This window comes from Catharus ustulatus, chromosome W, assembly GCF_009819885.2.
Source record: "Catharus ustulatus isolate bCatUst1 chromosome W, bCatUst1.pri.v2, whole genome shotgun sequence".
Lineage (NCBI taxonomy): Eukaryota > Metazoa > Chordata > Aves > Passeriformes > Turdidae > Catharus > Catharus ustulatus.
The window spans coordinates 8923682-8995770 of NC_046261.2; the positions used below are offsets into that span (position 1 = coordinate 8923682).

Genomic DNA, 72089 nt, shown 5'->3' on the forward strand with positions numbered 1-72089 from the left:
AGCTAATCCGTATACATTGTTGACAGCTGTGTCGGAAAAGTTTAAGTGGTTCACAGTGATTGATTTGAAAGATGCATTTTTCTGTATCCCCTTGGCACTTGAAAGTAGGAGATACTTTGCCTTTGAGTGGGAGAACCCAGACACGGGACGCAAGAAGCAGCTCACCTGGACGCGTCTACCACAAGTATTCAAAAACTCACCAACTATTTTTGGAAATCAATTGGCTCGAGAGTTAGAAGAATGGAAGACGACTCAGGTAAAAGAATCACCTTTCTTATTTGCTCTCCTACAATATGTTGATGACATCTTTATAGCTTCCACAGAAAAGGATGTTTGCCTCAGACTCACTATTGGATTACTTAATATGCTGGGACAAGCTGGATACCGAGTATCGAAAGAAAAAGCTCAGCTGGTAAGAGCCCAAGTAATTTACCTAGGCTGCGAAATTTCACAAGGGGTGCGAAAGTTAGGAGTTAATCGAATACAAGCAATTTGCACCATACCCACACCACGAAATCCGCAAGAGTTAAGATCCTTTTTGGGCATGGTAGGGTGGTGCCGCTTGTGGATCCCGGAATTTGGACTAAAAGCAAAACCCCTGTATGAGGCAGCCAAAAGCCCTGTGTTTCAGTGGGGACAAACGCAAGAAAAGGCATTCCAGAGTTTGAAACAAGCCTTAAAGGAAGCCCCAGCATTAGGATTGCCAGATCTTACAAAACCTTTTCAACTATATGTAAATGAGAGACAGAGACTGGCAATAGGGGTTCTCACCCAAAAACTGGGCTCATGGAAACGCCCGGTAGGGTACTTCTCAAAACAGCTAGACACTGTAAGCGCCGGATGGCCTGGTTGTCTTAGAGCTGTGGCAGCAACAGTGCTCCTAATTCGGGAAGCCAGAAAATTGACTCTGGGAAAAAGGATGGAAGTATTTGTTCCCCACATGGTCATTGCAGTTTTGGAACAAAAAGGGGGGCATTGGCTCTCATCAAGCCACATGTTACAATACCAGGCACTTCTCCGAGAACAGGACGACATTGAATTAAAAACAACTAATCATCTTAATCCAGCAGAATTTCTTAGGAGCAGCAGCCAGGGAGAAGGAGGCGAATTGACGCACGATTGCGTGGAAATCATTGAACAGGTGTATGCCAGCCAGAAAGACCTGAAAGATGAGCCTTTGGAAAATCCGGAATGGGAACTGTTTACAGACGGATCCAGCTTTGTGGAAAACGGAACCAGGTATGCGGGATACGCAGTAGTGATTTTGACACAAATAATAGAAGCTCGAGCTTTAACCCCGGGAACTTCAGCCCAGAAGGCCAAGATACAAGCTCTGGTAAGAGCCTTAGAATTGAGTCAAGGGAAAAGAGTAAATATTTGGACTGATTCAAAATATGCCTTTGGAGTAATAGATGTACATGGAGCTCTGTGGAAAGAAAGAGGACTGCTAAATTCTCAAGGATCAGAAATTAAGCACAAAGAACAAATATTAGCACTATTGAAAGCAGTGCATAAACCTCAGGCAGTAGCAGTGATGCATGCAAGAGGACATCAAAATGAAGAAGGAAAAGCGTTCCAAGGAAACCAGTTGGCTGACAGAGTTGCCAAACAGGTTGCCCGAGAGGTATGGACACAATTAGCTTTATTACCAGCGCGATTTAACCCTGCCACTTCTTTTCTTGAGCAGAAACCATGGTATACACATGAAGATGAGAAACTTGCTCAATTTCTCCAGGCCCAGAAGAATGAAAAAGGATGGTATGTCACAGCTGTAGGTCAGGTTGTATTGCCAACAAAGGTAATGAAAACAGTTTTAGAAATCGAACATAACAAGTGCCATTGGGGGGCAGACGCATTAGTACAATTTTTAAAACATGAGGTGATTTCCAACCAGATGTTAACAATGGCAAAACGGATTAACGCCACGTGTCCAGTCTGTATTAAAAACAACCCAGTGACACGAAGGCAAATACAACTAGGAAAGTTACAAGTAGGGCCGCAACCAGGAGACTATTGGCAAATAGATTTCTCAGAGCTACCAAAAGCACAAGGGTACCGTTATTTACTGGTGTATGTGTGTACTTTTTCAGGGTGGCCGGAAGCTTTCCCATGCAGGACTAACCAGGCAAAGGAAGTAATTAAAACCTTACTACGAGAGATTATTCCTAGATTTGGGATCCCATTAGGAATGTCCTCAGATAGGGGACCTCACTTTGTAGCTGGAGTAGTCCAAGAGGTAGCCAGAGTATTAGGGATAGCTTGGGATCTCCATACGCCCTGGAGACCACAATCTAGCGGCCAGGTAGAATGGATGAATCAGACATTAAAAGGGCAGATTAAGAAAATTTGTCAGGAAGCGAAGATACAGTGGCCTCAGGCACTACCTCTAGCCTTGCTAAGAATCAGGATTAAACCCAGAGAAAAGATAGGAGTAAGTCCATACGAAATTTTGTATGGTAAGCCATATCATGCTGCAACCTACAAAGGGGACCCTCACTTAGTAGGAGATCAAGTATTGCTAAGTTACATTTTGTCTCTAAATAAAGTCCTTACAGCGCTGCGAGGAGCATTGCAGTGGAACCGGCCTCTGCCCTTGGAAAATCCTGTCCATGACATCCAGCCAGGAGATCAAGTATATGTGAAGAACTGGAATACGGAACCCTTGAAAGAAGTATGGGGCGGTCCTCACCAGGTGATCATGACTACCTACACGGCAGTGAAAGTCCAAGGGATCGAAAATTGGATTCACTACACTCGAATCAAGAAGGTCCCGTCAAGATGGGAAGTACAGCCTCTGTCAGCAACAAAAATGGTGTTCAGGGCAAGGCCTTAGTTCTTTTAACATTAGTCTGCATAATGCAGGTGGGAGAAGCGTTTGTTAAAATCATAGTTCCGGAGCCAGATGTAATAGTGCCGGAAGGTGCGGGAGTAAATTTAACCTGTCTGTTTTCTAACAACCAGAGAGCTGGATTAAAAGAAGTAAATGCAGCCTGGAAACAAATCACCACAGACGAAGTATTTACAGAAGGGATCGTGACATGTTGTAACCCAATACCCTAATGCTTTAGGAATGGTATGTCCCTTTAACCCTGTAACCCCTACAAGACCAATGGACTGACCCCTGCGATGGGATTGGCCTGAAGCCAAGGCTGACCCCTCCCCTTTCCTGACCCAGAGAAAAACCCTGAGCCCACGTGGACTCTCTCTCTTTATCCCCATCTCTCGCTCTGACCACATGGAAGCCTAAGAATAAAGCAGAATACCAACCCTGGGAGATTAGAGCCTCTAATGTCTTTCTGTTCTACATGAAACAGCATCCCAGGCCAGCTCTGCAAGGTATTTGGGGAGCAGGCAGGCCCTAGGGTGCAGTTTCAGTTGCCACCCGTAACGTGGTGCTTTTTAAATTAAAACCCACGTGAGAGGCTGTGACCCTTAGAAGGGTTAGGAAGCCGACGGGAAGTCAGCTACCCTGCGGGCGAAACTTGCTTTCTAGCAGGTCTAGGTTAAGGGGACGAAACCGGTAAACCTTCCAGCCCAAGGGAGGTCGGTTTTCAGGAACAGATTACAAAGTACAGTTCTTCAGCTCCTCGGTACTTCGCACAGAGTGGTAAGTATAAATTTTCCTCCGTGGGGAGGGGGATTTTGAGGTGCTTTCTCTGTAAAATCGAGGTGCGGGGGGCTGGGCTGCACAGCGTCCTCCCTGGGGGTTTTGGAGCTGTATGCAGCCGGAGACACTGGTGGGGGTAGCAAGGCAGCCTTGAAACAGTTTCTGCCGTGTGTACAGTATCACGCCAGACAGCTGATTTCAAAGAGAGGCGCGCTTTTGCTGCAGCCTGTGATTCTCTGTGGGGGGAGGTGCCAGTTAGCCGGCAACTAGCAGCCTTCTCTTACTGTGTTTTAACTGTGCTTTGTAGTGAGATATTAGAGTAACTTGCTGTGGAAAAATGGGCTCCCAGCATTCTAATTTGAAAAAGAGCGTGGCTTCACAAATTAGAGAACTTTTAAAAATTGCAAATGTGATTATTACTAACAGAGAACTACATAGGTTTGCTAGGTGGCTGTCTGTAGAGAGATCTGATCTTAATTTGGCAGATATGAATTCGGTTTTCTTTTGGAATGAAATTGGAGATTTATTAACTTTAAAAGTCGAACATGGAGATAAAAAAGCCTTAATGTTCATCCCAATATTTTTGCAAATTAGAAAACTGTTACTTCAAACAGGAAATAACAGGCAGCCACAGCAAACTGCTTCAGAGTCAACCAGTTCTTGTATCTGTCCCTCTGCATGTGTTCCCTCTTCACCTCAGAAATCTGACTCCTCTGTCTCTCTAACTCATGCTGACAGCCACGTGTCTTTTACTACTGAGGCTGAAAGCAGACCCCAAAATGGCTCCAGCCACATGGCATTAAACTCTTCTTCTTCCCATAATACTCCTTCTCCCTTGATAACACCCTCAGACCTCTCTCCAAACTCATCCTCGCCTCTGGTTATTCAGGACTGTTCTCCCTCTACCGGAGCTTTGCCATCCCCTCCCCAAGCTATGAGGCTAGCACAGATGGGGGTGGGGGTGGGGGTGGAAAAACTGGTTCTGCAGGTTTTACACAACCTCCTTCTGAGATAAAGGCCTCGGCACCGCCCATCGCTCAGGACACTGTCCCGGTGGAGGCACATTATCAACAGATAACACAGCCCAGAATACAGCCCATCCCATCTGTGGCTCCTGTCATTTATATGGGTAAGAGAAATGGCAGGAGAACATATCAGCCACTACCATACCAAGATAAAAAGGAAATTTGTAAGATTCAAAGAGAATTTGGCAGACACAGTGAAATGTTTAAAGGATTTTTAAGAGCAACATTTAGTTCTAATGAGATGGTACCTAATGATATTAAGGATTTATTCAGATGTTTACTTTCAGCTTCGGAATTTGATTTATGGGACAGTATTTGGAAAAGATCTTTAAGAGTGCTTTTGCAGGAACTACAACAAAGCCCAGAAAGTGCAAAAGATGAGGATGATAATGATATTACACAGGAACACCTAACAGGAGAAGGAGAGTACCAAAGCCCTGATAAACAGGCACGTTTATTAACTAAATTTGTTTTGGATAAGATCTCTCTAGCAGCAGAAAAAGCTTTCCATCAATTACCTACTACTGAAGTTACAGGTAGTTATGTTAATATTAAACAGTTTCCTTCAGAAAGTTTCTTGCAGTTTCTGGATCGCCTCCGTGCACAGGTGGAGAGACAAGTCTCGGACCCAAAGGTGCAGGCAGAGCTACTGAAGGAGATGGCTCAGAAAAACGCTAATGAATCATGTCGCAGGGTCATACTTAGTCTTCCCCTCGACCCACCACCTAGCTTAGCACAGATGATAGAAGCCTGCACCAGAAAAGCAGAACTGTTCAGTGCACCAGAGAGGAATCCAGGACCAGCACACTCACGATCTGCAGCAGCAATGACACCAGGACCAAGGAAGCAACCGGTACCACCACAGCAGCTGCAGCACATCACCTGCTTCCAGTGCAAGAAAACAGGACACTATGCAAGGGATTGCCCACACAGCCAGAAACAGAAGAAAACCAACAAACAAAAAAACTAGGTGTACAGCGCGTGCCCGCCATAAATACCATAACGTGCAAAGATATAAATACTGCGGGTTCCACACAGAAAAAAAACTCTCTCTTTAAAACTAAGGGGGAGGACGGGACAAATGGTGTGGGGGTTAATGATAGCATTGATGTTAAATATTCAATTGGCAAGGGTTGGACGCCTTTTGGTCGTCTCAATCTTAAGACCACTAAAGGTGTTTGTTTTATGTCAACAGAGTGGACAGCAATTACAGTGGATCTGTCTAGCACTTCACTGGACCTGATGCTGTTGCATTTGTCACTGCGCTGTGAGTATTTAGTTATGGGGGACACAGCACACACACCCTTGGAGATGGAATTACTTCCATTATCCAAGAAGGAAAATGTCTCAGGTTTCGTTCTCTTAGCACGCTGCTCACAACCACCTTATTACCTGAATGAGGGGCAAATCCTCGCCCAGGCCATCCCTGTTCCAAAGGAAATCACAGCAGAAGGAAAATCACCTGAAGTCTATTGGGCAGAGGTGGTGGGTGAGGAAAAACCCTCTCTGGCATGCAATCTGACCCATGGTTCAGACCATCTCCATGTGGAGGGGGTGCTGGACACAGGGGCAGATGTGACGATCATACCCGAAAGGATGTGGCCGTCACAATGGGAATTGCAACCCGTGGCAGGCAAAATCCAAGGTATAGGGGGAATCAAATTGGCAAAAATATCAAAAAGCATCGTGCAAATTGAGGGACCGGATGGAAAAATAGCTAGTGTCCGTCCGTTTGTTACAGACTATAAGTGCCCCCTGTGGGGAAGAGATACCATGTCTCAGTGGGGAATGAAAATGGTAATTCCCAAAAGTTCTCAGGATTTTTAAAGGCGGCCACTGAGGAGCGCCCTGCCCACAAATTGACATGGTTAGATGATTCTCCAATCTGGACAGCTCAGTGGTCGATGAGTAAAGAAAAACTTAAGGCGTTGGAGGAGCTTGTAGCAGAACAATTGGCAAAAGGACACATAGAAGAAACTACAAGTCCTTGGAATTCCCCGGTATTTGTAATTAAGAAACCAGGGAAAGACAAATGGAGATTGTTACATGATCTCCGGGAAATAAACAAAATTATAGCAGACATGGGATCACTTCAACCAGGGATGCCCTCTCCAACGATGCTCCCTCAAAATTGGAAATTGGCAGTTTTAGATATTAAGGACTGTTTCTTTCAAATCCCTTTACACCCAGCAGATGCTCCATGGTTTGCCTTCTCTGTTCCTACCATCAACAGAGAAGCCCCAATGAAGCGCTACCACTGGAAAGTGCTCCCTCAAGGGATGAAGTGTAGTCCTTTTATATGCCAGTGGTATGTGGCCTCATTGCTGTCTCCAGTGCGTGCTCAGAGAAAGGAAGCTATCATCCTACATTATGTAGATGACTTGCTTGTGTGTGCCCCCGATGACTCTATACTCCAACACACGCTTGACCTAGTGGTTAAGGTTTTAACCTCTGCTGGATTTCAATTGCAGGAGGATAAAGTCCAAAGGATGCCACCTTGGAAGTACCTGGGCCTGGAAATCACTGCAAGGACCATTGTTCCTCAGAAATTGGACATTAATTGTAACCCAAAAACCTTAGCAGATCTCCATTCCTTGTGTGGGTCTTTAAATTGGGTTAGGCCCTGGCTAGGCCTCACTAATGAGGACCTAGAGCCCCTTTTCAATTTATTGAAGGGGGAGAGAGAGCTGATTTCTCCCAGGGAACTGACCCCAGAGGCAAAAGCTGCAATCGAAAAGGTACAGAAAGCTCTGGCAGAGAGGCAGGCTCATCGCTACAAGCCTGAACTGCCTTTCAAATTCATAATTCTGGGAAAACTACCACACTTACACGGTTTGATATTCCAATGGATCGAAGGGCAGAGAGATTCGCTCTTAATCATAGAGTGGGTCTTCCTCTCCCACCAAAGATCCAAAACCATCACTAAGCCACAAGAACTCATAGCTCAGCTGATTCGTAAGGCAAGGATGAGACTGTATGAGCTGGCAGGTTGTGACTTCACATGTATTCACCTTCCAGTCAAACTCTCTGAGGAGGGAAGGAACTCTCCTGAGAGGCTGACAAAGGAGATGTTCGAGCACTTGCTCCAGAGCAATGCCAGTCTCCAGTTGTCTCTGGACAGCTACAGTGGACAAATATCAGTCCATGCCCCGTCTCACAAGCTGTTCAATGAGGAATTCCACCTCATTCCTCGTGAGAAAAGGAGTCGGAGACCACTCAAAGCTCTCACAGTGTTCACAGACGCTTCTGGGGCTTCCCACAAGTCGGTGATGACTTGGAGAAATCCTCAGACTCAGCATTGGGAAGCTGATGTTGAGTTTGTGGAGGGTTCGCCTCAGGTGGCTGAACTGGCTGCAGTGGTAAGAGCTTTTGAGAAGTTCTCAGAGCCAATCAACTTGGTAACAGACTCAGCTTATGTAGCGGGAGTAGTGTCCAGGGCGGAGCAGGCAGTGCTCAAAGAGGTTGACAATGAGCAGCTTTTCAGGTTGCTGTCAAAACTAATCTATCTGATTTCTCATAGAGAACATCCGTTCTATGTGATGCATGTGAGGTCACACACCGATTTGCCAGGTGAGATCGCAGAAGGGAATCGTCAGGCAGACTCCCTTGCCATCCCAGCAGAACAAGCACGCCTCCCAGACATCTTCCAACAGGCAAAGCTGAGCCACCAGCAATACCATCAGAATGTGCCAGGTCTGATCCGTCAGTTCAAGCTAACACGGAGTCAGGCTCAAGCCATTGTGGCCACCTGTCCCAGCTGCCAGCTCCAGGCCATGCCATCGCTAGGTGCAGGGGTTAACCCCCGAGGCCTTGGCAGCTGTGAGGTGTGGCAGACAGACATCACACACATTCCCAGTTTTGGTCGCCTCAAATATGTCCATGTAAGCATTGACACATATTCAGGTGCAGTTTATGCCTCTGCCCATGCAGGAGAAAGAGCTGTGCATGCCAAACACCTAGTGCAAGCTTTTTCAGTATTGGGGATCCCTAAGGAAATCAAAACAGATAATGGCCCAGCGTATGCGTCCAAGGAGTTCCTGGAATTTGTCCAGCAGTGGGGAGTGGAACATAAGACAGGCATCCCCCACTCCCCCACAGGCCAAGCTGTGATTGAGCGTGCACATCAGACGCTCAAGCATGTTCTGGCTAGACAGAGCAATTCAACTGTGTGGATGTCTCCACAGCAGAAGCTGTGCAAAGCCCTGTTCACTATCAATTTCTTGAACTGTTCATTTGAAAACATGAATCCTCCTGTGGTTCGTCATTTTAACAGTGGCAAACAGTTCAAGCTGTCTGAGCATCCACCAGTTTTGATTAGGGATCCAGAAACATGGGAAACCAAAGGTCCCTATGAGCTTGTTACCTGGGGACGTGGTTATGCATGCGTATCCACTCCCTCAGGCCCTCGGTGGATTCCCCAGAAATGGGTGAAGCCTTTTGTCCCCAAACAACCAGCTCCAGCTGAAGAGGAAGAGAAGCAAGTCGCAGTTGCTTCGAAAAGAAGACGCCGCCGGAGAGGAGAGAGAACTGACACAGAAGATGACCTCCCGGCAGACTCAGAGACTTTTAACATGTTTTAAAATGTTTGTTTTCTTTTTAGAGAATACCTCCCTTCCACTCAACTCGTGATGAACCCTATCCAAGTTGTCATCCTGTTAACACTGAACAGTCAGGCAGCTGCATGGATCGTCCCTCAGCCGCGTCAAAACGTCTGGGTGACCCTGGCAAAGACACTCCAACAGGAAAACATATGCCTGTCCTCGGCAGCAGCAGAAAATCCTATGTCCACCTGCCTGGTAGGAGTTCCCTTGAAAGCTGGAGAATATTCAGCCAGCTTTGCAATGGAGATGCACAATGAAATTCCCGGGATACACACAATTTCAGTATACAAAACTAAAAGGCAGCAAACAGAAGAGAACCCTATGGAGGAACTGCTGCCCAATTTGCCAAAAGCAGCTCAGGAACCTCAGGAATTAGAGCTGTTAGGTTCCTATCCGGCACAATATTGCATTCAGCTTGTAATTTATCCAAAACCTTCTGACACCAAAGAATTTCACAATGTAATACAATATAGAGAGGAATTCACGGCCAAAAAGTGGTGCGGGGTTCTAAGTCACCTTGCAGCAAACTCCCCATCTCTCACAAGTCCCAAGAGCCTCCCTAAGGGGTTGTTCTTGATTTGTGGAGATCGGGCATGGGCAGGAATTCCCTCTAAGCTTTTAGGAGGACCATGTACCTTTGGTCGGTTGTCCCTGTTGGCACCCAATGAAACCTTAATTAAAGATTGGACTCATAAAAACAAATCAGTAAATAAAATCCAAAAGAGAAGTGCGAACAATGTGGACAAAGATTGTGACTCTGAAATTTTTCATTGGGCCAAATCCAAAAGAGTTGCTGTATCCCTGTTTCTTCCATGGGCAGCAGCAGCCAAGGCTCTGGGTGAATTGGGCCACCTAGAGTGTTGGGTAGTCAAACAGGCAAATTTGACATCCACTGCCATCAGCTCCCTCCTAGAAGATGAACAAATTACCAGGCAGGCCACGCTCCAAAATCGTGCTGCCATAGATTTTCTCCTGCTGCTACATGGACATGAGTGCCAGGAATTTGAAGGACTTTGCTGCATGAACCTGACCTCGAAAGCTCCTAACGTCCATGTTGCCCTCCGAGACATGAAAACCTTGATCGGACAAGTGAAGCAAGAATCTGAAGACTGGTTCAACGAACTGTTCAAGGGCTGGGGATTCACAGGGTGGTGGACTTCAATAGTCAAAACTATTTTGTTACTCTTTGTTATTCTTTTCCTTGTAATACTGGCATTTGGAATCCTTCGTCACTTGGTTCTCAAGGCCATTAGTGGTCTCATGCCCTCTGTCGCCATGGTAAATCACATAGAGATGAAAACCCTGAAACAATCTAAAGCCCCTACTAACCCCAAGTGGTGGGAAAGATCTTAAGTTGTATCCAGAATAACCTTCTCTCTTCTTTTAAACAAAAAAAGGGTGAGATGTTGTAACCCAATACCCTAATGCTTTAGGAATGGTATGTCCCTTTAACCCTGTAACCCCTACAAGACCAATGGACTGACCCCTGCGATGGGATTGGCCTGAAGCCAAGGCTGACCCCTCCCCTTTCCTGACCCAGAGAAAAACCCTGAGCCCACGTGGACTCTCTCTCTTTATCCCCATCTCTCGCTCTGACCACATGGAAGCCTAAGAATAAAGCAGAATACCAACCCTGGGAGTTAGAGCCTTTAATATCTTCTGTTCTACATGAAACAGCATCCCAGGCCAGCTCTGCAAGGTATTTGGGGACCAGGCCCGAGGGTGCAGTTTCAGTGACACTTTGGCATATGGAACAGCAAAGAGGTAGCACCACATTGATGATATCTCATATGCAAGTTGATCAGGTAGGACAATTCTCATGTGTTGTGTGGATTAGAGAAAGCTTTGACTACGGAAAAATAAATGTAGATATTCTAAAAGAGAATAGGAGAGTACGACAGGTGACAGAAGTTGGAAAAACACAACAAGAATTGGGACAAGAAAACTTAATAGTGGGATTAGTTAGAGATTTTGGGCAAGTACAAAATACTACGTCCATCACTGCATGTTTACCTTTACCTAAAGCGGCGGGAGATCCAATACCATGGGGCATCATTCCCGTTGGGGAAATGCCTCCAGTGACCATAAATGGGACAAAAAGATGTAATGAAGTAATGCAGAACCATACTAAGATGATAGAGGAAACCTATACAGTTCGAGGGCAATGGTCATTGCCGGGATGAAGGAGTGAATGCCTAAAATTACCAAATGCAGTTTATTCAAAAATTGGGCGGTTCAAGGATGTAGGATGGTGTTCTTATGACATAAGGAAAAAAAGACAAAAACCAGTCACTGAATATTCTTATGAGATAGTATGTCAAGAAGGGAGGGAAGAATGGGAACAGTGGAAAACGATTTGGGGTCCCAGCTTGTTAGAATCTTACAGCTACATAGGACCAGTACATTGGTGTATCGAATGGTCAGGCCAAAGGGAACAAGAACATTTAAGAATGTTAGGGACTGAAGTGGTAAGACGGGATCGAATGACCCCCACACCTAGCTGGAATTGTAGCAAAATCATCACATGTGATACCCCTGAATCCCAAATTGGTTTAGTGCCAGTCCGGATACTACTAAAATGGGGCTGTGAATGTCAAAGATATAATCATACAATAACAGGTGAAATAAAGGGGGCTTGGAAAGATTGTCAGGCGACTACCATCAGGAGTCCAGGGCATTCGGTGTGGGTAATGGGGCACGGACAATGGACTACCCATATGCCCATTAACGGCCCAGTCACACAGATTACGTTAGGGGTCCCTACGCTCTGCCCTTTCTGGAAACAGTCTAAATTAACACAAAGAGAGATACAGTCACGAACAAAGAGAGAAACAAATGAGGTGGCAGAAGAACTAGGACTGGGAGATGAAGATGAATGGCATGAACCCTCATCAGGAGTTAAATTTGGATGGGTACTGGAATCCCTGTTTGCACAAATTTCTACATATAGAAACCGGGAGATGCTGTACAAATTATTGGGACAAACTGAGAGGTTAGCCGCAGTTACAAAGAAAGGATTTAGGGATCTAAACTTACAGTTGCAAGCAACAACAAGAATGACAGTCCAAAATAGAATGGCATTAGATTTGTTCTTATTAAAAGAACACGGAGTCTGTGGATACCTCCAAGGAAAGGTTGATCATTGCTGTGTACATATCCCAAATGTCACAGAAGAAGTAGAAAAGGACATAAGTCAATTGGAACAAATTGAAACAAAAGTGCATGAAGTCCAGGAAGAAACTGAACATAATTGGGTAGGAGCACTATTTAGCTCCCTAGGAATCCAGGTCTCTGGTTGGATATCATCAATTGTACAATATGTAATAATGATTGTGTTGATTATTGTAGTCTGCATGATTATGTATAGATGTCTTTTAGGAATGATTGCCAGAGAAGGAACTCATACTCGACGTGTCATGAGAGCACTAACCCGGAAAGAAGTAATCCTACCAATTCAAAGAGAAGACCCACCATCCTACTTAGAAACCATTACTTGAAGAATTGAGCATCCTTGCAGAAAATCTGAAGAATGCTCAAAAGGGGGGAGTTGATACCGAAATAACGAGAAAAGAACTAATGTAGATATAGCAATAGCAGTAGTTATGCTAAGGCTTAGAAAGCAGCAGTTCACAAGCAGGCCCTGGGAAACAGGCCTGGGAAACAGGCCTGGACAGGCCTGGGAATGTACTAAGAACCACAAACTAATAATTAAAGGATCTAGTAGAGCATGCAGAACACAGTGAAATAATAAATGATAAAGGTTAATGTATAATCAATGATAAAGGGTTCTGGTGGTGGGAAGACAAGCAAGGGGGATTAAAGGGGGGTAACCTATAGTTTTGAGTAGACAAGCGTGTAGAATTTATGACTTTTAGAAATAATATCTATGTAACTGTATTGTCTTGAAGAATGTGTACTTCCGTATGTAGACCACTTTGTAAAAGGATATAAAAACCTGACGAAAAAGGGGAACGGTGGGCTCTGACTTTGGACGCTAGTCCTCAGACCCCAGGGCCCTCAATAAAGCACTGCACTAAACAACCTAGTTGTTTCGTGTCTCTCTGTCGGGCAACAGTGACACTCCCTCTAAGACCAGATGCTGGCATCACGGCCCAAAATATATTCTGTCCTTCACAATTCAAGAAAAAGAGAAGTTGAGACAGATGGGAATTAAGGAAACTGAGGCAAGCAAGTGGGTACTACCAGATGGACGGGAAATGCTTCCGAAATCTCTTGCACTCAGAATAATACAAAATATACATAATAAAACAGATTGGGGTACATAAGCCTTAGTAGATCAATTTGCTATTAAATACATGTGCATTGGAGTGCATGATTTGGCAAAACAAATTACTCAACGTTGTTTAACTTGTCAAAAAGTTAACAAAAGACAAATGAGAAAACAGCCCCTGGGCGGGCGGCCACTAGCACATAGGCCTTTTTCTCACATACAAGTTGATTTCACAGAACTCCCAAAGGTGGGCAGATACAAATACCTATTAGTTCTAGTAGATCACTTGACGCATTATGTGGAAGCATTTCCTGTAGCCAGAGCTACGGCTCAGGTGGTAGTCAGAAAAATCCTAGAAGAAATAATTCCCAGATACGGGCTAATAGAGACCATTGACTCTGATCAAGGACCTCACTTCACATCAAAAGTGATTAAAGAGGTGTTCTCAGCTCTAGACATAGTATGGCAATATCACACTCCTTGGCATCCTCAGAGTTCTGGGAGGGTAGAACGAATGAATGGGGAGTTAAAGAAACACCTCACTAAATTAATGTTAGAAACTAAAATGTCGTGGGTAAAGTGTCTGCCATTGGCTTTGCTAAACATCTGCACCCAACCCTGAACAGATGTGGGAATCTCCTCTTTTGAAATGCTGTATGGGGTTCCCTATGATATTGAGGTTCCTGAGGATCACCCAATGTTAGAAAATAACCAAATAAAAGGGTATATTATACAGCTAATGAACTGGAGGAAGGAACTCCATAAGAAAGGGTTAACAGTGCAGAGACCGCCCTTAGATGTGGCAATCCATCAACTTAAGCCTGGAGATAAGGTACTAATTAAATCCTGGAAAGAAACTTCTTTAACCCCTCGTTGGGAGGGCCCTTATGTTGTACTACTCACTACAGAAACTGCGGTCCGGACAGCAGAGAAAGGGTAGACGCACATCAGCCGAGTGAAAGGACCCGTTGAAGCTGACAACCCGTGGAGAGTAGAGGGCGACCCCGAAAATCTGAAACTCAAGATCACTCGAACTTAATTGACTCATGAACTCTGTATTGGTTATTCAAATAGCTCACAGGGAAGAGAAAAACGAATACCCCTGTCCGCTGGTTGGAGATTACATTATATATTGTAGAACCAAGGGATGCAACTGTGTCCTAGTTTAGGGCAAATTTAAAAAAAACCAAACAAACCAACCCCCCAAGACTCCTCCCCCACCACTGGGTTCGGGAAAGAACTTCCTCAGAGGAATAAAAGTGGAAAAAACCTGTTTATTAATTAAACAAAACACTCCCAACACGAGAGAGGTAAATTAACAACCCCTGATGACAAACAAAAACTTTTTCATCGGTGTAGGAGGGTGACAAGCTCAGGAAAGTCTCTCCTGTAGGTAGCGTTAGTTTCCGGGCAGGATGACTGCTGCAGGTCTCAGCTTTGCAGGGTTCCTGGTGTCCCTCGGTGATCCAAGTCCGGTCCAAACAGGTTTAAAGAGTATACAGAAAAGAAAAAGGGAAAAGAACAAAGAACAGTCCACAGAAAGAGATTGAACTGCCTAACTAATAAGCAAAAACAAACTAAAGCTAGCAGAAGCAAGCGGCATGCGGCGGCAGCAAAGTAGCAAAGCAGCAAGCAGCAAAAGCCGAGCCAGCAGAGCTAGCCTCCCAAGCACAGACATGGGGGAGGGGAGCCAACTGATAAGTAGACTAAACAAACTTTTGCTTAAACAGGGCACACGATTGGGGATACAGGCCACCATAACGTCACCCCAGGACAAACTGTTACCCATTTGTGTGTTTTGTCTGTAAGGTTTGCCAAGAACGGTGGTGGGTCCGTTGCCATAAAGGGAAACCACCAGTTGGGGTGTGTAGAGAGTGTTATAGAAAGGAAAGGAAACAGACAGAAGCTGCTTTGAGGATTGGAGAAATTTTTGGGAGGTGGGAAAAAGGATCCCCTGAATGGTAGGAAATATTTACTAAGGGATTAAATCCGGAGAACTTCTGTTTCCACTCAAACGAGCCTTCCCCTTTCGTAGTTCATCTTTTAAAGAGCTGCTGTCGGCACAGAGTACCGGGAGTTCCCTGCAATGCGCTTCCTGTAAAGGACAGGAATTGGGAACAATACCGGGTGAGGCAGGAGCTGAAAGGGAGACCCGATAGCGAGTACCCCTGCTGCCAAGAAGATGGTACACCCCGCGGCTCGAGGCAACCGAGTCGGCGGGCAAGGCAGAGGAGGGAAAGCAGGGGTACTTACCCAGTCGAGCCAGACAGGCTCCAGATGCTCCAACAACTACCAGCCGACTATTGAGCCTTACCAAGGAGCAATTGGTGAAGGAAAAGGGAAAAGCGGAAACAGGAATCAATCAAAAGCATCCAAGGAACAACAGGGCAGAGGAAAATTGAATACTGGGCGATTCGGACTCCACCCTTGTTAGCAAACTATCTTAATCCATGTAATTTTGTAGAGACAAGGGTCATCAGAGGTGATAGACCACCAGTCCTTTAAATGGACACTGGCACGAGTTGATGGTGAAATACTCCAAGAATGGGTGGGGTCAGGATCCCCCAGTTTTCGTCTTACAGGATGTCAGTTCATTCCCACTAAATCATGTCCGTACAAGTGGTTTTATATGTGTCCTGCTTCAAATCCTGGTAAAAGCTATTGTAACTATCCAGGAGAATACTTCTGTGGGTACTGGGGATGTGAAACTATTGCACCTGCTTGGATTGGGAAAAAGGGAAATGATAGATTCTTACAGGTAGCATATGGTCCCAGTGGGTGTACCCCCCCTTCAAGCAAAGTACCTGAAGATGACTGGGATAATAGCTGGATGGTGGACCTTTGTCAGTATATTTACATAAACATATCAAATCCTACTGACCAAGGGTGGATAGTAGGGAAGACATGGGGTGTTAGGTTCTGGGAGTCTGGCTCAGATAGAGGAAATATGTTTACTATTCAGAAACAGCCTGTACCCCAAGTCTCACAGGCAGTAGGACCTAACTCTGTACTCAGTAACTCCATAATCCTTATAACTAAGCCTCCCGAAGTGACTATTCAGGCTACTGATTTGCCCAAGAAGATAAATAATACTGAAAATCTAAAAAGTGAGCTCCCTACAAATCCCCTCTGGGACTTACTAAAAGGAGTTTACTCCATGCTGAACAAAACCAATCCGGAAATCACCGAACACTGCTGGTTATGCTATGATGTAAGACCCCCATTTTACGAAGCAATAGGCATACCGGAGAGGTTCCAGTTATCCAATTTAACAAATCCACCAGAGTGCAGTTGGGGAGAGACCAAATCTTCAGGTATCACACTTACAAGTGTGAAGTGGAAAGAAAAATGTATAGGAAATGTGCCTCCTTCCTCAATGTCCCTCTGTTCAACAAGGAATCGCAACATTCAGAGGCAATCTAAATGGATAATCCCAGCAAATAATACAAAGTGGATCTGCTCAAAAAGTGGCCTAACCCCTTGTCTCTCTAATGATCTCTTAAATGAAACTGCAGAGTACTGTGTTCAGGTGATGATAATCCCCCGCATCATTTACCATCCGAAAGAATTCGTGTATGACTACCAGATGACTCCCTCACACTATATGCAGCGGAGGGAACCTCTTACTGCACTCACAGTTGCTGCTATGATGATAATGGGAGGAGCAGGAGTAAGAACTGGAGTGGCTTCCCTGGTAAATCAACACAAAGAATTTGGTGTTTTAAGGAAAGCAGTAGACGAGGATTTAGCACGAATACAAAAGTCCATATCTGACCTGACTACCTCGTTAAACTCACTTGCAGAGGTCGCATTGCAAAACCGAAGAGGATTAGATCTACTCTTTTTACAGCAGGGGGGGTTGTGTGCTGCCCTTAAGGAAGAATGCTGTGTTTTTGTCAATAAAACGGGTGTAATTAGGGATACTATGGCAAAATTGAGAGAAGGTCTTGAGAAGAGGAAGAGAGAACCAGAAATGCAGCAAAGTTGGTATGAATCTTGGTACAATGCCTCCCCCTGGCTAACCACGTTGTTGTCTACAATAGCGGGTCCAGTAATATTGATGGTTTTAACACTCACTTTTGGTACTTGTATTTTCAACAAAGTAATTGAACTGGTGAAAAGCAGACTAGAAGCAGCTCATCTAATGTTAATTTGGGCAGAATATGAACCTGTAAGAAGAGATCCAGAGGTATGAGAAGAAACAACTTTGAGTCAGGAGGTATTAAAAAGATTTGATGAACAAAATGGTTAAAAAGAAAAGGGGGGAATTGTAATAAGGGTAAAACATAGTTTGTTCATCAAACTTAGTATAATTTATACTGCAGCCTTAGAAACTTTGTTTCTCTTTACTAACAAAACTCTGTTTACTAACAAAGCTTTGTATGTTTGCTAATAAAGTAAAAGCTTTAAGTTGCTTAAACTATATAGCTTTAGAAGTTTATTATTTTTTGCTACTCAGTATAACTAAGGCCCCAAAACCTTATCAATTGGGGAATAGATAAGCTTGTAGGCCAATTATCTCTAACCATATATGGTAAAGTTGTTTCAAGTTTGCCAGGACAGCAAGACCTGAGACCCCAGCCTCCCCCCTTCAAGCACCTGGAAGACCACTGCCTAGCAAATGAGACCACGCACTGCGAACAAAGAAGCTGAAAGAGATAACAAATCCAGGAAACGATTCCAGATAAAAGGGGGTGAAAGAAAGGGAGATCTGTGAATTGCTGGAGAAAAACGGAATTGTAACGAGTTTTCTCAGCAACACCCAGATCTGTTGGCTCACTTGTTATTGCCTGCTCTAATTATAATAAATTACTTTTAATTGACTACTGCCGATCCGCTTCAAATTTACTACAGGGGGACCCGCGCCGCCATTGCCGCGGCTCTGGGAGGAGGAGGGGGACCCGGGCCGCCACTGCCGCGGTTCGTGGAGGCGGCGGGGGACCCGAGCCGCCACTGCCGCGGCTCTGGGAGGCGGCGGGGGACCCCGGTCGCCATTGCCGCGGCTCTGGGAGGTGGCGGGGGACGCGGGCCGCCACTGCCGCGGCTCGGGAAGGAGGAGGGGGATCCGGGCCGCCACTGCCGCGGCTCTGGGAGGCAGGGGGGGACCCGGGCCGCCACTGCCGCGGATCTGGGAGGAGGGGGGGGGGGGAACCGCGCCGCCACTGCCGCGGCTCTGGGAGGCGGCGGAGGACGCGGGCCGCCATTGCCGCGGTTCTGGGAGGCGGCGGGGGACGCGGGCCGCCTCTGCCGCGGCTCAAGGAGGCGGTGGGGAACTCGCGCCGCCATTGCCGCGGCTCTGGGACGCCGCGTGTGACGCGCGCCGCCCCTTCCGCGGCCCTGGGAGGCTGCAGGGGACGCCTGCCGCCACTGCCGCGGCTCTGAGAGGCGGCGGGGGACCCGGGCCGCCACCGCCGCGGCTTAGGGAGGTGGCGGAAAACCCCGGCCGCCATTGCCGCGGCTCTGGGAGGGGGCGGGGGACTCGGGCCACCATTGCCGCAGCTCGGGAAGGAGGAGGGGGATCCGGGCCGCCACTGCCGCGGTTCTGGGAGGCGGCGGGGGACGCGGGTCGCCCCTTCCGCGGCCCTTGGAAGCGGCGGAGGACCCGGGCTGCCACCGCCGCGGCTTAGGTAGGTGGCGGAAAACCCCGGCCGCCATTGCCGCGGCTCTGGAAGGCGGCGGGGGACGCGGGCCGCCACTGCCGCGGCTCTGAGAGGCGGCGGGGAACCCGGGCCGCCATTGCCGCAGCTCGGGAAGGAGGAGGGGGATCCGGGCGGCCACTGCCGCGGCTCTGGGAGGCGGCGAAGGACCCGGGCCGCCATTGCCGCGGCTCTGGGAGCCGGCGCTGGACCCAGACCGCTGATGCCGAGGCTCTGGGACGCGGCGAGGGATCCGAGCCGCCACTGCCGCGGCTCTGGGAGGCGGCGGAAGACGCGGGCCGCCATTGCCGCGGTTCTGGGAGGCGTCGGGGGATCCGGGCCGCCACTGCCGCGGCTCTGGGAGGCGGCGGAGGACCCGGGCCGCCACTGCCGCGGCTTGCGGAGGTGGGGGGGCACCCGGGCCGCCACTGCCGCGGCTCGGGGAGGAAGGGGTGGGGGACACGGGCCGCCATTGCCGCAGCTCAGGGAGGAGGAGGGGGACCTGGGCCGCCATTGCCGCGGTTCTGGGAGGCGTCGGGGGATCCGGGCCGCCACTGCCGCGGCTCTGGGAGGCGGCGGAGGACCCGGGCCGCCATTGCCGCGGCTCTGGGAGGCAGGGGGGGACCCGGGCCGCCCCTGCCGCGGATCTGGGAGGAGAGGGGGGGGGGGGAACCGCGCCGCCACTGCCGCGGTCTGGGAGGCGGCGAGGGATCCGAGCCGCCACCGCCGCGGCTCAAGGAGGCGGAGGGGAACTCGCGCCGCCATTGCCGCGGCTCTGGGACGCCGCGTGTGACGCGCGCCGCCCCTTCCGCGGCCCTGGGAGGCTGCAGGGGACGCCGGCCGCCACTGCCGAGGCTCTGAGAGGCGGCGGGGGACCCGGGCCGCCACCGCCGCGGCTTAGGGAGGTGGCGGAAAACCCCGGCCGCCATTGCCGCGGCTCTGGGAGGGGGCAGGGGACTCGGGCCACCATTGCCGCAGCTCGGGAAGGAGGAGGGGGATCCGGGCCGCCACTGCCGCGGCTCTGGGAGGCGGCGGGGGACCCGGGCCGCCACTGCCGCGGATCTGGGAGGCGGCGGGGGACCCAGGCCGCCACTGCCGCGGCTCGTGGAGGTGGGGGGGACCCGGGCCTCCATTGCCGCGGCTCAAGGAGGCGGCGGAATGCCCGGACCGCCACTGCTGAAATAGAGAAATTCAGATTTAAGAATTAAATATTTAGAAAAATTTTGATTTAAAAGGGGACTGACGAAACTATAGTGTCAGCTATAATTTACGGTGCTTGCAAAACAGGAAGAGCAGCCAAGCTGCAGGATGAAGTTGGCAGATTAAAATAGAAGAACAAAGACCCACAGGATGAGGGGGTCCCTGGGAAGAAAAAAAACTGATGCTGAAGTCCGGAAATTGACCAAAGGACTAAGAAGAGAGCATGCGCAGGAATACAAGGAGAAAAGTTCAAACTGGGAGGAAGACTCCTTACTTCATCTAAGACCCCCGAAGACCACCAGAGCGACCCAAAAAAGAACAATGCGCAGTCGCAAAGAGGCGTGAAACTAATTTCCATATGAAGCGGGGATAGGCAATGAATATGTATTAGGCGAATTGTATATTCCTAGTTTGTAGAGAATAAAAGGCGAGGCGCAGGTCGCCAAAGGTGTGCATGCTTTTGGAGGAGCGATCCCCCATGCACCTAGCGCTGAATAAATACATACCTACTCTTATAACTTATTTCTGTGAGTTATAGAGTGCTTTCCGCGCATCACTGCCGCGGCTCTGGGAGGCGGCGATGGATCCGGGCCGCCACTGCCGCGGCTCGTGGAGGTGGGGGGGGACCCGGGCCGCCATTGCCGCGGTTCTGGCAGGCGTCGGGGGACCCGGGCCGCTACTGCCGCTTATATGGGAGGCGGCGGGGGACCCACGCCGCCATTGCCGCGTCTTGGGGAGGCGGCGGGGCGCTCCGTCCCTGCCCGCCACCGCGGGAGGGGGCTGCATCCCTGCCTGCACCCACAGGGCAGCGCTGGGCCGTGGTGACCGAGCCCAGTGGCCCCGCAGAGCGGTAGCGCTGGGCCGGGCTACCTGGCCCAGTCGGCAGCCCCGAGGCGGCCAAGCCTTCACAGCCCGAGCCGAGCCAGTAAACCCCGCCCTGCCGCCATTCTGTTACTCTTTGGCAACTTTGTTGCACGCGGGTTATCGCTGCGAACGACAGTGCGGCTTATACTCGGGTGCGGCTTATTTATGGACAAAAAACAAAATATTTGCCAACACCCAGAGACGCGGCTTATACTCAGTGCGACTCTTATTCCTGAATTTACTGTATATTGATCAAATGTGTATTAATTTTCTTTCAAACCTGACCAAAAAATACTAACAGCCAAGAATGTCGTCCTGTTCACTTGCTGGCAGTGTGAAAGAGCTGTTTCTCCTGGACACCTGTTGTGAAACAGAAATTGCTCTCTGTTTGGGTTGATTTGTTCTGTTGGATTCATCAGCCCAGGCAGTTGCCTCAAAGAATATTGTCTTGGGTTACAATACAGGGTGTGATAAAAGATCCCTTCTATCACCATCTGTTGAGGGTGGGGGCAGTGATCCTTATCTCCGCAAGAGATGTTCTGCTGATGGGCCATCCATTGAAGCCAGGCTGGGCATTGTTCTTTATCTTTTCACAACCCATCCTTTCTCCAGGGAGGTATCTTCTGCTAATGGACCATTGAGTCCCACTGTGTGACTGATAAAATTACTGCATCCCATTGGAAGTTGCTCCAGCCAGGGGGAAGGGCCCAACATTTCTTACCAAGATTAAACAGAGATGTGGGGGACACCAAGGTAGCCCCTTTCTCCACTGAACTCCAGAGGGAAGCTGAATTTCTCCACATCATCACTGGACCTCTGGAAGGAAACTGCACCTTCTACAGGAGCACTGCTTCAACTGAATCACATCTGTCACTACAAAAGGACTACAACCACCATTTAATCAAACTGCTACCAACACCCTGCCTGATGGGGTGTCAGGTTGCACTCTGACTTTGTCAGGGCTTGGGGTCTGTTTCTTTGTAGTATTGTATTTTTATTTTAATTTCCCTAGTTAAAGAACTGTTATTCCTAATTCCCATATCTTTGCCTGAGAGCCGTTTGATTTCAAAATTATAATAATTTGGAGGGAGGGGGTTTACAGTCACCATTTCAAAGAGAGGCTCCTGCCTTTCTTAGCAGACACCTGTCCTCCAAACTAGGACAGATTTTGGTGCCCAACATGGGACTCGAGGGCATCAAGAGATAAAAGGGATAACAGTTCTTAAGTTATCTAATTTTTTTGTATGCTGATACAGAAACCTTATTAGGTGGCAATATTTTGTCTAGTTTACCCTGGTTTGGGTGGCACGTGATTGTGGCTGTATTTCTCCCATTTGCAGTCCCTTATCTCGACATGGGCCCTATAACTAAGGCTACTATGGCTGTTATCCAGTTTGCTTTATGGGTTAACAAGGTGAGGAATTCATGGATTTTTAACTTCCTTTGGAAGGCGGGTACATGAATTCAGGGCTATCACACACTCACCGTATATTTCTGGGGTTACTCTAATAATGGTACCTACTGTGAGGGAATGACACCAGGGGAAATTTTCTCCCAACCCTACACCCAGATTTTTGGGTCTACCCCACCAGTTCTGGAAGGGTTAAAACCTCCTCTAAATGCTTATGATATTATACAGTGGCTGGTGTTACTGATAGGCTTGTCCTATTTAACATTTAGAGATAAGGGGGGAGTGAGCTGGATAACAACCCTGATACCTATTCCAGGAAACAGAGATGGTGCTGCCCTAGAGCCTGACCCTGCCCCACAGCCCACCTCAGAAAGGAACCACCCGGAGTGGGTGGGGGTTCTAGTGAAGGAGATATGTGAAATGGGCCAGATGCTAAAGGAGTACCTTTCCCCAGCTGGTGAGAAACCCTCCCCCTGCCCTAAAAAGGGAGAATCCAATGATGCTGCAGTGGAACCTACTAACATTACGTCTGTCCAGGTTCCAACTAAACTACAGGGGCACTCACAGCCAGTAGCAATCGCCCCTGTGGAAACTAGAAAGTCTAAGACAAACGCAAAGCACCTAGACATTAAGGATAATAAAGGAGGACCCTCACAACCAGCAGGGGAACCAGAGGTTGAGATCGTCACTGAGTCCCTGTCATATGAATGTCTCCGTAATCTGCGAAAAGACATTGTACGACAGGGCCGTAAGGCTTTTACAATGTGATTACTTCGGGTCTGGGACTGTGTGGGTGCAGGTGTGCAACTGGATGGTACTGAGGCAAGGAATTTGGGACCTTTGACCCAGGACTCAGGTGTAGCTCAAGGTATTCGTAAGAGAGACAGGCCCCCTTTCCCTCTGGGAGCGGCTTTTAACGAGTGTGAGAGAGAGGTTCGTCCACAGGGAAAGAATGCAGGAGCATCACCATAGAATGCGCTGGAAGGCCCTTGAAGAGGGGATTCAACAGCTGAGGGAAGTGGCAGTACTCTTTGGGAGGGGTGGACAGCATGACAGTGACCCTGACAAGGTCAGGTGCACAGGGCAGATGCTGTGGAATCTGGCAAACCTGGGGCCATCTCAATACACCACCTTCATTGCAATGATTAATGCCGACAACAACCAAGAGACAGTGGGTTCTGTTGCTAACAAGCTCAGAAATTTTGAGAGCATGATCAATGGCCCAATGCACGCTCATGTCACTGCTGTGGTTAAGGAACTCAAAGAGGAGTTTAAGGAGGAGATGAGAGGGATGAGAGAGGAGATGAGGAAAATCAATGCAGCATCAGTGCGAGTCACAGGCCCCAAAGTCGGAACCCAATGCCCCCCAGCTAGGGAGAGAGGGTACACCCCACGAGCTGATCTGTGGTTCTTTTTACGTGACCATGGGGAGGACATGGGAAAATGGGATGGGAAATCCACTTCTGTCCTGGTAGTACGGGTGCGTCAACTCAGGGAGGGAAACAGTAACCAAGGGAGGTCTACTAAAGTGAAGGTAGCCTCAACTTCCCATAATCAATGTGTTGGGCATTACAGAAGGGAGCATAATCTGTCAGACCCACTTGAAGGAACCTCTACTATGTATACCCAGGAAGGAAATAATAACCAGGGCTAGAGGGGCCCTGCCTCTAGCCAGGGAGAGGCATGGGATAACAGGGTCTATTGGACGGTGTGGATCAGATGGCCTGGCACATCAGAGCCACAAAAACCCAGGGCATTAGTTGATACTGGTTCACAGTGTACTCTGATACCATGAGGACATGTGGGGGAAGAACCTGTTTCCATTGTTGGGTGACGGGAGGATCACAGGAATTGACTTTCCTGGAGTCTGCGGTGAGCTTGACTGGGAAGGAGTGGCAGAAGCATCCAGTTGTGACTGGCCCAGAGGCACCGCGCATTTTAGGCATAGACTTCCTCCGGAGCGGCTATTACAAAGACCCAAAGGGATACAGGTGGACTTTTGGAATAGCTGCTATAGCAGTAGAGGGTATTGAGCAGTTGAATGCTTTGCCTGGACTGTCAGAAAACCCATCTGCAGTGGGACTCCTGAAGGTGAAAAAGCAACAAGTGCCAATTGCCACCTCAACAGTTCACCACCAGCAGTACTGGACGAATCGAGATGTTGTGATCCCCATCCACAAGATGATCCGTGAGCTGGAGAGCCAAGGGGTGGTCATCAAAACCCATTCACCCTTCAACAGCCCCATCTGGCCCGTGCGCAAGTCTGATGGAGAATGGAGATTGACTGTGGACTATCGTGCGTTGAACAAAGTGACTCCACCACTGAGCGCTGCCATGCCAGACATGCTAGAGCTCCAGTTCAAACTGGAGTCCAAGGCAGCAAGGTGGTACGCCACCATTGACATTGCCAATGCCTTTTTCTCCATTCCTCTAGCAGCAGAGTGCAGGCCTAAGTTTGCTTTCACCTGGAGGGGCATGCAGTACACCCGGAATCGTCTGCCCCAGGGGTGGAAACGTAGCCCCACCATCTGCCATGGACTGATCCAGATTGCACTAGAAAAGGGTGAAGCTCCAGAACACCGTCAATACATCACTGACATCATTGTGTGGGGGAACATGGCAGTGGACGTATTTGAGAAAGGAGCGAAAATCATCCAGATTCTGCTGGGAGCTGGCTTTGCCATTAAAAAGAGCAAAGTCAAAGGACCTGCCCGAGAGATCCAGTTCCTGGGAGTAAAGTGGCAAGATGGACGGCGCCAGATCCCCACTGAGGTCATCAATAAGATCACCGTGATGTCTCCACCAACCAACAAGAAGGAAACACAAGCTTTCCTAGGTGCCATAGACTTTTGGAGAATGCACATTCCCGAGTACAGTCAGATTGTGAGCCCTCTCTACCTGGTCACTTGTAAGAAGAATGATTTTCCCCGGGGTGCTGAGAACCAGCAGGCCTTTGCCCATATCAAACAGGAGATCGCTCATGCGGTAGCTCTTGGCCCAGTCAGGACAAGACCAGAAGTGAAAATGTGCTTTACACTGCAGCCGGGAACCATGGTCTGTCCCAGAGTCTTTGGCAGAAGGTGCCTGGGGAGACTCGAGGAAGACCTCTGGGATTCTGGAGCCGAAGCTACAGAGGGTCTGAAGCCAATTACACTCCCACAGAGAAGGAGATCTTGGCTGCCTATGAGGGAGTCCAAGCTGCCTCAGAGGTGATTGTGACGGAAACACAACTCCTCCTGGCACCCTAACTACCAGTGCTGGGGTGGATGTTCAAAGGAAAGGTTCCCTCTACCCACCACGCCACCGACTCCACATGGAGCAAGTGGATTGCTCTCATCACGCAGTGCACCCGTATTGGAAACCCAAATTGCCCTGGGATTTTGGAGATTATTACGAACTGGCCAGAAGGTGAAAACTTTGGTCTCGCCAATGACGAGGAGGAAGAACAAGTGAGCCGCGCTGAGGAAGCCCCACTGTATAACCAACTGCCAGCAGATGAAACACGCTATGCTGTTTTCACTGACAGCTCCTGCCGCATCGTGGGGATGAACCGGAAGTGGAAAGCAGCCGTATGGAACCCTACACGACAGGTTGCACAAGCTAGAGAAAGAGAAGTTGGATCAAGTCAACTTGCTGAACTCAAAGCTTTTCAACTGGCCCTGGACATTGCTGAAAGAGAGAAGTGGCCAAAGCTCTACCTTTATACTGACTCGTGGATGGTAGCCAATGCTCTGTGCGGTTGGCTGGAAAGGTGGAAAAAGGCAAATTGGCAACGTAGGGGAAAACCAATCTGGGCTGCTGATGAGTGGAAAGACATTGCCACCCGGGTAGAGAAGCTACCTGTAAAAGTGCATCATTTGGTTGCCCATGTCCCCAAGAGTCAGGCTAATGAGGAATACAGACATAACGAGCAAGGAGATCAGGCCTCAAAGATAGAGGTGTCAAAAATAGACTTAGATTGGCAGCACAAGGGACAATTGTTCCTGGCTCGATGGGCCCATGATGCCTCGGGTCATCAGGGCAGAGACGCCACCTATAAGTGTGCACGAGACCGAGGGGTGGATCTAACCATGGACAGTATCTCTCAAGTTATCCATGACTGTGATACACGCGCTGCCATCAAGCAAGCCAAGCGGGCCAAGCCTCTCTGGTATGGTGGGCATTGGTCTAAATATAAAAGTGGGGAGGCCTGGCAGATTGACTCCATCACACTGCCTCAAACCTGCCAAGGCAAGCGCTATGTGCTGATCATGGTGGAAGCCACAACCGGATGGTTGAAGACCTTCCCTGTGCCTCACGCCACTACTTGGAACACCATCCTGGGCCTTGAAAAACAGGTCCTTTGGAGGCATGGTACCCCTGAGAGAATTGAGTAAGACAATGGGACCCATTTCAAAAACGGCCTTATCAACACCTTGGCCAGAGGACATGGCATTGAATGGATATATCATATCTCTTACCATCCACTAGCTGCCGGGAAAGTTGAACAATGCAACAAGACCACATAGAAAGTACTTAGTGAGGGAACCTTCAAGAATTGGGAAACGAACTTAGCAAAGACCACCTGGATGGTCAACACCCGAGGGTCCATAAATCAAACTGGTCCTGCCCCGTCTGAACTCTTGCACACAGTGGATGGAGATAAGTTCCCTATAGTATGCGTGAAAGGTATTTTAGGTAAGACTGTTTGGATTAGTCCCACCACGGGCAAGGACAAACCCATCCGTGGGATTGTTTTTGCTCAAAGACCTGGTTACACTTGGTGGGTAATGCAGAAAGATGGAGAAACCCATTGTGTACCGAAGGGAAACCTAATGTTAAGTGAGAACGGTGTGTAAGGTGTCATTATGCAGATGATCATAGAATAAGGGGTGGATAATGTCTTAGGTTACAATAGAGGGTGTGATAAAAGATCTATTCTATCACCATCTGTTGAGGGTGGGGGCAGCGATCCTTATCTCCGCAGGAGATGTTCTGCTGATGGGCCATCCATTGAAGCCAGGCTGGGCATTGTTCTTTATCTTTTCACAACCCATCCTTTCTCCAGGGAGGTATCTTCTGCTAATGGACCATTGAGTCCCACTGTGTGACTGATAAAATTACTGCATCCCATTGGAAGTTGCTCCAACCAGGGGGAAGGGCCCAACATTTCTTACCAAGATTAAACAGAGGTGTGGGGGACACCAAGGTAGCCCCTTTCTCCACTGAACTCCAGAGGGAAGCTGGATTTCTCCACATCATCACTGGACCTCTGGAAGGAAACTGCACCTTCTACAGGAGCACTGCTTCAACTGAATCACCTTTGTCACTACAAAAGGACTACAACCACCATTTAATCGAACTGCTACCAACACCCTGCCTGATGGGGTGTCAGGTTTTACTCTGACTTTATCAGGGCTTGGGGTCTGTTTCTTTGTAGTATTGTATTTTTATTTTAATTTCCCTAGTTAAAGAACTGTTATTCCTAATTCCCATATCTTTGCCTGAGAGTCGTTTGATTTCAAAATTATAATATTTTGGAGGGAGGGAGTTAGTTTACAGTCACCAATTTCAAAGAGAGGCTCCTGCCTTTCTTAGCAGACACCTGTCCTCCAAACTAGGACAAATATCCTTCATTTTCTTTGCCCACTACAGGTCACCTGAGACATGTATTCGGAAATGCCAGATCGGACGTGAGTGAGAAAAGAACATTTGAGGTTCCTGGTGTTTAAGAAATGAGGAGAAAACAGTGAGCCTGGCCTGTGGCAGTAGAGTGTGGAGGGTCACGTGGGTGGGTTAAAAGAAAATCCATTTCCATGATTGAACCAACAATAGTGATGTAAACACTGACAATTTTCAAATTTTCCATTTCAGAGCTTTAAAGAATACAAGGATCAGTTTTCAGAGAGAGGCCAGGGTGGAGTATTAAGTACGGAGTAATATACAGTTCTGTTGAATCAGGCCATTTATTTGAGTCGGAGTGCCTTAGAATCCCATTGCTATGACAGTTGATGGTTCTGCCTTTGTAGAGAAGGTTGTAGAGCTGGATAGCAATAGGGTTAGGAATGATAGGTAGTGGCCTGTCCCTCATGTTTCACTCTGTCCACAGAAACCTGAACCAACAGCAGACCCTTCAAAAACTCGCTCAGCCCCTAGAGATGAGAACAATGAGGAGCAACATGCCCATAACCATCCAGCGATGTTCAGAGCATGGAGTCACTATCACAAACAATCAATGACACTGGTAAGTGTCAGTTGTGGTTGGTGCTGTCTTTCCTGCAGGAAAGTGGTACAAGATTCTGAGCAAGCAGCACTTGCAGTTGGTGGCTGAGGATGCTGAGTGCAGGAGTCCTGGCAGGAGCTACAATCGCCGTCAGCCAGGGAGAGGTGGAGAATGGGCCTTGAGATGACATGTTTGGGCCCCATCTTGCAGGGATTGTGAGAGGGGCCAACCTTGAGCCTGAAGGCTTCCCAGACCCAGAGGAGGGAGCATGTCAAAGGCACTGAGCTCAGCCGTGGAGGATACGTAGGGGCTACAGTGGTCTAGAGAGTCCTGTCGCACTGCCCAGACTGGCTGAGGAGAGAGAGGAACAAAAAAGCTTGATCTGACAACACAGACTCTTTGGGGAGCTTTCCTGCCAGGAGCTTTTTGGGTGTGCTTGCTTACGTGGGAGTATTTCAGAGACCCATTCTGAAGTTGCAGGTTGAACTGAGAGATTAGGTGCCTTTATTTGCAGGTCCCTCTTATGCCTCTTCAGTGCAGTTGGAGTCTGCCTGGTTTTGATAAGCTTCAAAGAGATGATTATATTGTCCAGGAATCCTTACAAGCCTTACTGGGTTGCAGGGTTGTTGCTGTGCCAGGAGGAGAAGCCCTGCTTAATTCATTGTTTTGCAGGAATGAAAGGCGCTTTTCCTCATGATTTCCTGCCCTTTTGCAGCACTGGATGAGATTCTGATAGTGTCTTTCCATGTGTGCAGCAGAAACAGCTGACTTTTTCCTCATTTTCCATTTCAGAGCTTAGGAAGCATACAGAACTCAGTTTTGACAAGGAGGTTGCTTGCTAGTAGTAGCCGTTTTGGATTATTGAATTCTGAGGCATATGCAGTTCTGTTGAATCAGCCCACTTTAATTGAGTCGCAGGGCCTTAGAATCCCATTGCTATGACAGTTGATGATTCTGCCTTAGTAGAGCAGCTTGCAGAGCTGAATAGCAAGACGGTTAGAAATGATAGGTAGTGGCCTGTCCCTCATGCTTCTCTCTGTCCACAGAGCCCTGAACAGTGGACAATGCAGTGTCTCTCCCAGCACTGGGAGACGCGGAGAAAGAAGAGAAAAATATCCACAAGATTCCTGCGATCACAATAGGGACTCAATATCCTGAGCTGGTAAGTGCCAGTTGTGGCTGGTGCTGTCGTTCCTGCAGGACCGAGGTGCAAGTTTCTGAGCAGGCAACACTTGCGTTTCGTGGATGAGGATGCTGAGTGCGTGAGTCCTGGCAGGAGCTAACAATTCTCCTCAGCTAGAGAGAGGTGGAAAATGGGCTTTGATTTTTCATGTTTGTCCCTGTCATGATGCCCACACCTTGCTGAGATTGTGAGAGGGGCCAGCCAGGAACATGAAGGCTGCCTGGCCCCGGAGGAGGGAGCATGTCAAAGGCACTGAGCTCAACCCTGTTGGATAAGGAAGGACCACATTGGCTTGGAGAGACCTGTTGCACTGCATAGCCTGGCCGAGGAGCTAGAGGCACAAGAAGGGTTGATCTGAAAACACAGGCTCTTTGGGGTGCTTTGTTGCCCTGAGCTTGTTAGGTGTACTAGCTTACATGGGAGTATTTCAGAGACGCATTGTGCAGTTGCAGGTTGAACTGAGAGATTTGGTACCTTTATTGCCAGGTCGCTCTTTTACCTCTTCAGGCAAAGGTGTCAGTAGCAGAGTGCAGTTGGAGTCCGCCTGGTTTTGATAAGCTTCAAGGAGATTATTGTGTTATAAACAGGCCAGGAGACCTGCTCCTTTTTAAGGCCTTTATTAGAGGCCAGCTTTAGGTGGGGAACCTGAAAGGCTGCGTACACCACTGATGCTCCTTTTGGACAACGTGAAGGAGGAGGAATGCAGCTTTGTCCTAAGGCAGAGCTGGGCTTTCCATCCTCATGGATGTCCGTTGGGAGACTGTTCTGGCCTGTAGTCAAGAGGGTGGTCATGTTGGTAGGGTGCTGTTCAGGTCATAGCAAAGGAACAAAGCAGCTCGAGATGATAAATTCGTGTTCTGTGCTGTTTTCTCAACCTGGGAACCCTGTTTTCAGTTCCAGATGCTATTTTGGGCTCGTTGTTTTAAGGGATTTTTAGCACCAAATAGTGTCCCAGTGTCCTTTGCACCCCTTCATTTGCATATAGCTCAGTAACGGCACCCTCCTCGCAGGTGCCATTTTAGAGGAGCAGCAGAGGCGTTATTGGATTGAAGGGAAAGGGCATATAGGTGAGACAATTGGGGACTGGAACATTAGCAGCATATGGTAAATATTAACAACAATTACATTTAACTGGGTAAACATACAAAAACAACTAATTGCAATTGCCATTTAGTAACAGAATCGCGGGACTGATATGAACAAAGTTATGATTTTGCCAACCTGGACGTGCGAGCCCACCGGGCTCCAAGCCGAGCCGGAGCCCGCCCTGCCAGTTATTCTTCAGTCATACTACCAACTGGACGAGATAAATGAAATCAATATTCTTGTTCTTACAGATGAAATTTAGCAATTCATAACAGTTGTAGATATTCTTTTCTTTGTCCGGTTCTACACTACAATCCATCAAAGTATTCTGCTTGGCATTTGAATTAACATAATTTGTGGGCAATAACTCCTTCTGTCATAATGAAATCTTTCGGTCTTTGATTTCAGGCCCATTCCATAGTCTGGGCATTTTTAACCACTACCAGTGAATTTGTTTCAGATATTAAAATAGAGAGTAAAAACCATACATCCTTAAAGTGTGTTATTTGTAGTCCTAATGTCTAAATTACAGTAATTTCACGACCATAAGGTGCACCAGACTATAAGGCGTACTTTTTTTTCAGTGAGGAGCCGCGCGGCGCGCAACAAAGTAACGAATTAGTAACAGGATCATGCCATTGCGGGTTTACTGGCATGTGCTCAAATTGGAAACATTTTAACAGATTGGTGTAGCCTTTAAATGCAGCTTCAGGCTCCCTCCCCGTGCGCGGGCGGGGCCCCTGCACTCCTGCATGCCACAGACACCAGCTGGCATGGCTGGGGACTGCCCGCCGTTCGGGGCGGCTGGGTACTGCCCACGGCTGCTGGGCAGGAGCCAGGAGAGAACCGGGAGCGAGCTGATAGAGAGCGGGGACACATCTGGGACAGAGCCGGGAGAGAGCAGAGGCAGACAGCCGGCAAACAGCAGGGATACAGCTCCGACAGAGCGGGCAGAAAGCAGAGGCAGACAGCCGGCAGACAGCGGGCATACAGCTCCAACAGAGCGGGCAGAAAGCAGAGGCAGACAGCCGGCAGACAACGGGGACACAGTCGGGACAAGCCGGGAGCTGCAGCCGCGGGGAGGGAGCCGGACTGCCCGTGGGGCGGGACTGCCCGTGGGGAGGGACTGCTCGCCAGCGACTGGGATCTGGTGTGGTCCATGTCAAACTCACTCTCGCCGTTAACAACCGCCCTCAGTAATGCCTTCACCCACGGGTAGGCAAGAAGCTTTTCTCAGATTGGTTTATTGTGGTCAGAAACGCGGGTCCCAGCTTCCCCCTGGGATTGTTTGGGCATGGAGATTTAGACAAATGCCACATTTCTGACCACGATAAACCAATCAGAGAAAAGCTTCTTGCCTATGCGGCGGGTGAAGGCGTTACTGAGGATGACTGTTAACGGCGAGCGTGAGTTCAGCATGGCTCCACAGAGGAGACTAGCTTACGAGACACATTTTAAATTAAAAGCAATCAACCATGCAAAACAACATGGAAATAGAGATGCAGCCACGGAGGTTTTTTTGGGGAGTTTTTTTCCCTTCACTCTTCTCAAACCTGGGACGACAGACCTGGCGGTGCCATCTCGCTTCACTGCTCCAGTGGCTGAAACGCCTGAGGGGACAACCGGGTCCCTTAGTGTAATGAAATGCCTTTTGTTATGTAATCCTGGTAATTAGGTGTTTACAGACGCTGAGTGCAATACTCGTTAGCACGTCCTCCTGTTGAGTAAACGAAGAGCAGTTCCCAGGAGACTACAGAGACAGAACAACACCAGAGGACATGCTGAGAAGGGCGACCACACCAGATCCCAGCCGCGGACGAGCAGCCCTGAACCACAGCAATCCTGAACCACGAGAAGTCCGGGTCCCTCCCCACGGCTGCAGCTCCCGGCTTTGTCCCGGCTGTGTCCCGGTTCTCTGCTAGCTGTGTCTCACAGCTCCATCACGACACGTCCCGGCTCTCTCCCCGCGTGGCGGCCGCGGCTCCCGCGGGTCCCGGCTCGGCTCGCAGCTTGCACTTCTGAAGTGGCAAATGTCGCAACTTTGTAAATCATATAAGGCACACTGGACTATAAAGCGCACTTCCGGGTTTGGGGGGAAATTTTAGTCAAAAGGGTGCGCCTTATAGTCATGAAATTACTGTAGTTCTTTTTTTTTTTTTTTTTTTTTTTTTTATGAAAGAGCATCTTTAATTAATTAGAATTCAAATTTAAGCAAAATATTTTCATACCATTTTGTTTGTACTGAATGAAAACACGAGAGCTTTTTCTTTTCTGGCTGCAATGATGCCAGCAGAAGCAAACTAATGAGCCCCCAAAAGAGAACATTTGTACAGCTGAATGTTAGCAAGCTGCTTGTTTTTGATTGACACTGTAACAGTCATGGTGGTGGAAGGTGATCAATAATACTCCCTCTGTGACAAAGTAAATAGTATAATCCAAGAGTGATTGCCAAGAAAAATATTCAGAAACTCAGCTCAATCTGGATCAGCATCCAAGACCTCAGATCTTTCTTCAAATTGCCTTACCCTTTGGTTTCTCCAAATTTCATTCAAAAATAGGATGCTCAGTGCCTTGTTTAGAGCATTCAGGATTGCTCTGGTATATGGTAGGCAGGAAGCATGATAATAAATAAGAATAGTTTTTAGAATTAACAGCTATTAAGCTTTTAAAATATTAACTTTGGAAAAGGAGTTTTTCTCCCACTGTTTAGTTTGAGTTAGATCATTCTTCACATCAGCTTCAACCTGTTGTGTACTCAATACACAGAGCAGCTACTGTTGGTTTTCATGCTGATATATGCAGCAATGTACATAACCCAGACTATACAAAAATTTTAGAGGATGTGTCTACATGATCTTAACCCCAACAGAGAGAAACTTCCTTAGAAAGAAGTAAAGTAGAACCCCACCTGAATACAGAGGGCAATGGTTTGTCACTATTGCCAACATTGTGGGTTTTTTCTAACCAATGCAGGAGTGCTCCTGGAGTGAGAGGCTCCAAAAAGAAAAGGAGGAAAAAATATGAGCATATGCAAGGCAACTTGAAGATGAGATAGGAATACTTAGTAAGATGGATTGCATCAAAAGGGCAGAAGATAAGTAAGATTATGAAGGTATGAAGGCATGAAGGCTGCATATCCAGACCATGAAGGGCTGTAAGCAATGCTTTTTTGTGTTTTCCCCAGGTAGTAGGAGTGCTTTACATACAGCTGAAGAAATGAGATTCAATAGTTTGGAGAAGCAGAGTTTTTTTCCATTTTTATTGTGCTTTTGGAGTATTTAATGTCTCACTAGACCTAAAAAACCTTAAGGTCCCATGCTCATTTCAATTCAATTAACATATACAGGCTGTGCAAAATATATATCGATAGGGAGCCACATTTTCAGAAATAACTGCTTATCTGTGCACTTTTTAGCTCATTATAACAGGTTCATGGAATCCAACTTTCTATAAAGGCGGTTGGTGGACTAAATTACAACACAGTATCAAGAGACTTCATGAACTAGATATATTCCATTTTATTAAGCTTTCATTAGATATACTATGAGTCAGCAAAACATTCAGGCCCAGCCAACCAGAGTCCCGGTACTTACTTATCCTAAATATCGATGGCAACTATTTTTTGCCAAGGGCACCCTATAAATAAACTGTGGGTTTTGGCCCTCTCCCTGTTAAAACAGACTTGACAGAGTGTCTGTCTCACAGACATTTTGAATCTCCTTCCAGAAAGCTGCCAAACACCCAGGGACACAGCAGCATCCTTGCTTCCATACTTCCATGGACAGAACGTATCCATGCAAATTCAGCAACTCCCTAAGGCTTTCTTTTCAAGACAAAAAAGGGATTTTTAAAAAATCTGAATAAGTGAACAAGTTACTTCCCCTGTCAAATGACTAACTCTGGTTTGAGGTGAAGAAGGAGGCTTTGTCCCAAAGACATCCCACAGAGAGCAGTGATGCTCTGCCTCTTTCCCTGCACATGGCTTTGCTGTCTAAGGGACTGTCACTTAACATGCAATGGCTGGTTTGTGTTATAAACATGCTGGTGTAGCCAAAGGGTGAAAAAACGTTCCAGCTCTGATGATGCCTGTGGGAACTCAGTAGCTTTTTAGGTTTCTGCCTCTGTCAGATGCTTGAAATTAGCCCAGATTTGCGAGGTGCAGGGAAGCCTGCCAGGGAATGACAGCACATCTCCTCAGGCAAACACAAAGCAATGTCTGATGTGGGTTTTCATCCTTTTCTCCCACTGTGTCCTCCCCAGCCATGAGAAGGCCGGTTATCAACATTACAAACAGCCTCAGCATGTGTAGGTCAGGGAGATCTGAGGCCCTTCTTCCAAAATGAAGTAAAACCCTTCTAGCCTGGGGCATCAGCCCCTCAGCCAGGGGGTCAGAGCGAGCAGGGTGGCATTTTGAGGGGCAACCTTAAACCATCAGCAAGAAGGGCGTGGGTAACTGTTCTGACTGACTTTGGGGGGCAACCTTAAACCATCAGCAAGAACAGGGTGGGTAACCCTCCTGTGTGAATCTGAGGAGCCCCTGGAGTGTAGGTGTAGCAGAAGAAATTACAGGTGACCTCACCTCTGTTAATTGACAGTTTTGCTAATTACCAAAGAAGAGTAACAGCCTTGCCCTTAGTGGATTGCAGCTGTGACTAATAAAGTGTGATGATAAAAGGGGTGGGTTGGGTGCTTAGGGAGGATCTTAAGGAAGGAAGAATGCTCCAGAAAGACACAAAGAAGAATGAAACGAGGAAGGGAGCTGCTGCTGTAAAAGATCTGCTGTGAAGTCAGTCTGGGTCTGAGAGAGTTGGAGCTGGATGAAGGCCTGTGATTGTAAGTGGGAAGGAAATACTTGCAGTAGTATTCCAGCAGGAACTAGCCAGCAGCTAGAGTGTGCAGCTGGGCCCTGCAGTCCAAGCTTGCTGTAGGCAGCCAGGGTGAGTTGTTCCTGCCCCTAAGGAGAGCTCTGCTGTTAGCCCGGGAGCAGTGGGGAGAGCTGGGCCAGCCCAGAGGAGCCGCAGCGCTGGGCTGTGTGAGCCCCCTTGTCTGAGGGGCCTGAAGGCAAATGGGCATCGAGGTGTAGGTGGGGAAAAAAGGCCTTGAGTAAAGGGGTGAAAATGGTAACAAGATGGTCGTCTGAGGGGAAACAGCATTTTCAGAGGGAGCTTCCAGCCTGGCATGGGTGACTGTCCCAGCTGATTGAAGCATCTGAACCTCCAGTGACAGGAGCCCTGCAGACAAAAAGGGAGAGTGCTGGTGGCACTGCCCGGGACCTGCTGCACTTGGTGAATTCCCTATGTTTTTGTTATTTCTTTATTCTCTGAAAAGCATAATTGATAGTAAACATGATATAAACATAGCTCCAGAGGACAGCAAGGCTCTTCAGACACTTCCAAGTCTCAGGTTACTTGTTGCAAATGCACCTGAAGTGGTGATGGTGAAATGCAATTTGGTTAGAGGAAAGAACAAAAGTAGGGAATGATTCAGTGTTGGTGCAATTCCTTCAATGCCTGAGTGAGGGACTAGCTGATGCTGGTTTTTTGGAAACACAATGGCAACAGTGACAGTGGAGATCACACTTTGCTCCCATTCCTTGAGTTGTAACAACTCTAAAATTACTCTAATTTTTGCTGATATTTCTGTTTCTACATGTCCATGATAATGCCCCCATAATGAAGGGTTCAAGATACTTCCATTCTAAGTAACTATGGGACATGGTTCACCTTCGAAGTCAATAGGAAACCTGCACTCATTTCCTCACTGTACTTGATATTGCAAACATGTATAAAAACTTATTTTTAAAATGGTGCTGGTCTGCAAGGTCTAGTGAAAGGTAACCTGAAAGTTTCATTCTCAAGATACAGTCATTTCTTTGATTTAACTGTATGATAAAAGAATTAAATGCTTACCCTGTTTTTCTGGTTTGCATTCTGGACTCTTAAACATCTCTTTTATAACATGAGTTGATACAAATATGTAGATATTGCAGTTAATTCTGGCATTAGAGTGATATGTGACAATATCAGAAAAATAGCACTCAGAGTATCAACTGCTAATGCAATATGTAAAAAAAGTATTGAACATATGTACATACTACCAAATCTGTCAATCTGTGTTAATTACCAGGCAAAGTATGAAGTTCTTTAGCACTAAAAACTTTTGATACACTGTGGTCTGTGGTTAGGCACTGTAATCACTTCCTTACGAAGAGATTTGTAAATTAATGAAATAGCAATTGCTTAAATAGAGAAAGTGCATGCAGAACACTGCTTGCTTCTAAATGCACTCCCCTGGTGTTTCTTAGCTTTATTAACAAGTTGGCTGTTGTCATAGTCCACATATTTTTCAATGAAATAATCATATTTGTTTGTTATGCAATATATATAAAAAAATCAATTGAATGCATAAGCCAGTTGTTGATTTATTATAATTCTCAATTTTAAAAATGGAATATCGCTGCTGGCACAATCACCAGATGGGTGTCTGGTCCAGAGGCTTGTTAGAATAACTTTCAGATGGAGGCTGGTCAAAGCAGTGAGTCTGGAGTCAGAGGTCGGCAGCATGCATGAATGCTTGATGCTGAAAGAGAGAGGGGGCAGGGGTGTGGATGTAATTTTGTGTCTGTAATGAATGCATATGCATGCACACACACTGTTGGCATGGGCCAGGGTTTAATCAAGTGTGCTACTTTACTGAAATAATTTACAGCTATGTGGACACAGTCTGTTTGGGACATCAGTCACAATTGAAAGCAAAATCTTGGTGGCATTTGCAGCTCATCTTGTGGTATTAAGGTATCTCTGGATGAGCTTGCATCTTGGGTGCTCACATGCTCAGCATTAAGCTGTTGCCAGAATCTGGAAAAGGAAATATGACTTTCTCCAAAGCAACAAAGAGGTTTTTTGGAAATGTACAGTAATTCCACAACTATAAGGCGACCCTTTTGACTAAAATTTTCCCCGGAACCCAGAAGTGTGCCTTATAGTCCGGTGCGCCTTATCTAATGGACAGAGTTCAAAAAATTTGCCTACCCAGAGGAGAGTGCTGCGAGCCATAGGGGGAGCCGGCAGGGCCATGGCTGCCAGGTGGAGGTGGGGCGGAGCAGTGGCGGCAACGCCCCAGCCCCGTGGAGGTAGGATGGCCCGTCCAGAGGCACGCCCCGGCCCCGTGGAGGCGGAGCTGCCTGTCCAGAGGCACGCCCCAGCCCTGTGAAGGCGGAGCCGCCCGTCCAGAGGCACGCCCCGACCCCGTGGAGGTGGAGCCGCCCGTCCAGAGGCACGCCCCGGCCCCGTGGAGGCGGAGCCGCCCCTCCAGAGGCACCCGCCCGCCCCGTGCAGGCAGCACGGCCTCTACACAGGCACCCCCTGGCCCCGTGGAGGTGGCACGGAGGGGTGACGGCCATGCCCTAGCCCTACTGGGTACAGGCGGGCCTGGGGGCTTGCGGCACCGCCCCATTTTAGAGGAGCAGCAGAGACACTACCGAACGGAAGGGAAAGGGCATATAGGTTAGACAATTGGGACCTAAACATTAGCAGCATATGGTAAATATTAACAACAATTACGTTTAACTGGGTAAACATACACAAACAACAAATAATTGCAATTGTCATTTAGTAACAGAGTTGCGGGATCAATATGAACAAAGTTATGATTTTGCCAACCCAGAAGTGTGAGCCCACCTAGCCCTGGGGCGGCCCAGAACCGAGCCAGTAAACCCTGCTATCTCGCGATTCTGTTACTAATTGGCAACTTTGTGAAAGTTGCATGCCCCTGTCCAGGGATGCAGCAGTATGACTCAAAAACTCTCCCTGGCCACGCGCTCGTTCTCATTGTGCCAGCACAAGAAAAGTGGGAGCAGGCTCTGGCTTACAGTTCCCATGGGAGCCTGTTTCCCGTCTTCCACCTGCAGCTCTATTACCGTGCTGAAGAGCTGGATGGAGACCAGCTGCCCATGGCTGTTGACCTGGAGAAAAGAAGACCTCAGCACCGACTGCTCCAGGCCTAGCAGGGCAAAGACCCAAAACTGCCCAGGGCACAGATTTTTGGGGCAGTGTGCAGTGCCTGAGGGCACAGAGTCTTACACTATCAAAGTGTGGCAGGAGTGACCGAGCCAGCCTCAGCATGGTGGCGTTGGCGATCTGGAGGTCTTTGTCCTAAAGCATATGAGAGAGTGCAGAGAGGGTCATGCTGACCATCTCTCCACCCAGATCATCCAGCTGCTCCACCAGGTGTTGATAGAGGCCATGTATTCCTGTGCTCTGTTTGCAACACAAGGCTGTGCTGTGAAGCCCTAGAGGGCTGCAGCACCAACAGGGCCCTGGTCCTGAAACCCCACCCAGCTGCCTCAGGGCCCAGAGGCCTGTGCCAAAGCACTCAGGCAACTGAAGCGGGGGGCAGGAGAGCTGGGAGCAGCTGCCTCAGCTGCCGAATCCCAGGCAAGCCCAAGGGACTGTGTTCCCCGGCCCCATGCTGCCAGCGCGGCTTCAGCCACTGCCCCCTTCTCACCAGCGATGGCTCCTTTCTGAGCACCATGAGGCCTCTGAGCTGCAAGCGCTGCCTGTCCCTGCCCTCACTCGGCAGGTGTGTGGACATGACCAAGAGGGCACTGGGCCCATGCTCGCTCAAGTCCAGACAGTCCAGGAACTGAAAGGCACAGGGCAGTGAATGCGGACCCAGCCAGCAGGAGCGAGGAAGCGCCCAGGGCCGGGCCCAGGCAGCAGCACCAGGCGCGCGCATCGTGCAAGGCGACTGCGGATACAAGAGGCCAGAGAGCTGGGAGGCAGCTCAGGTGGGAAGCCCTGGCCCTCAGGCTCACCTCTACAAAGAACGCCAGGAGCGGCAGATCCCAGTGTGGCTGTTCCCGATCAAGCAGGCCGAACAGGTGTGTGGCCATGAAAGAGCACAGGGGCCTCAAGGCACGGCGCATCCCCCTGGCAGGGGGACAAAGGCACCAAGGCCTTGAGCTGGGCGAACAAACCTGTGCCAGGACTGACTCACAGAGGTGTGTGATCTTTGCCCAGCACCCTCCAAGGAGACTCAGGCCCTTGGGGAGGTGGCTGCTCCTGGGCACCCTCCTCTCCCAACCTCTTCCGGCCTGCTTGGCCGCCCCTCGGTGCCAAGGCTATCTTACCCACAACCACAGGACTGTGTGGGACACTCCGGGCACAGGGCTTCGATGCCAGTGGCGGGGAGAAGGGGGTCACCTGGCCAGCAGACCCACTGCATAGTGCTGGATGTCGGCACCGAGCCGGGTGTCCAAGACCCACTTGTTCTCCAGAGCCACCAGCTGTTTGTTGCAGCTCAGTTGGCAGAGCAGAGCCTTCATGGTCTGCACTGCAAACCTGTGTGCAGAGCAAAGACCAGGTCATGCTGGTAGCACTGGTTCTGACCACAAGAGCATGGGAAGGACAGGGCAACTAGGAACTCTTGGGGTTGCTGGGAAGGCAGTGTTTCTCCCAGCACACTGTCCAGAATGCCTCAACGTCCTGTGGCATCTGCTCTGTGGTGCTGAAAATTTGGAAGAGCAGAACCACGAACAGGTGGGGTGAATGAATGCGTATGGCCCTGTGCCACTCAGGCATGGGGACAGTCACCCACAGCACCACATTTGCCTGCAAAAGACAAAGCACCCCGAGGCAGCGCTCAGTGCCGAGGTGTCTGTGGCAGGGCCCCAGGGGAGATGCAGGGGGAGCACCCGGCCTGCTACCCCTGAACCTGCCCCTAACCGAGCTTTCAGCCCAGCCCAGGCTGGGAGCTGCAGGGCACTGGACAGAGCATGCAGACGTGACCTGGAGGGTGAGCAAAGGCCAGTTGCAGAAACTCACAGCCAGGGCAATGATGACCTCATTGTCTTCTCTGGCGAAGAAGGTGCTGAACTCAATCACAGAGAGCAGTTCTGGAAGCACCTTCTCCAATACCTTTCCCGACGAACTGATGGTTCTCCACAACAGGGCTGCAGCTCTCTGGGGCCAGAGCTGAGCATCAGTACCATGCCCCACGCAGCTGAGTGGGACTGGGTGACAGAGCCCCAGGTCCCTGAGGGGCAGGGAGGAAGCATGGCAGCAGGCTCAGGAAACAGGGGGGCCCGAGGGCCCCGGAGCTCTCTGCCTGTCTGGCAGAGCCCACTGGACAGGCTGCACAGGGTGATGGACCTACAGGTGCCTGTCACAAAATGGGGCACATCACTAGAGGCTCATCACCACCTGAACAGGGTGTTCTTCAACCAGCGTCACATGGACATTTTGCAGCCCGGTATCCACAGTTACACAGGACATCATTCTCTGGTGAATGTTCCTCACCATGGGTAGCACCTGGAGTAGGCACAGGGAGGACTTGGAATGCTGTCTATGGGAACCACTTCCCCAACTTCCCCCAAGGAGCTCTCACCTTCCCACTGCACTGTGCTGGCCCCAAAAACTAAGGGGGAACAGCAGACGTGGCTTGAGGGACCACATGATCCTGGGAGGCCTTCAGCCCTGGCCTCAGGCTGCTTACCTGCTGCTTAGATAAAACAGCCTTTGGCTGGAAATGAGCAGGAACGGCAGTCTTTGAGATTTCCCCTGTGAGGGTTGTTTGTGCTGGCCAAGCCCTCATCCCAGGCCGTGCTAGCGTTCACCCTGCCCTCAGCTGTTGCCGTAGCAGAGTGTGCTGCATGTGCAGAGGACACTGCGCTGGCACCAGGCTCTGCCTGCAGCTCGGTGGACCAGGAGTTAGGTTCGGCTGTGACCTCAGTTGCTGTGGCCATGGCATTTCTACGCCGAATGTGCAGGACGAATGTCCTGTCCACCAGCTCAGTGCTGCTCACCTCCAGCCCCTTAATGAACACGTCAGTGTTGCCTTATCTGACCGGCTTGCTCCTCTGACAGCTTGACCACAGGCTCTCACCACAAGGCAGGTCAAAGCTTTGGGCCTTCTGGAGATCTGTCCTGGGAGGCAGCTTCCCAGGGACTGGAGTGGACGTAGAAGACTACTTCATCTCTGGGGTTTCTAATATGCTCTCCAGGTCTGACTTTTCTTCAGGCAGTGTTGGAGACTTACAAGCCCTGCTCGACCCAGCACTGTGCTTGGTGCACCCCATTGGCTTTTCTTCAGTCACAGGACTGAGTGGAAAAGAGATTTGGGAGAAGCATATCCATCTCAGTACTCAAGGGGTGCTTTATTTTTTTGTATAATTAATATGCGTCATAATTGCAAGATATGAGCTGGTTTGATATAGATTAGTCAGCAGGTCTAAAGACCAGTAAATATTGATTTTTTTTTTTAATTTATTTTTGGCTTTGCTGTCTTTTTTTCTGGATGAACTTATTTCAACAGAAACAGCCATTCAATTAAAATGGTTTGAAAGGCACTTGATTGAGTCAAAACTCAAGATGAGCTCTGACAGACATGCTGGGCTGAGCATCTCTGAAACTCTTGCTCTTCTGGGTGTAGTCCCCTGTGCTTCTGCACAGCAGTCACCTCTCCCATGATTTGCACCCTGAGCCACAGGAGGTGATCTGTTTTATTGGAATGTGAGGTTCAGGTTCAGACTGGTGTTATTGAGGATGTCAAATGAGAATATAATGCTACCTTTTCTCCTTGGAACTATATAGATGTAACCAGTGAATGGAAATGTCTCTTGTTCCTGTGATTTTTAGTCATTGTCCTTAATCAAATTCTCAGAACAAAACACAGGAAAAGCCAAGCTCACAGGCAGCCTAACAACCTCTTTGACTTTAGTCTCTGGGTTCCCATAAATAGTTTACAAACTAATTGTCTTTAAAAGAGAAAACCCTGCTACTAAGGGCAAGATGTTTAATGCTTTTCTGGTAAATATGCAATTTAATCTAATAGCACTGTTCCTAGCTGTTAATATCTGTTGATGACCTGTTTGGCATGAGCTTCTGAGAGCAGCGCTGTCCTATTAATCTGCCAGAATATCTGTTAGACTCATTTTGAGAGCCATTTGGAAGAGCTTGAAGGAGATAATTGTAAACATCATAGTAGGATGCCAGGGAAGTATTACCAGGAGCATACTTGCTGTTTTTATTTCATGAACAATTGTTAAAAAGGTCATTTATGCTTTTGCATTAGAAATCATACCAAGCTAAATGACAACATTTTGCCTCCCAGTTAATTTCTGTAAAGCTGGATAAAAGTTTCAGCTGCAGACTTGAAGTTTTATCTCATTCTGTGGGTTGAAAGTGCTGAAGTATTTTCTTCCCTCCCCCCGCTAAAAAAAATTATCTTTTCCTGACTTTGTGTGTCTGCCACTCTCCATCTCCTTGGTCACTCTTTTTCAGACAATTTTGCCTTTGTACTTGATCATGCTCAATACCTACCAGATAGAGAGATTTCTCTCATCCCCTCCCCTACTTTACTGAAGTTGACTTGTTTTTAATACCTGCGAAATAATTACAGTAATTTCACGACTATAAGGCGTACCCTTTTGACGAAAATTTTCTCCCGAACCCGGAAGTGCACCTTATAGTCCGGTGCGCCTTATATGATGTACAAAGTTGCGACATTTGCCACCTTGGAAGTGTGAGCCATGGGGGGAGCCGGCAGTGCTGCGGCTACCGGGTGGGGGCGAGCCCGGGGGCCCACAGCACCGCCCCTGCCGGGTCCAGGCGGGCACGGGGACCCATGACTGCCAGGTTGAGGCAGGGCCTCGGCCAGCAACCGCGCAAGGGGAGTTGGGGGCGGAGCCTCACTGCAAAAAAAAAAGTGCGCCCTATAGTCCGGTGCGCCTTATATGATCTACAAAGTTGCAAATTTTCCGACTACTGGGGGATATGCCTTATAGTCCGGTGCACCTTATGGTCATGAAATTACTGTAGATCCTATTGTTCAAAGAGATCTTATGTTGTTGTGTACAGAGATACAGTAATTTCACGACTATAAGGTGCACCCTTTTGACTAAAATTTTGATGGAAACTCGGAAGTGCACCTTATAGTCCGGTGTGCCTTATATATGGACAAAGTTCAGAAATTTGCCGACTCCCGGAGGTGCACCTTATAATCCGGTGCACCTTACAGTCGTAAAATTACTGTAATTTTCAGAGCTTGAACTAAAACAAATGTCTAATTTAATTTTCTATTTAGGATTGCTACTACAGGGTGTTAAATTGCTGCTGCTGTAAGTTAAGCTACACCAAATGCAGTAATGAATTTAACAACCATAGATGCACTACAGTAAACCATAAGAAGTCAATTTAGGATTTTGTCTCAGAAAACATTGAGTGGTTTTATTAAAAAGCATTCACAGATCACAACTGCAAACTATCCTGTATCTATGTATGAATCCAAGAATTAGCCAAGTGTTTATGCATGAGTTTAGGGACTTATTGGCAACTGCAGGAACTAGCTCTTTTATTTCTACAGTAAAATTTCAGAGCAAAGTAGTATAAGTAAGTTCGTTTTTCTCTGAAATATTTTCCAACTGTGGAAGCCGCATGACTTCACAATATCACTTTCTCAGGTGTTTTTTTTCAGGCAATGCATACTGGAATGATCACTGTGTACATTTGTCAATGGGCCTTTTATTTAGTTTTAATTTTTTTCTAGTTTTCTCAGGCTTTGAGCAAAAGTTAGAATATGAGTATTTAACTTATTTGTTCATGGCTTCTCTGAAAATCAGTAAATAACTGAAAGGAGAAGTGTGCATTAATGGAAATTGAGAGAGTCTGTATGATCCTAAAAAGTCCACCACAAATTGAAAATTGTGGGGAAAAGCCTAGTTCTTCTCAGCAGAAGCAATATTTTAGACTTCCAGATAATTTAAATATTTTTTAGGTCAGGTTTTGTATTCACAATTCCTGTGTTTGATTATCTTGATACTTTTATATATCGTAACTCCTTTTCGGTGATCACACAGTGATTATTTAATAAATGAGCTGAAATATACTTGTAGGCACATCCAAACCATAGCCTCTATTGGTATCCATTTCACAGGGTAAGAAGGGAAAGAATATAATTTAAATAGTATGTGTCCAGAATGACACAGGGAATTTATAATTTGAGAATAAATAACAGAATTTGTGCTTTCCATTTCAAACCAAACCTTTAACATTCAGGTCTCTGATAAACTCAACAAAAGGTGAAGGACCAGTATCAGAATTTTTGCAGAAGAATCCTTATGACTGAGTATGCTTGACATTATGATTTATGTTTTTTGCACTATGCTTTTCAACTTTGTTTTGCAGAAAGGAGTAGCTCTAATGTTCTCAGGAGAGAGCTTGCAGGTGCAAATCCCATTTGTCTGTCACTCCTGTTCCTATTATCCACAACAATCACAGTTACAGCAATTTCACGATGATAAGGCGCACCCTTTTGACTAAAATTTTGGCCCGAACCTGGAAGTGCGCCTTATAGTCCGGTGCGCCTTATATAATTGACCAAGAGTCAAAATTTACCAAACCGGAAGTGTGAGCCGCAATGGGGGGGCGGTGATGCAGGAGCGCTGTGTCGCAAGGTGGGGCGGGAGTGGGCGGCTGCAGCCGGCAGGAGCTGCACCGGGAGGGAGGGAGTTGCCGCTGACCCCGACTGCCGTGTGGGGAGGGAGGGAGCCCGCACCGGCCCTGACCCTGGCCGCTGCGCAGGGAGGGAGGGAGCTTCTGCTGACCTCGACCCAGGCGCGGGGGGAAGAAGAAACCGAGTGGCGCCGGCATCGGCCCGGGAGCAGGGTGAAGAAGAAGCTGGGCGGCGCCAGCCCCGTCATGGGCCGCACAGGGAAGGAGGATGCCACCGCTGCTGGCCTGGCACAAGGTGCGTGGGGAAGGAGGGAGGGGACGTCCACCACCGGCTCCGGACCGGCGCTAACCGCATGGGGACGGAGGGAACCGCTGCCGCTGGCCCAGCGCGAATTGCGTGGGGAGGGACGGAGGGAGCCACCACCGCCGACTCTGGACCGGCGTGAGCCACGCGGGGATGGAGGGCGAGAACCGCTGGCCTGGCGTGAGCCGCGGCCACCCCAAGCCGCCCCAGACCGCGGGCAACCCTGAGCCGCCCCGAACCGCCGCGAGCCGTGGCCGCCCTGAGCTGCGCCTTGCCAGCCGGCACCATGGGCAGACGAGAGTACCGAGGCCCCTCGCACGGGGAGGGCACCTGGGGCTGCGTTTACAGTCTACGCCAATCTGTTAAAAATGTTTGCAATTTGAGCACCTGCCAGTAAACCCTTCAATTACGCGATTCCGTTACTATTTCATTACTTTGTTGCGTGCGGCACAGGTCCTCGCTGCAAAAAAATAAAGTGCGCCTTATAGTCCGATGCGCCTTATATAATGTACAAAGTTGCAAAATTTGCTGGCTTCCGGAGGTGCGCCTTATAATCCGGTGCGCCTTATGGTCGTGAAATTACTGTACTATGTTGTCAATTCTTTTAAAAGGAAAAGGTTTCGTATATTCTTTTTCTAGCAATGACTTCATAACCAATGTGAAAATCTCATTCTGTAGAGTGAGGGAACTGACCAGGAAATAAAGGTTTTTATAGCTTTCCCAAATTATACTGCTCCTGTAGGGACAGCTGAGGAAAAGTAATTTTTGCTGATAATGACAGGCCACTTTAGGCAAAAACATGGAGATTACCAGCATTCCATCAAAGTAATTATTGTAAGATCCTATGATAGCTAATCAACACGTTGACTGCAAAAATCAAGCAGGTTTTATATAGCAACAATAAGGGTAAGGTCTTGATTTCCTTCTCAGATAAAAGATTAGTTAACTACTCTGGTTTTTACTGGTGCAGGTACTGCAACAGCTTGGAGCAGCAGCAGAATGCAACAAGGTCTAAGTGAAATTTATCCAAGCCTGGGGTAGCTCTCTTCTTACTTGGGACACTTTTTAAGCTGGGCCACTTTTCTTAGGTGTAAGTCCTCAGAAGGCTCAGCTGGGGGAAAAGGCTCAGAAATCACTCAGACTTTCATATTTTCTTTTTTTTTTTTTTTTTTTAATCCCAGTGGTGACCTTTCTCTCCTCTGCCACCTTGGGCAGGTCCTGGGGCTGCCTGTGTGCTTTTGCAGCATCCTCAGGGGTGTTCAAGAGAAACAGTGTATCCTCTTCAGGTTTTGTCTTAAAATGAGAGCAGGAGGTGGATGGTTAGTGAGAGAATGTGAGTTAAGTTGAAAGATACTTCTTCATGAGTGTAAAGCTGTACATTTATTCTTAAATTGATTTCTTCCTTATCTTAGCTCCATGGATGAAACCAACTTAGCTAAAACTTTACAGAGTTTCCCATCAAGGTGTCACTTAACAGGCTGCTTTTTCAGAGAAGAGAAAAAGTTTGTCTGTCCTTTACTGTGAATGCTTGCAGAGGACAAGATGAATGTGCTTTTCATGTTCAATTATGACAGGGGAAATGGTTGGTTGCTATTTCTTGATAACTCTGCTCAGGGTTCTTCCCCACTCAGTCCTGAGATAATTGTTCACAGAAGGCAGGAGAGAGATGTAGGAATTTTGTAAATATTCACTGATGGTTGTACAGCAGTACTGAATATGTGGTGAAGTTGCTATGTTTTTTTAGGTGTTAAAAGTTACAGTAAATTCACGAATACAAGCCGCACTGAGTATAAGCCGCATCTCTGGGTGTTGGCAAATATTTCGTTTTTTGTCCATAAATAAACCGCACCCGAGTATAAGCCGCTCTGTCGTTCGCAGCGAGGACCCGCGTGCAACAAAGTTGCCAAATAGTAACAGAACGGCGGCAGGGCGGGGTTTACTGGCTCGACTCGGGCTGTGCAGGCTTGGCCCGCTCAGGGCTGCCGACGGGGCCAGGTGGCCCAGCCCAGCGCTGCCACTCGGCAGGGCCGCTGGGGGCCAACCGCCGCTGCCACTGGGCTCGGTCACCACGACCCGGCGCTGCCCCGTGGTGACAGACAGGGACGGAGCCCCCTGCTCTCGCGGCAGCGGCGGCGGGTGGGGACGGAGCCCACCGCCTCCTCCCCGAACCGCGGCAATGGCGGCGCGGGGCCCCCACCCCCTCCTCGAACCGCGGCAATGGCGGCACGGGGAACCCCCGTCTCTCCCCGGGCTACAGCAGAGGAGGGAAGGAGAGAGCTCTCCCTCCTCTCTCCCCGCCCCCTGTGCTGCCTGCAGGGAGCCAGGCTTCACCCGCGGCGCAACAGAGTAACAACTTGTAACAATCGCGAAATGCCGGCTTTGCAGCTGCTCGACTCGGCACTCTGGCTGGCACTTCTGAGGTTGTAAATGTCAGAAAATTATTCACATATTAGCCGCTCCTGAGTATTAGCCGCATTTCCGGTTTGGGAGAAAAATCTTAGTCAAATTGGTGCGGCTTGTATTCGTGAAATTACTGTAATTTCTATATGTTTTCAAATGTACAAAAAGAGATGCTCTGGTACTGCCTGCACTTTGCAGTCCTCAATTAAAAAAAAAAAAAAAATTAAAATCTGTAGGTTGCACAGTGTAACATTCTTCTTATGGAAATAATGGAACACCTGGAAGGGAGGCAAGAAGCATCCTGCAAGACAAAAAATCAAATTTCTGTATGAGAAATCTGATTTTCACTTTTTCTGGTCTATGTCTATGAATTTGCTAAACCTTGATATAATAATTAAAAAGGCAAACACTTTTAAAACCCCATGTTTTTAGCTTGCTTGCTGTGGGAGTACTGTCTGTAACTTGATGGTGTCAGAAGTGGGAGATGCTCATCATTCCTCTGTCACGTGCATGGAAGGAGATGACGCCTCAAAAACTGCTAGATCAGAACAGGGACAGGATTCCTGAGCTCTGAGCTGAGGACTGAGGTACACAGACCAGCTGAAGTTCCTCTCCCAGGCACACCTTGTGCTGGAGTTTGAGACTCCAAGCTCTGGAAGTGGCTGTGAAGTACTGCTGCAAAAGGCACACTAATTATCATTTCTTTTCATGCAAGGGTCCTATAGAGATCACCCTCACCTAAAAGCTGTTCCCATCAATATGGTCATGAGCAAAGGTGATCTTTTGTTAGCTTATATTTTTACACAGAAGTTGTACAAATCTTCATCATCAAGGCAGTATTTGGTGAAGCAGCTGTAACCTCAGTCACCACTCACCTCCTCTAAGTTGCTGTATATTTTTACAGCAACCATCAAGTGAAACAGTTGAGATGAAAATGTGGTTATGATAAAGGGCAACCCATGCCGCAGGTGAGGGAGGCAGCAGAATGTACTTGAAAGGAGGAAGGATGGTACATCAGAAAAGACTTTGTTCATACACTTTCATGATTATTTTATTTGAACTTTTTCTGAGACTGGCTGTAAGTGCTCAGTGTTTTTCACCTTTCCCTTTAATAAACACCTGAACTATGAGACTCAAATCTACTTTTTCTTCCAAATTAAAGAGAATGGACATAGGAAATGATGTAGCATATGGCATTCAATTTTCTCTAGTGTATATCTAAACTACATATGTTCATGCACAAACATGCCTACAAACTATTCTGACATGAATAATTTACAGAGTAGAATATTTTAATGTGTTTCCATTTTTTGTGCCAGATTTGTCTGAGTAGTATATGACAAAAGCTGTGATTTTTGGATAACAGTTTGGGGGAGATCAGTTGATGGTCACTCTGAGAAGAGTAGTGATGCAGACCTCAATAAGTACTGGAAAACTCCAGTATTCTCCCAAGTGCTTACAGACTGTGGGGCACAATTAAATTCAAGCACACTTTTGCTTAATGTGCTACCTAGAATCTGGAGGCCATATATCTATTTTCAAAATAATTTTGAGCACTTTAGGAGAAGTCTTTGGGACCTGCAGCTCATTTCTCTGATAAAATTGCTTTCCCAAAAAGCAACTCAGTCAAGATGTTAGGAGGACTCTATCACAAACAGTTTAATTATTACACCAAAGAGACTTGGAGGAACTGCGGCCTCCATGCAGTGTTGCAGCTGTGAGCACAGCAGAGTACAAGACATAAAACTGTGAAGGGGGAGTGGAGGGTACCAAAGTCACCTCATCTTGTGCTCTTGGGCAGTAGCAGCAAGCACAGCCCCTGGTGCTGCTTGCAGTGTCTCTGTAGCTTTTGGGTTGTCCTTGATGCTTGGCAAATTCTTCTTTGCAGCTGTGGAAGCTTTCCAAATTCTTCAACTGGCCTCTGCATTTTCCTGTCTCACTGATTCTTGTGGCTCCTTGTAACCTGTGTCTCCTCTGCTACAAGTGCTGCTACCTTCCTCTCTTTACAGCAGCCTTTACTAGCATGTCACTTTTGTGATGTTAGACCCTTTTGGGGAATGTTTTCCTTCATCATTTACATCCTGTTCATTCCTGGACTCGTGTTCTTTTTTAGTTTTGTGTGTGTGCTGGTCAAAAGATTTTTAACTTGGGCAGCATCCACTGCAGACACAGGAACTGTTTTCTGTATCACATCCTCTGAAAGCCTACAGAATGTGAAAAAAACAGACAGGAACAAAGGGGTCATTAGATGCAGAATTAGGACTTTTTTTCTCCATCTCACCAGAAGACCTGAGCCTTGTGACAGCAGATGGCAAAGTGTGAGCAACAGGGGAAATGATCAGGAATCCCTGGAAAGTTTTGCAGGGAGCTGCATGGCAAACCTGGGGACATCACTGTCAGCACACAGAGCAAGGCGATCATCTGTGCAGCCATAAAATAACCTTCACCTTTCCTGGTAGACACTGACACTGAAGCAAACAGGCTCAAACTGGGAAAGGCACATAGTAAATGTTGCAGATGAAACCATAAAAGTCTGGAAACCAATGCAGTTCATGTCTCTCATAAAATCTGTGGAGAAGAAAATGGGAAGGCAGGGACTGGCCAAAGCATCAGTGCAAATCAATCTACTTTTCACCATCTCAGGGAAAAAAAGCAGACCTGGAAGATCTGATGAGCAGATCTCCCCTCAAAGATAATGTGCTACCACATGTTAGTTGAACTTGCAAAGCAAGGTGCGGTCAAAAAAGCTTGAGTGACTTTTGGGAGTGGCAGAGGGATAGAATTTTTATTCTTTTTTTAAACTTGGTGTTTCAGCAAGCCCAGGATAATTCAGTCATCTGCTTTCTGTGAGTCTGCAGTGCTCTGTTTGGGACTGTTGTGCACACATTGGAACAGCTTTGCTGTGGTTTGTGCTACTGCCTGGGTCTGTTTTATCCAAACTTGTGGAGGAACCACTAGTAGCAATTTTGCACTGATGAAGAGGAACTATTTCCTTGGCTTTAGAGCTTTTAAGGGAATTCTTAAACTGAGTTAGAAATGATTTCTCCTGTCATGAGACAAATACCAGTTTCCCTGGGTAATTCTTCATTGGAGGCTCTCTGAACAAGTCTTCCAATGGAACTTTGAGAACTTCACAGTGACTGCCTAGAAATACATATCAGATAGTTTTGAAACTGAATTAACATGTCTTTCATGCCTGAGACTGGACTCCCTCTCTTTCTTTCTTTCTTCTGACTTTTTACTATTGCCAACATTGTGGGTTTTTTCTAACCAATGCAGGGGTGGTCCTGGAGTGAGAAGCTTCAAAAAGAAAAGAAGGAAAAAATATGAGCATATACAAGGCAACTTGAAGATGAGATTAGAATACTTAGTAAGATGGATTGCATCAGAAGGGTAGAAGATAAGTAAGATTATGAAGGCATGAAGGCTGCATATCCAGACCATGAAGAACTGTAAGCTGTTGTAACCCTATACACTGATGGTTTAAGAATGGTATGTCCCTTTAAACCTGTAACCCTTGCAAGACTGATGAACTGTCCCCTGTGACGGGATTGGCACAAAGCCAATATCCCCTCCCCCTTTCCTGACCCTTGAAATCCCCCCGAACTTTTATCTCTTCCTCTTTTCTCTTTCTCTTCTTCTCTCCCGCTCTGCCCTCATGGAAACCTAAGAATTAAACCATCCCTGAGATAAAGAGCCTCTAATCTCTCATCTGTTCTACATGATAGGACTCCAGGACAGCTCTGCAGAGTATTTGAGGAGCGGAGCAAGGCCAGGGTGTTGTATCAGGTGGCGCCTGGCCCGTGGTCTTTTTTTTATTAAAATCCACGTGAGAGGCTGTGACCCTTAAAGGGTTAAGAAGCCGATGGGTAAGCCAACTACCTTGCAGGCAAAACCTGCTTTTGTAGCAGTGTTAGCTTACGGGGGGGAAGATCGACAACTCACCGGCCCAAGGTGGGCGATCTCAGAACAGACAGACTGCAAAGCACAGCCTTCCAGCTCCTTGGCACTCGCAGAGACTCGTAAGTATATAAAGTTCCCTCCATGGGGGGAGGGTTCAGAGGTGGTTTCTGTGGTAACGAAGTGCCGGAGGAGGCTCAACACAGCGTCCGCCCTGGGGGGGAACTGTGTACGGCGGAGACGCCTGGTGGGGGTGTAGGCAGCCTAGAAACCGTTTTCTGCCGTGTGGGAAAGTACCACGCCAGCCAACCGGTATCAAACACAGGCGATACACACTCTGCGGCCAGTGCAGTCTCCGTGAAGGGGAAGAAACTGCAGACCGTCAGCTGTTTTTGCTCTCCTTCCACGTGCGGGAGATACAAACTGAACCGCAATTTTACTGTGTTTTAACTGTGCATTGTAGTGAGATTTTAGAGTAAATTGCTGTGGAAAAAATTTAAAAAGGGGCATACAGCAATCTAGTTTAAAACAGAGTATGGCTTCACAGATTAGAGAACTTTTAAAAATTGCACATGTGAATATTGCTAACAGAAAACTAGAACGGTTTGCTAAGTGGCTGTCTGTGGAAAAATCGGATCTTATCTTGGAAGATATGAATTCAGTGCTATTTTGGAATGAAATTGGAGATTTATTAACTTTAAAAGTTGAAAATGGGGATGAAAATACCTCTATATTCCTCCCAATATTTTTGCAAATTAGAAAACTCTTACTTCAAACAGAAAATAACAGCCAACCACAGCAAACTGCCTCAGATTTCACCAGTTCTTCTATCTGTCCCTCTTCATCTAATATTCTTCCTTCAAAGCAGAGTTCTGATTGCCCTGTCCCTCTAACTAAGGCTATCAACCACGTGTCTCGTACTGCTGAGGCCAAATTCAAACCTCAACATGGCTCCAGCCATGCGGCATTCAACTCTTCTTCTTCCCATAATACCCCTTGCCCCCTGGTATTATCCTCGAATCCACTCCTACCCCCATCCTGGCCCCTGGGTTTTCAGGGCTACTCCCCCCTGGTTCAGGTCTCACAACCCTATCCTCCAAACTATCAGGGCGGAAAAGAGGGAGGTGGGAGGGGAGGACCTCCCTGTGAGATAAAGCCCTCTGCACCCCTCACCCCTCAGGACACTGTCTCTGCAGAGGGACAGAATCAACAGATAACACAGCCCAGAGAAGAGGGAGGGGCAGTGCCCAGCCCTAAAACTTTTAACCTGGAAACTCAGATTCCATCTGTGGCTCCTGTCATTTATATGGGTAGGAGAAATGGCAAAAGAACATATCAGCCACTAACATATCAAGATAAAAAGGAAATTTGTAAGGTTCAAATAGAATTTGGCAGACACAGTGAAATGTTTAAAGGATTTTTAAGAACAAGATTTAGTTTCAATGAGATGGTACCCAATGATATTAAGGATTTATTCAGATGTCTATTATCCCCTTCTGAATTAGATTTATGGGAAAGCGTTTGGAAAAGATCATTAAGAGTGCTTTTGCAGGAACTTCAACAAAGCCAAAAAAGTGCAAAAGATGAGAATAGTAATGATATTACACAAGAACACCTCACCGGTGAAGGGGAACATCAATCCCCTGGTAAACAGGCACGCTTATTAACTAAGTTTGTTTTGGATAAGATCTGCCTAGCAGCAGAAAAAGCCTTCAATCAATTACCTACTGTTGAAGTTACAGGTAGTTATGTTAATATTAAACAGTTTCCTTCAGAAAGTTTCTTGCAGTTTCTGGATCGCCTCCGCACACAGGTGGAGAGACAAATATCGGAACCGATAGTACAGGCTGAAATAATAAAGGAGATAGCGCAGAGGAAAGCGAATGAATCCTGTCGCAGGGTTATTCTTAGTCTTCCCCTCAAACCACCACCTAGCTTAGCACAGATGATAGAAACCTGCACCAGAAAAGCAGAACTGTTCAGTGCACCAGAGAGGAATCCAGGATCAGCACAATCAAAGTCTGCAGCAGCTGTGACACCAGGATCAAGGAAGCAACCAGTGCCTCCACAACAGCTGCAGCATATCACCTGCTTCCAGTGCAAGAAAATAGGACACTATGCAAGGGACTGCCCATACAACCAGAAAAAGAAGACCAACAAACAAAATAACTAGGTGTACAGCGCGTACTCGCCATAAATATCATAACGTGCAAAGATATAAATACAGCGAGTTCCACATGGAAAAAAACGTCTCTCTTTAAAAGAAAGGGGGAGGACGGGACAAATGGTGTGGGGATTCAAGATAGCATAAATGTTAAATATTCAATTAGCAAGGGTTGGATGCCTTTTGGTCATCTCAACCTTAAGACTAGTAAAGGTTTTTCTTTTATGTCAACAGAGTGGACAGCGATTACAGTGGTCCTGTCTAGCACTTCACTGGACCTGACGTTGTTGCATTTCGAACTGTGCTGTGAGTATTTAGGTATGGGGGACACAGCAAACATACCCTTGGTGATGGAATTACAGTAATTTCACAAATACAAGCCGCACCAATTTGACTAAGATTTTGCTCCTAAACCGGAAATGCGGCTAATAATCAGGAGCGGCTAATATGTGAATAATTTTCTGACATTTACAACCTCAGAAGTGCCAGCCAGAGTGCCGAGCCGAGCAGCTGCAAAGTCGGCACTTTGCGATTGTTACAAATTGCTACTCTGTTGCACCGCGGGTGGAGCCTGGCTGCCTGCAGGCAGAAAGGGGGGCGGGGAGAGAGGCGGGAGAGCTCCCTCCTTCCCTCCTCTACCACAGCCCGGGGGAGAGACGGGGGAGCCCCGCGCTGCCATTGCCGCGGCTCAGGGAGGAGAGGGGGGACCTGGGCCGCCACTGCCGCAACTCTGGGAGGCAGGGGGACCCGGGCCGCCACTGCTGCGGCTCTGGGAGGCGGCGGGGGGCTCCGTCCCTGCCCGCCGCCGTGAGAGCGGGAGGGACTCCGTCCCTGCCTGCCACCACAGGGCAGCGCCGAACCGTGTTAACCGAGCCCAGCGGCAGCGGCGGCTGGCCCCCAGCAGCCCCGATGAGCGGCAGCGCCAAGCTGGGCTACCTGGCCCCTTCAGCAGCCCCTAGCGGGCCGAGCCTGCACAGCCTTAGCTGAGCCTGTAAACCCCGCCCTGCCGCCATTCTGTTACTATTTGGCAACTTTGTTGCACGCGGGTCCTCGCTGCGAACCACAGAGCGGCTTATATTCAGGTGCGGCTTATTTATGGACAAAAAACGAAATATTTGCCAACACTCAGAGATGCGGCTTATACTCAGTGCAGCTTGTATTCGTGAATTAACTGTACTTCCTATATCCAAGAAGGAAAATGTTTCATGTTTCGTTCTCTTAGCATGCTGCTCACAACCACCTTATTACCTGAATGAGGGGCAAATCCTCACCCAGGCCATTCCTGTTCCATAGGAAATCACAGCAGAAGGAAAATCACCTGAAGTCTATTGGGCAGAAGTGGTGGGAGAGGGAAAACCCTCTGTGGCATGCAATCTGACCCATGGTTCAGACCATCTCCATGTGGAGGGGGTGCTGGACACAGGGGCAGATGTGACGATCATACCCGAAAGGATGTGACCGTCACAATGGGAATTACAACCTGTGACAGGCAAAATCCAAGGTATAGGAAGTATCAAATTGGCAAAAATATCAAAAAGCATTGTGCAAATTGAGGGGCCGGATGGAAAAATAGCAAGTGTCCGTCCGTTTGTTACAAAATATAAGTGCCCCCTGTGGAGAAGAGATACCATGTCCCAGTGGGGGATGAAAATAGTAATCCTCAAAAGTCCTCAGGATTTTTAAAGACGGCCACTGAGGAGCTCCCTGCCCACAAATTGACATGGTTAGATGATTCTCCAATATGGACAGCTCAGTGGTTGATGAGTAAAGAAAAACTTAAGGCGCTGGAGGATCTTGTAGCAGAACAATTGGCAAAAGGACACATAGAAGAAACTACAAGCCCTTGGAATTCCCTGGTGTTTGTAATTAAGAAACCAGGGAAGGACAAATGGAGATTGTTGCATGATCTCCAGGAAATAAACAAAATTATAGCAGACATGGGATTACTTCAACCTGGGATGCCCTCTCCAATGATGCTTCCTCAAAATTAAAAATTGGCTGTTTTAGATATTAAGGACTGTTTCTTTCAAATCCCTTTACACCCAGCAGATTCTCCACGGTTTGCCTTCTCTGTTCTTAATATCAACAGAGAAGCCCCAATGAAACGCTACCATTGGATGGTACTCCCGCAAGGGATGAAAAGTAGTCCTTTCATATGCCAGTGGTATGTGACCTCATTGCTGTCCCCAGTGCGTTCTTAGAGAAAGGAAGCTATCATCCTACATTATGTAGATGACTTGCTTGTGTGTGCCCCTGATGACTCTATACTCCAACACACGCTTGACCTAGTGGTTAAGGTTTTAACCTCTGCTGGATTTCAATTGCAGGAGGATAAAGTCCAAAGGATGCCACCTTGGAAGTACCTGGGCTTGGAAATCACTGCAAGGACCATTGTCCCTTAGAAATTGGACATTAATTGTAATCCAAAGACCTTAGCAGATCTCCATTTCTTGTGTGGGTCTTTGAATTGGGTTAGACCCTTACTAGGCCTCGCTAATGAAGACCTAGAGCCCCTTTTCAATTTATTGAAGGGGAAGAGAGAGCTGGTTTCTCCCAGGGAACTGACCACAGAGGCAAAAGCTGCAATCAAAAAGGTACAGAAAGCTCTAGCAGAGAGACAGGCTCATCGCTACAAGCCTGAACTGCCTTTCAAATTCATAATTCTGGGAAAACTACCACACTTACATGGTTTGATATTCCAGTGGATCAAGGGGCAGAGAGATTCGCTCTTATTCATAGAGTGGGTCTTCCTCTCCCACCAAAGATCCAAAACCATCACAAAGCCACAAGAACTGATAGCTCAGCTGATTTGTAAGGCAAGGATGAGACTGTATGAGCTGACAGATTGTGACTTTACATGTATCCCCCTGTGGATGATACAATTTCTCCAAAGCCATCTTCCCCTGGCCCTTGGAATTTGCTGTAATAGATAAGATATCCTAGATACCAAGGCTGAGCCAGATGCCTTAGGAATTTGGTCACTCTCCTAACACTTCGGAAGATAATTGGTTAGAAATTAGGATGTTTAATTGGTCAGTTTCTGTTCTTTGTATAAACTTCTATTGGTTGTAGTTGGATCCTTCCTGAACCTATAAATATAGGTGTCTGCCCTTTGTTCTGAGAGAATCCTGCCTGACCCCCTTTCGCATGAAATAAACTCGTGTGGAAATTGTCAAGCGTGGCCTCCGGTCTTTCTCAGCTGATGAAATATGGGTTTCTGAGAGATAGCTACATGTTAGCACTCTCCGGTCCTGTTGAAACCCACCAGGGACCGAAAAAGAGAAAAACCTATATTTGTGGCGCCTGAACAGTGCCTGAAAACTTGGTTTTCGCACTGATGAACGGCAGTTCTCGCAACTCGTCCGTCTTCAAGTCGTCAACACCCTTCAGACACTGCTTTTTGTTGTAAAAAAAGCAGCATCTCTTGAAGGAACGTCGGACAACCTCAGAAATCCGAAGCTGAGACCCAACGACATCAGCACAAACCAGAAACTCGACCCTGTCGACTGAAGAATTGGTGAGTTTTCTCAGTCTGCCCTTTCTAACACCCACGTGGGAATCTCTGGGTCACTTTGAGGGATTTTTGTTTTGCTTGATTTTTTTTTCTCTTTTTTTTTCTGCTGATTTGCAAAAAATATGGGAAACAAACTCACAACTCCCAAGCTTTCCCATATTGAGAAAGATCTCTTCCTAAAAATCTCTAATCTGCTTTCTTCTAACAATTTCACTTTCTCAAAAGGGCACCTTTCTAAATCTAACCTACAACACTTCATTAAGTGACTTTCTACTGAATTTCCTCACTGTAACTTTGAAACTATAACTTCACCCTCTTTCCTAGACGGTGTTGGTACTCAGATCTATTACTTACAAACTAAAGGCAACTTTCGTGTTTCTTCTTTTATTCCTTTATTTCAACATATAGTACATGCAGTTAAAAATCAAATTCCTTCCACCCAAAATGATCCCACTCTGTCCCACCCAGTTTCTCCCTCCCACATCCCTTCCCCCCCAAGTCCTGACCATAAAAATTCCCTTTCCCCCTCCATTCCCACCCCTGAAAACACCCCTCCCCCAGTACAACCAGCTCCAACATCCCTCTCAGCCCCCCGTGCCTCTCCGCCTCCTCCCCCAGCAGCTGCACAGACATCCTTTACTCCCCCAAATTCCACAGACCTCCCTCCCCCCTCCTCAGTACATGCATCCCCTCTTCCTGCTCTCCCCACCCCCACCCAGATCTCTGCCCCCTTATCAGTACCCGCTCCCCCTCCTCCTCCTCCCCCCGCCCTCATCCACCCCTCTGCACCCTCCGCAATGCCCACACCCGCACACACCCCCTCCCCCGCTCCCCCCGTACTCCCTGTGCCGTCCCTCTCTGCCCTTCTAGCCCTTGCCCCTCCCCCACCCGCCGTGGCCATGCTCACATCCGCCCCGCTCCCGTACACTCCCTCAGCAACCGCTGCAGCTCCCATCCCTGCCCCCACCCCCTCGGTAATCCCCCCCCTCGCCGCCGCCACGTCGGTTCCTCCACCGCCCCTCTCTGCCTCTGCGCCGCCACCCTCGCGTCCCCCCGCAACCGCATTCCCTCCCGTAAACCCCGCCGTTCAACCCGCCGCCATTCCTGGGACACACGCATGCGCAGTTCCACCCGCGCAGCCTGTGACGTCGTCACCCCACAACCACCCCGATCCCTACCCTCTACAGCCCCCGCAGCCGTTCGCGACACCCCCTTATCCCCCTTCCCAACCCACGAGTGCCTTTTACCCCCCACACCAAGCCCCTCTATGCCCCCCGACCCAAACCGCAAACCCCCCTGCTCTCTCCGCGTCTGCATCGCACAACGTTGTAGCCCCTCCCCCACACATGCGCAGTGAAACCCTACAAACCGGCCCAGGGAATCCTCTGGGTCCTAGCTTCCCTACTCAGGCAGCGCCACCTACAGCTCACACCCTGTCACATCACCAACCACACACCACCCCACCGCCCCCTCCTTAACCAAATGATACAATCCTCTACGAACCATGGACATTGCTGCCAGCAAACCATTTCATATTCAGAATATACTGATTCTGAAACAAATGCCTTTACTGCAGATATACCAGATCCATGGACTGCTGTCCAACTTCAAGCTGCAAATTCAGATCAGTGGAAAATGGCCCAAAATATTTCTGCTTTTCCAGTTACTTATAAGAAAAGCAGGACTCCTGGAGCTCAAAGAGAAGCAGAGTGGCACAATTTCAACCCAAAATATATTAATGATTTGTCCAAATTGGCTTCAGAACACGGCAGGTCATCCCAAATTTTTAAAAATTCTTTAGATGCCACCTTTTCTGGACACACCCTAATTCCACACGATCTGAAAAACCTATCCAGATGTCTCCTCACATCAACTGAATTCATGTTGTGGGAAAGACACTAGAAAAAACCTTTACTACTATTAGTGGATAAATACGACAAAATTCCAAATGGCAGAAAATACACTATTCAACAGCTTTCTGGTGAAGGTGATTTTGCGAAACCTTCAAAACAAATTGACACACTTCCTGAAGAGGTTCTGCAAGAAATAGCTAATGCAGCAAAGATCTCATTCCTTCTAACCCCTGATGATTCAAAACCTACCTTGCATTTCTCTACTATAAAACAAGGTGTGGATGAGAGTTTCATAAAATTTGTAGACAGACTTAATATGCCCTGGAAAAACAGATTGATAGTTCCGAGGCACAAAAAGAATTACTCTGAAAGCTTGCCATGTGCAATGCAAATGAAAAATGCAAATCTATTTTAAGAGCTCTGCCCACAGACACCGAGCCAACCATTGAACAAATGGTGGAAAGCTGCACAAAACACACATCCACCGAAAACACAGTAGCCCTGGCAGTTTCTAAAGGGATTTCACAGGGAGTCTCAGATGTTTTTGCAGTGGTGAATTCCAAACAAAATGCTCACTGTTTTTACTGTGGAGAAATTGGACACTTTTTAAAAGACTGTCCAGAAAAATTAGCTTCCCCAAACTTTAATAATGATTTCCAAAAACCCCAGAAACAACAAAAAAACCAACAGTACCAAAAAAACTCCTCCAGGAGCGCGGTAGCAGCCCCGTGCTTCGACAACAAATCAAAAGCTACTTTCCACCCCAACCCTCCTGTGAAAACCGAGGGACACTTCAACCCACCGTCACAGGGGACTCCAGACTACACCAAGCAGATCCAACATACGGAGCGTTACAGATGGGAACCAGGCGCCAGCTGGTAAACAATTTATTTTTGAACTTTACAGATAAGAACTTTTACCGTGTTCCCACAGGAAAGCGAGGACCAGATGGTGGTCCCTGGAACATTTTGATTCTAGGTGACACCTTCCATGGCCCATCACAAGTTTTTGTTTTGCCTGAAATTCAGTATGTTTCGCCTGGACAAGAAATCTTTGTTCAACTTAAATGTGTAGACATTCCCTTCTATCTCCCACAGAAAACTCAGGTTGCACAAACTTTCCTGCTGCCAAAAAACTATGTAGAGCAGATTCCACCCAACCCCACAATTTTGTGGACGCAAATCATGGGAACAAACAAGCCCATGCTCGAATGCAACCTTTTCTGCAAGGGAGAAAGAATCAGCCGACCAGGAATGCTGGACACAGGTGCTGATGTGACCATCATCGCCCACTCGGAGTGGCCAGCCAGTTGACCACTGCAACCAGTGGCAGGTATAATCTCAGGCATTGGTGGTGTCACTGAGTCCATGCAGAGCAAGCACAATGTCATCATCGAAGGCCCTGAAGGCAAGTTGGCCACCATCTGCCCGTTCGTGGTAAGGGCCCCCATCACCGTATGGGGCAGGGATGCCCTATCCCAATGGGGTGCTTCTCCTGGAGTTAGTGACCAGGATTTTTAGCTGGGACCATTGTTGAACGCGCGTGTCCCGAGACTCCACCCCTCACCTGGAAAAGTGATCAGCCTGTTTGGACAGAACAATGGTCCCTTTCTAAGGTCAAATTATGTGCGTTGCACACCCTGGTAGAAGAACAACTTGTCAAAGGCCACATCACCGAGACCACAAGCCCTTAGAACTCTCCAGTCTTTGTTCTGCGAAAACCTGGAACCAACAGGTAGAGACTTCTGCATGACCTTTGCAAGATAAATAATATCCTCGAAGAAATGGGTCCCCTTCAACCTGGCCTGCCCTCACCATTGATGCTGCCTCGAGATTGGACTCTTGTTGTCATTGACATCAAGGACTGTTTCTTTAGCATTCCACTGCACCTTCAAGATGCACCGCGTTTCACCTTCTCTGTTCCCTCTCTTAACAGAGAAGCTCCTCTCAAAAGATACCACTGGCTTTTCCTCCCTCAAGGACTCAAAATCTCTCCCACCATATGCCAATGGTACGTGGCTCACGTCCTCTCTCCTGTCCGAAAAGAATTCTCAGACGCAATCATTTACCACTACATGGACGACATCCTGGTTTGTGCATCAGACAAGAAGTACCTGGACAAAGCAGTCACTTCCACCATCGAAACCATCCAAAAAGCAGGATTTGAAATTCGAGAAGGCAAAGTACAATACACCAGCCCGTGGAAATACCTTGGACTCCAGATTCGAGAAAGAACCATCGTTCCCCAGCAGCTCTCCATTCAAGATGACCCAAAAACCCTGAGAGACCTACACAACCTGTGCGGATCCATCAACTGGATACGTCCCCTTCTGGGAATCACAACTGAAGACCTCGCTCCCCTCTTCAACCTCCTCTGTGGTGACAACGACCTCGACTCTCCACGCACCATCACTCCTGAAACCAGAGAAACAATCACCAAAGTCCAAGAAGCCCTGTCCTCACGTCAAGCTCATCGCTTCAAGCCCAGCCTGCCTTTCCAGTTTGCCATCCTGGGAAAGGCCCCTCGTTTCCATGGACTGATTTTTCAATGGGACTCTCAACTCACAGACCCTCTGTTGATCCTTGAATGGGTTTTCACAAGCAACCAGCCCACAAAGACAATCACCACATTTCAAGAAATCATGGCACATCTGATCAGAAAAGCCAGAACTCGCCTTCGCTCCCTTGCAAGGTGTGAGTTCACCTGCATTTATCTGCCACTCACCACTGGAGATCTAGAGCACTTACTCCAAACCAATGAAAGTCTCCAATTCGCTTTAGATAGTTACACAGGTCAAATTTCCATCCATTTACCAAAACATAAACTTTTCAATCGAAATGCAGTTTTTCATTTAGTCCCAAAGTTAGTCCAAAGCAGAGCACCCCTCAAAACTTTGACAGTTTTCACAGATGGCTCAGGTTCCTCTCACAAATCAGTAATGACTTGGAAAGACCCCAAAACCCAGAAATGGGAATTTGATGTCCAAATAGTAGACGGGTCCCCACAAATTGCTGAGCTAGCAGCTGTTGTCAGAGCCTTTGAGAAATTCAAAGATGAACCCTTTAATCTGGTCACAGATTCTGCCTATGTTGCTGGTATAGCCATGAGGGCAGAACATGCTTTCATCAAAGAAGTTTCCAATCCCAAATTATACCAATTGATTTCTGAATTAACTCAATTGATTTCTAGCAGGAAACAACCCTACCATATTATGCATGTGAGATCACACACTGATCTCCCCGGTTTCATCACAGAAGGAAACCGGAAAGCGGATGCACTGGCCATGCCAGCTCAATCTGCAAATGTTCCTGACATCTTTGCTCAGGCAAAGCTGTCACATGCATTCTTTCACCAAAATGTACCTGCTCTCATCAGGATGTTCAAAATCTCAAAAGATCAGGCAAAAGCTATTGTGGCAACATGCCCAAATTGCCAAAATTACCAGATACCTTCTATGGGTACAGGAGTCAACCCCCGAGAATTGAAGAGCTGCCAACTGTTGCAGACTGATGTTACCCATTTCCCATCCTTTGGAAAGTCAAAATATGTGCACGTGGTCAGTTGACACATTTTCAGGAGCAATTTTTGCATCAGCTCATGCAGGGGAAAAGGCCACTCATGTTATCAAGCATTTCCTCCTTGCATTTGCTACTCTAGGGGTTCCAAAAAAGATAAAAACTGATAATGGGCCTGCTTACAAATCCCAAGAACTAAAAAAGTTCCTCAATGAATGGGGAATTGAACACACTAGGGGAATTCCAGAAAACCCCACAGGACAATCCATTTTAGAAAGAACCCACCAAACTCTCAAAAGGGTCCTCAACCAGCAGCACAGAGACACAGTAATTTTGTCTCCAGTTGAAAGACTCTGCAAAGCTCTCTATGTCATCAACTTCCTCAATTGCTCAACGGCGGAACCTGATCCTCCTATCCTCCGACACTTTGCAAACTCAACCCAAGCTAAGCTCACAGAAAAACCACCAGTGTTGGTAAAAGACCCAGAAACACACCAAGTTTCTGGACCTTTTCAACTGATCACCTGGGGACGGGGATATGCATGTGTGTCCCTACCTTCAGGCCCCAGGTGGTTCCCAGGGAAAAATGTAAAACCATACCTAGGTACTGCAAAAATCACATCAAAAAATTCCAACAAAAGTTCTCCTGAGTCAAACACCAAACCTCCTCAAAACCAGACCAACTCGACTTGGAGAAGGAGACATCGCAAAGCTCCCACACAACAGAAAATCAACCGTCCTGTCACACGACAGCAGACGAAACAAAAAGCTAAAGAGCTTTCTGCTGTTTCAACCAAATCGTAGGCCAGACTTAACCTGGCAACAGAACAGATGTTTAGACGCTGTTAACCCTGCTGAAAACCCCATTGCTTCCTCTTTATAACCCTTAGCAAACCCCTAACCCTATACCTGCTCCCCTTTCCTTAGAGTTAAGTCAAAAAAGTGGAGGGGGAGATAGGGACGATAAAACCCTATTCCTCCTCTCCCAATTTAAAAAGTTAACAAATTTTGCTTGTGTTCCTATCAGAAACCACACCCTTGTCCAGAGATGAAAAGCATCTCCGTTGGTGTTGCCCTCACTGCTGCCTGGATGCTTCTCACTGCACCGCATGCCTGCGGCTGGATCGCCCCACAGCCCAAACAAAATGTCTGGGTGACTTTAGCAAAGATGCTAAATCAAGATAATCTCTGTTTATCCATGGGCAACCTTGATAACCCACTTTCCACCTGTTTAGTAGGAATTCCTTTGGTAGCAGATGATTGGCCAGTTTATAACTCAGAACTCCTTCGCACCACAGGTAAGACACCCAATCCAGTGGACAATTGGGATGTGTGAACAAAAATGCTGCCAAATGCGCAGGAGGAGCCCCAAGAATTGGATTTGCTGGGGTCCTCCAGGGCAACATTTTGTGTCAAATTTTACTTTAGACGCCCAAGACAAAATTTTGCCAATTTGGATTTGACAAAAAACACATACCGAAAAGATATCTCCCCCATTAACAAAGCTTACAATTCCCCAGATTGGTGCAATTACACTGCCCACACACTTTCAGAATCTTCTCTCCACCCCAAAACCTTGCCCAGAGGAATGTTTCTTATCCGTGGTGATCGAGTTTGGGCCGGAATTCCCTCCCGCCTTCAGGGAGGACCCTGTAACCTTGGCAGGTTTTCTACCCTCACCCCAAACATCACTCTGTTGCACAATTGGAGAAAAGATAGTGAATCAAAACACGAAAAAAGATCCTACACTGAATATGAGGAAAGTTGTGACCCTAAATTGTACAATTGGAACAAACCCAAAAGAGTTGCTGTCTCCCTGTTTCTACCCTGGGTAGCAGCAGCAAAAGCCCTTGGTGAAATTGATCATTTGGGGTGCTGGCTTAGTAAGCAAGCCAATGCTACATCTGCTGCCCTGAGTGACTTCTTGAAAGATGAAGAAACCACAAGACATGCCTCTCTGCAAAACCGTGCTGCAATCGACTTCCTGCTGCTCACCCATGGACATGGCTGCCAAGACTTTGAAGGGATGTGCTGCTTCAACCTCTCATCCCGCTCCACATCCATCCACGCCAACATCCAGAAGCTGCACAAACTCGTAAAGGACGTGAAAAAGGAAACCACCCCCGACTGGGTCCATGATCTTTTTGGTCAATGGGGACTGACGGGATGGGCTGCATCTTTGGTCAAGGGAATTTTGTGGATTTTGATTGTAGTTGTTGTTGTGTTAGTTATGTTTGCATGCTTTGCTCAATGCTTCAAGAAAGTTACAAAAAGCGTCTTTTTAGTAAATACAGAGAGAGGAATTGTGGATGATACAATTTCTCCAAAACCATCTTCCCCTGGCCCTTGGAATTTGCTATAGTAGATAAGATATCCTAGATACCAAGGCTGAGCCAGATGCCTTAGGAATTTGGTCACTCTCCTAACACTTCGGAAGATAATTGGTTAGAAATTAGGATGTTTAATTGGTCAGTTTCTGTTCTTTGTATAAACTTCTATTGGTTGTAGTTGGATCCTTCCTGAACCTATAAATATAGGTGTCTGCCCTTTGTTCTGAGAGAATCCTGCCTGACCCCCTTTCGCATGAAATAAACTCGTGTGGAAATCGTCAAGCGTGACCTTCGGTCATTCTCAGCTGATGAAATATGGGTTTCTGAGAGATAGCTACATGTTAGCACTCTCCGGTCCTGTTGAAACCCACCAGGGACCGAAAAAGAGAAAAACCTATATCCCCCTTCCAGTCAAACGCTCTGAGGAGGGAAGGAACTCTCCTGAGAGTTTGACAAAGGAGATGTTCGAGCCTTTGCTCCAGAGCAATGCCAGTGTCCAGTTGTCTCTGGACAGCTACAGTGGACAAATAACAGTACATGCCCCATCTCACAAGCTGTTCAATGAGGAATTCCACCTCATTCCTCGTGAGAAGAGGAGTCGGTAACCACTCAAAGCTCTCACAGTGTTCAGAGACGCTTCTGGGGCTTCCCACAAGTTGGTGATGACTTGGAGAAATCCTCAGACTCAGCATTGGGAAGCTGATGTTGAGTTTGTGGAGGGTTCGCCTCAGGTAGGTGAACTGGCTGCAGTGGTAAGAGCTTTTGAGAAGTTCTCAGAGCCAATCAACTTGGTAGCAGACTCAGCTTATGTAGCAGGGGTAGTGTCCAGGGCGGAGCAGGCAGGGCTCAAGGAGGTCGACAATGATCAGCTTTTCAGGTTGCTGTCAAAACTAATCTATCTAATTTCTCATAGAGAACATCCGTTCTATGTGATGCATGTGAGGCCACATACCGATTTTCCAGGAGACATTGCAGAAGGGAATTATCAGGCAGACTCCCTTTCCACCCCAACTGAACAAGCACGCCTCCCTGACATCTTCCAACAGGCAAAGCTGAGCCACCAGCAATACCATCAGAATGTGCCAGGTCTGATCCGTCAGTTCCAGCTAACACGGAGTCAGGCTCGAGCTATGGTGGCCACCTGTACCAACTGCCAACTCCAGGCCATGCCATCGCTAGGTGCAGGGGTTAACCCCCGAGGCCTTGGCAGCTGTGAGGTGTGGCAGACAGACATCACACACGTTCCCAGTTTCGGTCGCCTCAAATACGTTCATGTAAGCATTGACACATATTCAGGTGCGGTTTATGCCTTTGCCCATGCAGGAGAAAGAACTGTGCATGCCAAACAACATCTAGTGCAAGCCTTTTCAGTATTGGGCATCCCTAAGGAAATAAAAACAGATAATGGCCCAGCGTATGTGTCCAAGGAGTTCCTGGAATTTGTCCAGTAGTGGGGAGTGGAACATAAGACCGGCATCCCCCACTCCCCCACAGGCCAAGCTGTGATTGAGCGTGCACACCAGACACTCAAACAGGTTCTGGCTAGACAGACCAATTCAACTGTGTGGATGTCTCCACAACAGAAGCTCTGTAACGCCCTGTTCACTATCAATTTTCTGAACTGTTCCATTGCAAACATGAATCCTTCAGTAGTTCGTCATTTTAACAGTGGTAAACAGTTCATGTTTTCTCAGCATCCACCAGTTTTGATTAGGGATCCAGAAACATGGGAAACCAAAGGTCCCTATGACCTTGTTACCTTGGGACGTGGTTATGCGTGCGTATCCACTCCCTCACACCCTCAATGGATTACCCAGAAATGGGTGAAACCTTTTGTCCCCAAACAACCAGCTCCAGCTGAAGGGGAAGAGAAGCAAGTCGCAGTTGCTTCGAAAAGAAGACGCCGCCGGAAAGAGGAAAGAGAACCTACACAGAAGACTACCTTCCGGCAGACTCAGAGACTTTTAACATGTTTTAAAATGTTTGTTTTCTTTTTAGAGAATACCTTCCTTCCACTCAACCCCATGATAAACCCCATCCGAGTTATCATCCTGTTAACATTGAACAGTCAGGCAGCCGCATGGATCGTCCCTCAGCCACGTCAAAACTTCTGGGTGACCCTGTCACAGACACTCCAACAGGAAAACATATGCCTGTCCTCGGCAGCACAAAAAATCCTATGTCCACCTGTCTGGTAGGAGTTCCCTTGGAGGCTAGAGAATATTCAGCCAGTTTTGCAATAAAGATGCAAAATGAAATTCTCGGGGTACACACAATTTCAGTATACAAAACTCGTAGGCTTCAAACAGAAGAGAATCCTATGGAAGAACTGCTGCCCAATTTGCCAAAAGCAGTTCAGGAACCTCAGGAATTAGAGTTGTTAGGTTCCTATCCGGCACAATACTGCATTCATCTTGCAATTTATCCAACACCTTCTGACACAAAAGAATTCCACAATGTAATACAATATAGAGAGGAATTCACAGCCAAAATGTGGTGCGGGGTTTTGAGTCTCCTTGCAGCAGACTCCCTATCTCTAATAAGTCCCAAGAGCCTCCCTGTCCTGGGGTGAAGTTATGGTGGCTTGTATCCCCAATCATGTGTTCTGTTTACGCGAAAGTTTGTTTTGTCTACTTATCAGTTGACTCCCCTCCCCCATGTCTGTGCTTGGGAGACTAGCTCTGCTGGCTCATGCTGCCTCTGACTGCTTGCTACTTTTGCTCTTTTGCTTGCTTTTGCTTGCTTTTGCTTGCTTTTGCTTGCTTTTGCTTGCTTTTGCTAGCTTTAGTTTTGCTTTTGCTAATTAGTTAGGCAGTCCAATCTCTTTCCGTGGACTGTTCTTTGTTCTTTCCCCCCCCCCCTTTTCCTTTCTGTATACCTTCTGAACCAGTTTGGACCGGACCTGGATCACCGAGGAACACCGGGACCCTACAATTGACATCTGCAGCAGTCACTCTCAGTGCCGGAGACTGACACTACCCACAGGAGAGATTTTCCTGAGTTTGTAACCCTCTCACACCGGTGAAAGAGTTTTTTTGTCATCTGGGGTTGTTAATTTTCTTCTCTTGTGTTGGGGAGTGTTTTGTTTAATTAATAAACAGGTTTTTTCCACTTTTTCCTCTGAGGAAATTCTTCCCGAACCCGGTGGTGGGGGAGGAGTCTTGGGGGGTTTGTTTTTTTCCTCCTGGGGGCTCCTCCAGGAGGTTTTTCCCTAAATTTACCCTAAACTAGGACAAATTTTTGGTGCCCAACATGGGGCAAGAGAAAGTGGAAAAAACTTTGTTCTAATGATGTTGTTTGACATTATAATTTCTCTGGGGGTGGAGACCTGCATGTATTTTTGCTCTTTAGGGTTTTTTGAGGTCTTAATACCTCTGTGTTCCCTGGGTTTATTTTCTCATCCAGAAATAACTCAGGTGTTTTCCCTAATACACAGTTTCTGTAGTAGAGGGGCAATGACCAGAATATCCATCGGACTGGGTTTAGTTGTAATGGCTTGTAGGAGGTTTATAAAGATGCTGGAGTCTGTTCCAGGAATGTATGATTCATGGTTATGGTTATGTTCCCAGTTTGTTAGAGGAGAAGCAGGGGATGAAGCTTTTCAGCCTTTGTTTTCCTTCGTCTCCCCTGAATTTTTTACATCCCTATTAGAGTATGTTCAGTTTCCCCTGACTGCTAAAGAGACCATCTTTCTGCTGTTTAATCTAGTAACCTTTCTTTATACAGTCTGCAGCTTCTATAGGATAAGAGCTGAGATTTCTAGAGGGGTTGATGGGACTCCTGATTTAGGACTAAAGCCAAGTGTGAGGAATCCTGAGTGGTGTGGGAAATGGGAGTATATAGGCCAAATCTTAAAGGAATTTTCTGACCCTATAGTCTGGGACTTTCCCCCTGAACAAATTCAGAACCCAGATGAGGTGGCAAAATACCTGAAAGAGAAGTGCCATGATAACTCCAAGGAGGAAAAGATCATTGCAGTGAGTTGGTCCCTGGCATATGCTTATCACACCCTACTAGATACTGTAGGGCAGAAGACAGAGGAAAGGGGACAGGGAGATAAATCAGCCACTATCCCAGTCACTCAGGCTGCAGCCAACACCCCAGGCTCAAGGCCAGCAGCTAAACCAGACGGTAAGCCTCAACCAATGGCTGTTGCTACTAGCACGAGAAGTGGGAAGTCCACAGACAAGACCAATCGACCAGTAGATGATGATGATGATGAGGATGCAGGAGAAGGACCCTCAGTGCCTCCTGTCATAAAACCAGGAGTCAAAGCAACTGGTACAAGATCAGAGGCCAATATTGAGTCCTTTTCCATAAAGGACCTCCGTGATCTAAGAAAGGATTACACTCGATGACCTGATGAGTCTATAATTAATTGCTTGGTCCATCTTTGGGATGCTGCGGGCGAGACTACAATTCTGGACGGCATTGAAACGAGGCATTTGGGATCCCTGTCACATGATCCTGTCATCGACCAAGGAATGATGTGGGGGACTAACCCTCACAGCCTCTGGGCACGGGTCCTGGACAGTGTAGCACAAAGATACCTGTGGGCAGACGATCTCTATATGCAGCAGACACAGTGGAACACTATAGAACAAGGGATCCAATGCCTGAGAGAAATGGCAGTGGCAGATATTATCTTCTCAGATGACATAACTAGGAATCCAGACTTGGTACCATGTACATCTGTGATGTGGCGAAAATTTGTGCGACTTGGGCCACATGAATACGCTTCTGCTTTGGCAATAATGAAGCAAGATGAGAGGGATGAGACTGTACTTGATATGGCAAAGAAACTCCGAGCATATGCAGATGCTGTACATGGTCCAACACATGCCAGAATCGCAGCTGTGGAAACACATCTGCAGAAATTAGAAGACAAGATAGAGGAGAATCATAAGAGACTCAGGTGTGAGATGAAGAAGGACCTTCTCCTGATCTCGACTGCACCAATTAGAGGCCCTGGTATCCAACGCAGACGTTCCCCCGATGGGAAGAGAAGGTACACTCCACGGGCTGAGCTGTGGTTCTTCCTGCGTGATTGTGGAGAAAACATGAGGAGATGGGATGGAAAATCTGCTGCTCTGGCACAACGGGTGCGTGAATTGAAGGAAGGCAAGACTCAAAGAGGAAGTTCCACCAAAAGGAGAGCAGCTCCAGTTTCCCGTAGCCAAATTGCCAAGTATAATGATGATGATGACATGTCCGATCCCCTTGAAGGAACCTCCAAAACATGTGCCCAAGGGAAGAAGGATAAACAGGCTTAGAGGGGCCCTGCCTCTAGCCAGGGTGAGGCGAGAAAAAATCGTATTTTCTGGACTGTGTGGATTCGTTGGCCTGGCACATCAGAACCACAAATGTATAAAGCTTTGGTTGATACTGGTGCACAATGTACATTAGTCCCATCAAGATATGTGGGGGCAGAATCTGTCTCTATTGCTGGCGTGACAGGTGGATCACAGGACTTTACCTTGGTGGAAGCTGAAGTGAGTCTGACTGGAAAGGAATGGAAAAAACACCCTATTGTGACTGGCCCAGAGGCCCCATGCATTTTAGGCATAGATTACCTCCGAAGGGGGTATTTTAAAGACCCAAAAGGATTCAGGTGGGCATTTGGGATAGCAGCTGTGGTGACAGAGGGCATCCAGCAATTGAACACCTTACCTGGACTGTCCAAGAATCCAACTACAGTAGGACTTCTGAAGGGAGAAGAGCAAAAGGTACCAATTGCCACTCCAACAGTGCATCGCCAACAATATAGAACAACTCGAGATGCTGTAGATCCCATCCATAAGATGATCCGAGAGCTGGAGAACCAAGGGGTGGTCAGCAAAACCCACTCACCCTTCAACAGCCCTATTTGACCTGTGCGTAAATCTGAAGGGGAATGGAGATTGACAGTAGATTATCGTGCATTGAATGAAGTGACTCCACCACTTAGTTCTGCTGTGTTGGACATGCTGGAACTGCAGTACGAGCTGGAATCCAAGGCAGCAAAGTGGTACTCAACTATTGATATCGCCAATGCATTTTTCTCCATTACTCTGGCAGCAGAATGCAGGCCTCAGTTTGCCTTTACGTGGAGGGGTGTGCAGTACACCTGGAACCGACTGCCTCAGGGGTGGAAACACAGTCCTACCATCTTCCATGGACTGATCCAGGCTGCACTAGAAAAGGGTGAGGCTCCAGAACATTTAAAATATATTGATTATATCATTGTGTGGGGGAACACAGCAGCAGAAGTGTTTGAGAAAGGAGAGAAAATCATCCGAATCCTCCTGGAAGCCGGCTTTGCCATCAAGAAGAGTAAAGTTAAAGGACCTGCTCGGGAGATCCAGTTCCTGGGAGTGAAGTGGCAAGATGGGCGGCATCAGATTCCTACTGATGTCATCGACAAAATCACAGCTATGTCCCCACCAACCAACAAGAAGGAGACACAAGCTTTCTTAGGTGCTATAGGTTTTTGGAGGATGCACATTCCTGAGTACAGCTAGATGGTGAGCCCTCTTTACCTGGTTACCCACAAGAAGAATGATTTCCATTGGGGCCCTGAGCAGCAACAAGCTTTTGCCCAGATAAAGCAAGAAATTGCTCATGCCGTAGCCCT

At 47.7% G+C, this 72089-nt stretch overlaps 1 long non-coding RNA gene across 2 annotated transcripts; it reads left to right on the plus strand.

Moving 5' to 3' along the window:
* The first annotated feature begins 19024 nt into the window (after positions 1-19024).
* Positions 19025-56631, plus strand: LOC117005065. 2 transcript variants are annotated; one of them, XR_004419760.1, is made up of 7 exons: positions 19025-19091; positions 28664-28798; positions 29824-29939; positions 51480-51692; positions 51872-52222; positions 54499-54582; positions 56592-56631. It is a non-coding gene; the product is annotated as an uncharacterized LOC117005065 (long non-coding RNA). The 2 variants fall into 2 exon arrangements; XR_004419761.1 differs by having other exon boundaries at positions 54499-54570; positions 56592-56628.
* Positions 56632-72089: the final 15458 nt, after the last annotated feature.